The sequence below is a fragment of the Ziziphus jujuba genome, chromosome 7 (genome assembly GCF_031755915.1).
Source record: "Ziziphus jujuba cultivar Dongzao chromosome 7, ASM3175591v1".
NCBI classification, from domain to species: domain Eukaryota; kingdom Viridiplantae; phylum Streptophyta; class Magnoliopsida; order Rosales; family Rhamnaceae; genus Ziziphus; species Ziziphus jujuba.
The window spans coordinates 21,289,007-21,361,095 of NC_083385.1; the positions used below are offsets into that span (position 1 = coordinate 21,289,007).

A 72,089-nucleotide genomic window follows, 5' to 3' on the forward strand; every position below is an offset into this window, starting at 1 on the left:
CTAACTTTGTCATTATCCAAATACCCTATTAGGCTAATGTAAACTGATTTTCCAAATCTTCACACTTGCAACCAAATTCGCACTCACCCCAGAAACCTAGCATCCACACCAATATCTCTTGATTTGTTCTCTGTCTTGGCTTGCTTCTTTATAGGAGGATCTTCTTTCTATGCTTTTCCATGTTTGTTCTTTCTTTTTTCTAACTCATTCTCTCTCTAGGGGAGCAGGTGGTTTCTTCATTTTCCTTTTTGATTTCGTTCATATCGTCTTCAATTTTTGCTTTAGTTTTTTTTAAGGTACTTTCCTTGAAACTTCTTAGATTCATAATTGTTTCTTTGTTTTTTTAGTTTTCTAGTTTTGTTTTTGTTTGTTTTTAATAATGGATCTTATTCATTTTTGACCTAATTGATCCTATTGGTTTATTTTGAGTAGAATTTATGGATGCTTACTAGGAAAATTAGATGGAACCTTGAAAATACTTTGTTGAAATTGTTTCTTTTTGTCTATTGGAAAATTCTGAGAGCCTTGAAAATTACTTATCATACTCGTGAGTTAATACTAAGATATATAATTGAATAATAGCTTCTTTCTTTTTGTCTTCTTGTTCATCATCATCTTCACTATATTATGTATTTTACACATTCCATATATGCAAACTATATAGTTCATTAAAACGTTATTAGTTTATTAAGAGGAAAAAAATAAGATAAAAAGATTTTAAAAAAAAAAAAAAGCTCTCTCTCTCCTGGGTTTTTTGTTCACTGTGTGTGTAAGTAGAATATATATGTGTGTTAATTCCTTGTACATTTTTATCTTCTGCTTGCTATGATAGAAATCTATTAAAAGCAAGATAGACACCCACATGTTCTTTTCACATCTAACATCTCTGTTCTAATTCATTATGGAATTCTTATACAACTCTTCATCATCTTGACCAATAAGTACACACATAAATTTACAAATATGTTGCACAGTAGCTCAGCCAGTGCAGGTGTGGATATTGTTCCCCTATTCCTTAATCATGCTTTTGATTAATAAATCAATGGTGAGGATTTAATTATCATATCTCCCTCAATGCTTAAGGAAAAACATGTTGGAAACATACAGCGGAAGCTAGGAATCGCACAATTGAATATAATATGTGATAGATATCGTTTCATCATCCATTACTAACATGTAATAGTGCAGAAAATTTCTTCTTGAATCTATAGGACCTTCAAAACTATTCTCTACGTGATAGATCTGCGTGTAGGCACACTTGATCACAAAAGAAACAAGAAGGTTAATCTAAAAAATATTCTGAAACCTTATAGTTTCTGTTTTTATCTCAAGATGTTTTATTTTCTCCTGAGATTCTCAATCTCTAGAAAATAATACATAAAACCATATGTGATTGGAGGCTAGTAAGTACTGTATTTATAGACTGCTAACCCTAATCCTCCTAAGATTTTGTAACACCTTAAGCCCAATTAATGGGCTCCTTTTTATATCTTAACAACCAGTTAAATAAGCTCTATCATTTAATGAGCTAGTTTGGAGATCTTACGGTCAATTATTAATCAAGGCTCCTGATTAGTAAATTGACTTACTCCAAGGACATGAATAAAACAATCTTCCACTTGCTCTGAGGAAGCCTGGGACATTGATTTAATCCGGTGCAACTCTATTAAAAGCCCAAATTTGAACTCTATGATTAATAATGTTTATATTAAATGTATTTTTCCTATGTAGAATATCAACAATTAATTGATAATAATTTTTGTTAATCAAGTAATTATTTATTCTCTTGACTTATTAGTTTTTCTAATGGATCCAATGCCCTAACTAGTGACTTTCAATATCCGAGTACCGAAACATATCAAAAGGATATCTCATACAAATTCCATTTTGTATATTTCATGAATACTAAGTGATAATCAAAAAACCATAATTCTCAAATCAATAAGATATTGGTCATTCATAATAGACCCCACTTATTAATAATTCAAAAAACCATATTCACTTAATTACCTATTTATAATATACTTAAGATTAAAAAAAATAACATGTCCAATATTGCCTGAGATTTAATTTCTTTTACATAAATTTATCCTAAATTAAATCTCTTCCGATCCTCTTAGAATGACCATAATTCATTCCAATATTTTATAATAACCAAGGCAAATTATTTCATAAAATATTACAGTCTAAATAAAGTGACCATGTGAGACAATTCATTAATTATGAAAACATATGATCATGTTTTCTATGGATTCATCCATATGATCATATACTACATAATTAATCTTGACCTTATATGTAAAATACAATGTGCAAAACCTTTTTTTTAAAAAAAACTTCATATTATTAAATCAGAAAATGAAATTACAACTTGTCTTACTCCTAGAGTACAAATGTAATCAACTCCCACTCATTGTAAAGTAAGTCTAAGACCCTTTCCACACCCATACTACTTACCTGTTTCTCAAATACTTACTGAGGTAGAGTCTTAGTATAAAGGTTTGCCAAATTTTCAAAGTTAATATGTCAGGACCCATCCAAGATCCCTCATCAGAATCCTAAACAAGCCCTGATCCTAGGAAAAATCATACCGGACCCTCCAATGGAAAATCGTACAGCATCTCCCCTAAGGGTTGAACTTACCACAAAATTCCTTGCATGAAAACACACTTCTAATAATATCTCCTTATTTCTCCCACCTTATTACTATTTTTTTCCACAAGTTGTGGCACTTCAGTAAATAATAGGGAATCGGTTCATAATTAAATAAATACATCCAACATAGTATACAGAGAATTTATAAAGTTCTAAGTGTGATAGTTAATATAACATGAAGTAGAAAAAAATATTACTAGATAGGAAAGAAGAAATGAAGATGTCTCGGACTATAAAAAACAAACAAGTCGTCGAACTCACCCCTGGCCGAGCAACGTCTACAACCTGAGCCTAGGCGAACGAAATTTAAAAATATGATATGCTAATTATCTCAGTGAGCGACCGGATCTATTAAACAACAACAATAATAATAATAATAAATAATATTAGAAAATAACATTTGTACTCAAAATTCTCACGATTCATTTCGTTGGAAATGTTTCCCCTTTAAAAGGTTTCACAAAACCCCATAACTGTATATCCTAAAATTTAAGAAAAATATTAAATAGTAAAATCCCAAATTCGAAATGAATAATAAAAGCATGATAAATAATAGAATTTATATTAGAAAGATTTAGCACAAATCAATTTAACTAAAACAAGAATTAAATCAATGAAATAATCAAGAAATGCTAATTAATAAATAAAATGCAATTAATATGCAACAAATAAAATAATGAGAGACACCAATTAATTAAATAATAAAATCACAATTAAATACTTTTAATTTCAAATAAAATTAGAAAACATTAATTATTATAAATAGGATAAAACACAAATAAATCCATTAAATTTTAAATATGATTTTAAAACAGATTTTGTTTTAAAAAAAATTAATATCGAAATATCCTGATGCACCATATTATATATTAGTGATGCCCAATGGTACCTGATGTCCTAAAGCATCGCCTGGCAGAGAGGTTAAGAAGAGAACCTGCATCCAATCACCTTGGCATCCCACCGGGTCGATGCTATCAACAGTCATTTTGGCCATGGAGGGGAGCGGCTGATGCTCACCATGATTTATACCCTACTAGCCCTCAGGTCCAATGGCATCCACAGGACAACCCTATAACATGCACGCTAATCATATCCATACATATATAGTACAGAATACTAGTATTGTATGAGTGCGTCTAAAAACTATAAAATTAATATATTTTCAAATCCTAAAATCTCATAAGTACCACTTTTCAAATTCATTGATCCACATCACCTTTAAATCCATAATATTTTCGTATTTCTTTTTAAATCATCATCATAAATCCATCACTTAAAATGCGTAATTGAAACTTCATCAATTTCACCATAACCAGATCAAATCCACCAATAATCAAATGTATAAAATATTTTTGAAACATAGGAATTTGAAACAATATTTTCACAAATTCTCAAAAGTCAATTTAAATAAAATTGCATTAAAATCGCAATAAAAATCCACAATGCATAAATCCATATAAATACATTTCTTATGAATCGTAAATTCAATAATAAACATAACAATAATTAATAAGAATTTAAAACCACAATTCCTTTAAATTCTCAAATATATTTTTTTGGCACCAAAATATATATTAAAATTTATCATAAATCGGAAATATAAATTTAGATAACAATTTTATTAAATCTCCAACACATAAAACATATTTTTTCAAATAATCAATTAACACGTAAAATATATAATTAATCACCCAAAATGATTTTGAAGGTAGGTCACTCATCAATCATGATCCTCCATAGGGTCAGTTCCACGTCTCACATGTGCTCCTAAGATATTAATATTGCACAAGATCAAATAAATTAATATTTTATTCGAATATATTATACACGGGACCTGTGGAGCTAACACAAACGGTATCCAAAATTCACAAATAATATATCAAAATGAAGCTTACAACACGAGGATTAAAAATTGAGTCTCACCTTCCGGAGATCGGACCTGTGGTGATCGGAATCTCACCAGAAAGCTTTCGAACTTAATGTCCTTGGATCTCACAAACCACCATGAATTAAAGAAAACTGACCTCAAATTTGGACTCAGGGAGGTTGAATTAGTGGGAAAGGGTAGGTGGCATGATCAAGAACTTGCCAGAATCAAGTTTTTCGACGAGTCGCCGTGGTCACCTGAAACCATCACTGCGGGCGGTATGTCCAGTGGCCATTGGCTGTAATTTTTGGTGAGGAGGTAGATCTGATAATGGGTAAGCCAATGGGATGGGTGATGAGGCAAACAGAGGTCTAGTTTGGGAGAAATTGGCCGGAGAAGGAAAATGGGTCGTCATCAGAAAAGGATGGCCGGTTGGCCGGTTGACCTTGGATTTTAGGTGGCTGGCCAAAAATGGAAGGGTGGTGAGGGTGGTTAGGCCCTTGTATGGGTTGGGTGGTTGGAAAAGGGTGAATCGGTGGTGGCCAGTTGTGGCTCTCTTCTCCCTCTCTCTCCTCTTTCTCTCCCTTCCCCCCCACCCACATGCGAGTTTTGGCCAATTAAAAAAACACCCCATGGGTGCCACTGTGCACTGACGGAATTGGTTGGGGATTCAACATGTGGCACACGTTTTACACACATTTAAAATAATATAAAATAATACGATATTCGAAAAACTTTGCAGGTCCATAACTTTTTAACGAAATGTCCAAATTAAGCGTGCTACTAGTCTATGGACTCGTATTGACGAGTACTTTACAATCATACAAGAGTCAAAAAATAATTCTACCAAAATAAAAAGTTAGACTTGGCACCCTCAAACAGTTTGGACTGTAACTTGTCTTACTCATAACTTTTAAAAGGTAGCTCCAATTTCAACGTGCTATTAGTCTACAAACTCAGATCAATACGTACTTCATAACACTGCCTCGGTCAACCTAGAATTTTATCCGAATCAAAAAGTCAATATTTGACCTCTCTCAATCAACAACCAATAAACCCGGTCAATTTCAATCAATTTGAGAAAATTCCGATATACTTCGGGATGGGGTGTTACACAATATCCCTTTGGACATCTAATTCTATATTACCAAGGGTTTTCAAACTCCCACTAGAATATACAACCATGTAATCCCTCATTTTTTTTTAGATACTTGAGTATATGCTTTACTGCAACCCAGTGTTCAACCCCAAAATTTAATTGAAAACAACTGACTTCTCTTATTGCATGAAATATTTGGCCTAGTACATAGCATGGCATACATGAAACTACCTACTATTAAAGCATAAGATTTCTTACTCATAAATTATTTCTTCTTTAGAGTTTTTGGTGATTATTTCTTAGAAAGATATATTCCATGTCTAAAGGGTAAAAATCCCCTTGTAGAAGTTTCCAAGCCGTACTTAGCCGCTATTTTGTAAAAATATAGGAAGCTTAAGATAAAGCCAACATCTCATTCTTCCGATCTTATAAAAGTTTGATTCCTAGAATATAGTTAACTTCACCCAAGTCTTTCATAACAAATTGTTCTTTCAAGTAACTCTTTACACCTGATAACACCTTCACATTGTTTCTGATTAAAATGATACCATCGACATAAAGAACCAGAAGAACTACTGCTGAACCTTGAATTTTTTTGTACACATATGGTTCATCAAAACTTTTCTTAAAACCAAACATTTGTATGGTCCGATAAAACCTGATATAGTTCAGAGAATCCGAACAGATTTAAGCATGGCTACTGGTGATAAGGTTTCATTATAATCTATACCCTCTTTCTAGGTATAACATTTTCCACCAATCTAGCTTTAAAAGTTTCTACCTTCTCATGTGGTCCTCTCTTTGTCTTGTAGATCCATTTGCACCAAATGGATTTTACCCTGTTAGGTGCTTCCACAATAGACCAAACTGAGTTAAAATCCATAGATTCCATCTTATGGTCCATGACCTTTTTCCACTCGTGCACATCAACATTCTCCAATGCTTTCTTGTAAGTGGTAGGGTCATCATCTGGATTATTCACAACAACCTGATATGTCTCACCTAACAAAGCATACCTTGTAAGTTTATATATCACTCTCCCATTACAAGTTTGTCACATTGGCTATTGTACATATACACAAGGATCCAAGTTCTGTTGTTGCACTGATGGATCACCAATCTCTTCATTATCCCCTTTTCATTCTTAAGTTTGGTCCTGAATTGGTTCCTGTGCTTGTTCACCTTTAGGTAGTTTTTGTATGTTTTCCTCTCTATGAACATGCATAGGAAATATGAGTGGAGGCTAGGAGTTTCAGGTGGATCTCAAACTGAGTCAAGCTCTTCAAGAATCACCTTACTCTTAGGTTTAAAATTCATCATATAATATTCTTCTAAGATGTAGCATGAGTACTCACAATCACTTTCTTTTCCTTTGGATTATAAAAATTTCCACTTTTCGTTCTCTTAGGATAGCCTATAAACATATACATTTCTATACGAGATTCCAATTTTTTGGGACTTTTGTGCTAAGACATGTACTGGAGCATCCCAAATTCAAATATGGTTTAAACTGGATTTGTACCCTTTTCATAATTATGTGGGTGTATTTGAAACAGATTTAAACAGAACCAAGTTTAGTAGATATACAGTTTTTTTCTAAGGCACATCCCCAAAACAACTCAAGCAAAGATGAATAACTAAGCATCCATCTCACCATATCCAAAAAAGTTCTATTTTTTCTTTCAGCAACTCCATTTTATCAGGGTGTTTCAGGGGACAACAATTGAGAAATTATCCCCTTTTGAGCCAAGAAAGACTTGAACTCACTAGACAAGTATTCACCAGCTCGGTCAGATTGAAGTTGTTTTATATCGAGCCCTAATTGCTCTTCTACCTTAGCATTATACTCTCGAAATTTTTCAAAAGCTTCAGACTTATGGTGCATTAGGTAAATAAAACTATATCTTGAGTAGTCATCAATAAACGTGATAAAATACTCAAACCCACTCATAGCTTAAACACTCATTGGTCCAAATACATCAGTAAGCACCAATTTTAGCTGTACAGTGACATAATTTCCTTTGGCCTTGAAGGGCCTCTTTGTCATTTTACCTTTCAAACAAGATTCATATACTAGTATAGGAAGAAATTTAAAATTCCACTTTTAGTCAAATCATGAATCCCGTTAGAGTTAATATAACCTAATCGCAAGTGCCAAAGATAGGTTTCATTCAAACATTCTTCTTTTCTTAGATAAGGGAAGTTACTCATCATCTATATTTTCAACGACATTAATACTATAGGACAAATGAGTTAAAAAATAAAAACCATTCATCAACTCTCCAGAACAAATAAAAGTACCATTACTCTAAATTGAAACTAAGGAATCAAGTTGTACTATCAAACCATATTTAAATAAACAACTAACAGAAACCAAAATTCTCTTAAAATCCAGAACAAATAAACAATCTGACAAACATAAAATTTTATTATTAAAAGATAACTTCACTAGTTCTATTGTCATTTCAAAGACATGTTCTCTACTCCTTAACTTCAAGCTTCTTTGTCCTTTACTAAACGGGCTTCTTTATACTTTACTGAGCGAGCTGCTTTGTTTGAACCACTACAAAGAGTAACAAACATGGTTAGTGGCTTCTGAATCAATGATCCATTTATGATTGTAATTATCCACTAAACAAGCCTTAACTACATGTAAATTATCCATAACTGATTTAAGGTAATCCTTTTTCCAATGACCTTTTTAATCACACTTGTAGCACTTGCATTTTGGCTTTTTCATGCAGCTAGTTTGGCAAATGGAATTGCTCATTTATGCTTTTTGTTCTTTTTTTCACCTTTAGATTGCCCATTAGGTTTAGAAGAACCTTCAGCATGATATACACTTGTCGACTTCACAAGAGTCTTTTCAACGCTCTCAAGCTGGTGTATAAGATCAATAGAAGAAAGCTTTATATTATGCATATTATAGTTCAGCTTGAATTGATTGAAGCTATTAGGTAGAGACTCTAAGATCATATTAATTTGCACATCTTCATCCAACTTAGCCCCTATCACCTTTGCACGACTAAAATACCCCATCATCATGAGATAATGATCCCGCACACTCCCTCCAGTTATACGAGAGTACATCAATGCCTTTATGGCTGCTTGTCTAGCAATACTACTACTCTTAGCAAACATCCTATTTAGAATCTTAATCATTTCTGATGCATCTTCTAGATTGGTAATTTGTCACTGTAGATAACTGGCAATTCTGGGAAGAATATAACAACGAACTGTAGTATTTGTCCGTTGCCAATTTTCATATCTCATTTTAATTTCCTGAGACACATCAGTAGTAGGTTCTTGAGACTTTAGAGTTGTTACGACATACTTGATTCTCTTAAACTCAAATATAATACAATGATCGGATTTCCATTTCTCATAGTCATTTCCATCCATAGGTTTTTGACTCAAAATCATACCTAAAGAGTTTAGAGTTGACATTTTCTAAAAATAAAATAATGCACATTTATTTACACGTAATTTTCACAATAGACATAAATTTGCAGATCCCTTAACTACTTATTTCTTATGTTTATTGTAATAATAATTTAGTTTTTATTATAAATGCTTACATTGGGAAAGAAATTTATAATAAACTAAATTTTAAATATGGTATGTCTAGTGTCCTACTAAGTTAGCTCCTAAAAAAGGTAAGGTGAGTCTCAGACTCCTTAAAAACCTACCTTCTTAGACAGAGCCTTCTTAGAAAATACTAATACCTATAATTCAAAATTGATTTTAATAAAATCTACCATTTTAAACATGACATATATAGTGGTCTACCAAGTTAGCTTCCTGGAAAAGTAAGATGGGTCTCAAACTCATTAAAAACCTACCTCATTAGACAAAACTCTCATTAAAAACCTACCTCATTAGACAAAACTTTCTTAGATAACACTAAATATACCACACAAAAATGATTTTAAAAAAATCATCCATTGTTCAATATTCTTTAGGCTTTTAATTATATTGACAGAGCCTCATTGGGAGGATTACTAATATTATTAAAATTGAATGTATTAACTATTAATTTAATTTCAAAATTCTCTTAATATCTAAGTATTGTCGATGTTGGGTTGTACAACCTAATTAAGATTTTGAAATTAACTTATATCCAATCCAATAAAACCTAATTATGCTTATTCATTAGGACATCACATAATTATTTTATTATTAGATCCTTAATGGAGCCCGTAGGTATAAATTAATTTTAACTTTCATCCATTTAATATTTTATAATCAGATTAATTTAGGAATTTTCCATAATGATATAATCTAAAACATATATTATTATGCACATGTATATATTATATGATGCAATAATATGGCACCACCCATTCTATATAGTATACAAGCACATATAAACATGTTATATCCATATCATTTAAACAATTATAAAAAAATGAATAATAAATAGATCCTTAATCCATTTTTTCCTTTAAAAAAAAAAATTACAAGCCCAAACTTAATGGCTTGTTCCTTTTTCTTTCTCCAGATCTTACAAGTCCATATGGTGTGGTCCAAACTAGAACTGGTTTTCTAGAGTTTTCTTAGGTTTTAAGCCTAGAACCACAAAACCCTAGCTTGTCCCCGAGCACTGAAAATATCACTGGTGGCCATAGAGAACTCCGATTACGGTGAAATTTTATAAGTAGGTAAAGCACCAATAGCAAAATCTACCCACCAAAAATGAGCTAAATTCAACTTCACACAGGCTCTCACGCACTTAAGAAAGCTAAGCAAGTGAGATCCACTCACAGCCACTTTTGGCAGCACATGCGAGCACGTTTGATGGCTTCTGACCGCGTTTTTGTGCTCGTTTGCTTCGTCTCTTTAAGCACTATTCATCCATGGTGATTGTGTTCCAAACTCAGTATGACTTTGAAAATTGATGAACAGTGATGATTGTGAGTTTTCTTTTGGATATGTTACATATATTTTTCCAAAATATGATTTTATTACAAAATAAATAAAAAATTGCTAGAAAAATAAATAAATAAAAGAGGAAACATAATCTTATGATTAGCTTCCTTGTTACATCTCCAATAAAAGAATATAAGCAAAAATCTACCATGAATTAAGGTTAAAAACCAATCATTCATTCATAATACAAAAATTATAAATAACATAAATATTAGAACCCTAGGTGCCATATATATAATAAACATCATATATACATGAAATTAAAATTATGGATTCAATCAATCACACACCGATTCAACTGGTGCTCTGATACCAATTGTTAGAATCATAAAGCAGAAGCCACGAATCGCACAGTTAGATATAATATGTGATAGATATATTTTCACCATCCATTACTAACTTGTAATAGTGTAGAAAATTTCTTCTTGAATCCACGGGACCTTTGCAACTATTCTTTACGTGACAGATTTATATATGGGTGCACCTGATCACAAAAGAAATAAGAAAGTTAATATGAAAAACACTATGAAACCTCATAATTTTTGTTTTTCTCTCAAGGTGTTTTATTTTCTCATAAGATTTTTAATTTCTAGAAAATAATACTTAAAACCTTATATGACTAGAGTCTAATAAGCAGTATATTTATAGACAGCTAACCTTAATCCTCCTAGAGTTTTATAACACCTTGGACCTAATTAATGAATTCCTTTTTGTATCTTAATAAGCAGTTAAATGAGCTCTATCATTTAATGAGCTAGCTTGAGGATCCTACAGTCTATTATAAATCAAGACTCCTGATCAATGGATTAATTTGCTTCAAGAGTATAAATCCAACAGAGCATAGCCAAGCCAAACCCTTCAGTTTTCATCCGACATATTCCTATTGTCATAAGTGCTCATTCATCAATGCTTAGTAGTTACTATTACAATTTATTGTTTACTTTCTGCTTTTATCATGTGATAGTTTTAAAGTGATCATAATTTTGAGAAGTCTCCAATAAATTTTCTATTTCCTTTTTGGTCTATTGATAAACTTCTTTTTTTATGCAAATGAGAGGAACTAGGTTTGCAAATAAAATCAAAGCTCTTAATAGATTGAAGGTCAAGCTTCTAGTAATTACTTATGAATAAGAATATCCATTGTGAATAACATCAAGGAAGAAGTCATTGTTTATATTTGGCAAAAAGATACTCAGAAGTATATATCTCATCCTCACAAGCTTGTAGAAAATCTGAAAACTAGCATCCAATTGCTTGATCTGAACCTTGTTTGGTATCTAGATCTAGAAACTTTTACTGAGGCTCATATTTAATACAAGACAGTCATAAATATGCAGTTCCACATTTTGTTTCCTTTTTATCAAAAAAATGAAAAAAACCCAAAAACTAAATAAACCTCTTGGATATGCTATGATCAGCAAAATTGTTGATGGTAATGATTGAAAGGATTTAATTTAACAATTCATTCTGATTGTTCATTAGATTGGATGTCATTTTTTGATAAGTTGCATTGGATCTCATTTCAAAATGCTAAAACTGTTATTATTATTATTATTATTATTGTTATTTTATTACAAATAGTTTTTGCTTTTCTATTGCGGTATCATTTTAACATTTTTCTAGCAATATACTAACATAATTTATGAGTATTAATAAAAATTAAATTTTTTCTATCAATATAAATATATAATGTTCACAATTTTAATTAAATATCATACTAAGTTTTTTATTTTTATTTTTTTATTATTTATGGTTTAACTATTATAATTTAATATATTAACATAATCTATAAATGTAAATATAACTTTATATTTTTTTTATAAATATAAATATATGATATAATTTTTTATTCTAAAATTATTTATTTTAAATAATTACAGTATATAATCGAATTTAATCCAAAACAACATCAAACAAACAAATAATTTAGCATTTAATTTAAAATTATGCCAAATATAAAATAAAATTATTTCTTTTCTATTCCATCCGATCCAATTCAAGCCTGTCCGATCTGATTGACTTATCCCACGTATAAAAAACATGGAAGGGACTGTATGTAATAAGGCAATAAATACCCCGGGGGCCTGAGGTGTAATTTTAGTGCAAAAATTGATAACAAATAGTTTTAGGGCACGGTTCCAATAAGCCCAGCAAATACCATGAAAATTACATCGAGCCTCAGATTCTCAAAAGATACCGCGTGCGAGCAAGAGAGCCTGAAATCCTCAAAAAAACCCTAGAAATAACAAATTAGAATTACATAATCCCCAATTCGGCAACCATTGCATCTCTTCCTCTATCGGCAAGAAAAAAAAAAAAATTCTAGGGTTTTCTATAAACCCTAGCTCAGAGTACCAGAGCGTGGAGGAAACAGTAATTTTCAAAGGCCCACGCTGATGGACTTCGACGAGTACGATTACTTGGAGAAGGCCGTGGAGGAGAACGACGACCGAGACTCGAAAAGGAAGGCGAAGAAGGAAGGGAGCGAGAAGAGCGAGAGGAGCTACAGGAAGAGAGAGGTTGACGAAGATGGCGGTGCTGTAGCTGGCGTTGAAGATGAGGATAGGAGAAGTAAGAGGTCGAAAGGCGACCATGAAAATGGCCGCGATAAGGAACGGCACCATCGGAGTGGAAGAGATAGGGATAGAGACGGAGAGCGAGAGCGAGAGAGGGATCGCGACCGTGACAGAGAGAGGGAGAGAGAGAGGAGTAGTAGGGATAAGGAGAAGGAGAGGGAGAGAGAGAAGGAGAAGAGGGATAAGGAGAGGGAGAGAGATAAGGAGAAAGAGAGGGATAGAGAGAGGAGAGAGAAGGATAAGGAGAAGGAAAGGGATAGAGAAAAGGAAAGGGAAAGGGAAAAAAGAGAGAGGGACAGAGAGAGGGACGAGAAAGAGCGGTCCGGGAGGAGCAGGAGTCGGTCCGATCGTGAAGAGAGGTCGAAGAGAAGCAGGAGTCGGAGTCGGTCTGATCGCGAAGAGAGGTCAAGGAGAAGTAGGAGTCGGTCCGATCGTGATAGGGAAATTCGAGAAAGGGAACGAGAAATTGAAATGCGAGAGAGCAAGTAATGTGCTTTTTATTTTTTTTCCTCTCCTTTGATATTAGGGTTTGTTTTTATGTTTGTTTATTTATGAATTTGCGATCTGGAATTGTTTATGTGGTAGATATTCATTATCTTTAGTACCGCTTGAATTGGGTTGGTTTTCTACACAATGTGGTAATAATAACATAAGAATTTCTCTTACGTATCCCTCTTGAGAAAGTAAGAGGTTTTCTTCAATAACTGTATTGTACAACTTATGTTGTGTTTTTCTTTTTCTCTGTAGTGTCAATCCATATCTGGGTAATTTCTTCTTACGTATAGAATGGATTGTTATGTTCTTTTACAACCATACATAAAAGCTTACCCAAAAAAATTGAATGGGAGTTTTCTTTCTGCTCTATGGTTCCATGATTTTTGGCTGAAGTAGTTAAATGTTTTAGCGACTTCTAAGAGACAGTTTGAAATTGGATATATGTTAAGCCAACCTTATACTATTTATTGTGGGATTGTGTTGTTATTTACTTTGTTTTTCTAAATCATGTGTTGAAACTGCTATTAGCCTACTACTAATCACTTGATATACATAGTTGGCCCCACGTTCTAAAAGCTTTTATTCTTTCGAGATATCTGGTAGAGATCCACAGATCCACGGCCGCATTTCGTATCTACTATGTTTAATTTCGTATGTACTATGTTATTAAGTTGATTTAACATTGAAAACATGTACTTATTTTTCTTTTATATAGACAGCCTGTAACCATTGTAGAGTAGAGAAGCTAGATCCTTGTATGTCAAAGCTTTCATTGTCATTCTGATGCTTACCTATTTATTAAAGCTGTAATATGATAATGTTTATTTGATAAATGTAATTTTCCACTATTATCCATGTAGAGAAAACAATTATCCATGTAGAGAAAACAACTGTTGGCAGATTATCATGGTTTTTTATTTATTTTGCATGTACTGGATGTCTTTTGTAGCATTTTAATCAATCATATATATGTCTTTTGTAGCATTTTAATCTATAGTATGTATAGTTCTCTCTCTCTCTCTCTCTTGGATGAATATAATCTATATAGTTGAAAGAATACTTTGTCATTTCTTACATGATGGATGACAATATTGGATTCTAAGGTCGCATAATATGCATGCTAAAGTTGATGTGAGCTCTTGGCTTGTGTAAAAAAGAGCAAGTTATTAACCTTTTTGTCAGTGAGAGTCTAGATGAAGCATGTTGAATTTTCCTACTATCTGACCTTGTGTAATTTTTTATAATGAAATTATATATGGGTGGCAGGAGGTTTAAAGAAAAGAAAGAAGTGGTAGAGCCTGAAGCTGATCCAGAAAGGGACCAGAGGACTGTTTTTGCTTACCAGGTTGGTAGATTTCTATTACGCGCATAACATAAGTCTCTATTTCTATTTAGTCTCTGATTATTTTTGCTTCTGTTGTGAATTTTATGAGGGCAGATGCCTCTGAAAGCAACAGAGCGGGATGTTTATGAGTTTTTCTCAAAAGCCGGCAAGGTTAGTATGGTATCATTTTTTTTTTTTGATATTCTAATGTTTAATAGCTGAAGCCCTTTTTGAACCTTGAAGATTCTTCTTATCTCATATGTGATACTGATACCTTGATATTGTCATTTCGGTCTAAATGCATCTATCACTTTGTCGATGTTTATTTCTTTGGACATCTTTCAGAATAAATGCAACCTTTTGCATTTTGATAATTGGGTATAATTGCAATCTTGTTGAATGGGATGATTATAAAATCATTATGGATGCATGTTATTGAGATACATTTGCTTCCTGTTGCAGTAAATGATCCTCTGCCTTCAGTTTCAAGTAGTGTAATGAGTTATATGTCACAACATTCTGTTTATATGGGGTGAGTGAAATGGACACAAGTTACATGGTCATCTTGTGAACGCCCCCAATTAGGTTTTCCAATACATAGTCTGAATGTCTAATATCTCTCTACATAACCATCTTTTACTTACATTTATTATTTTCCTATCTAATGTTAGAAATGTTTTCCTTTCTTCATGTTTTCAGGTGAGGGATGTTCGGCTAATAATGGACAGGAATTCTAGACGGTCAAAAGGAGTTGGGTATGTGCATCTATGTTAAATTAAATGATGTTTATGTGCATGTAATTAGAATAGTTATTAGCATGTCATCTTTCAAGAATCAAGTTTAACTGTATTCTTAAATGGACTAGCAATGCGATAATGATGAGGGATGATGGGAATACCTTGCACTCATGTTTAATCAATTCATGCTGCGTATTCAAGGTAGACAACATGAACCTAAATTTTCCTCTTTCCAGTTTTCTTCCTCTTCGTGTTTCATGCCATAAGGGCACCATTCTGTATCCATGTGCGCCTTAGTCCCATCTTCACTTTGTAGTCCTCCTATTCTGGATTTCAATTGGCTGATCAACCTGGTAGAGTGTTATTTGATGGCAGCTTTTCTGAATGAATAAATTAGTCATGGAAGCTTTATTTCTTTTAATTTTTTTATTATTTTTTAATAATAAAAAATTTTCTAGGTTGGAGGAGCCAGCAGTTGGGGCCTTTGCGGCTGGATTTTGACTGCTTTATTGAGTTAAAGTAAAGGATATGTATTATCATGTCTAAATGAATAAGACGGGTGCTCACCCCGATCGCAAGAATAATAAGAAAATTTTCCAATGGTCTCTCTTGTTTTCTTGATCGTTTTTTCGAGTAATATCTATTGTACTTTGTATTTTGACTATGACGAGCTAACACTTTCTTGTACATGAGTCATCAGATTCATCAAAAGAAACTCAGCTTGAGCTCTCTGCACTAGAGTTTTTGTTTCCCTACATCTCTTTGCTATATGCATTGTAAGTTTTGGTTGCAATAATCTTGTATTCATATGTTCTGAAAAGCTTATTTGAGGATCTGGTGACTCTGCAGGTATATTGAATTTTACGATGCAATGTCTGTTCCAATGGCAATAGCTCTCTCTGGCCAACTGCTTTTTGGACAACCAGTGATGGTAAAACCTTCTGAGGCTGAAAAGAATCTTGTTCAATCCACTGCTTCTACAGGGAGCACAGGTGTCGTAGGACCATATGGAGCAGTTGATAGAAAGCTTTATGTGGGAAACTTGCATTTTAACATGACTGAGAGTCATCTTAGAGAGGTATGCAGCTAGTACTTTATTTATTTATTTATTATTATTATTATTATTATTATTTACCTTTTTTTAATATAAGTTTTTTGAGGGAGAAAAAATAATTTATTAAGAGTGAAATACTGAGTCACATGGCAAAGTTCATAGAGTGAAATGCCGAGTCAGATGGCAAAGTTCATAAGTAGATAAAAGACTAAGACCCTGGACACAGAAAGGTAACGGCTTTTAAACGAGATACACTGTCACTGGAGGATCTGTGTTTATGTATGGAAGCAAAAATGATGATGTTGAATTATTCACATTTTACTGGAAGCATATTGTGGGAACGAACTTAGAAGGCTCTAACTTGCTAGGACAAAATCTATAGAGTCGTAGTGGTTAACATAATTTATTTTGCTCATATCTTTGTTAAGGTTATATAAAACTAATTATTTCTGTGACATCTTTTACTGTTGCTGAATTCTCAGATTTTTGAGCCATTTGGTCCAGTGGAACTTGTACAGCTGCCACTTGATCTCGAGACAGGACAGTGCAAGGGTTTTGGTTTTGTTCAGGTCAGGGATAACCTTTGATTATATAATATTCTATCTTGTTCATTTGTTGAGATTTACTTAATTGTTAATATATTCTTGTGCACATTTGGTTTTCAGTTTGCTCAACTAGAACATGCTAAAGCGGCTCAGAGCTTGAATGGAAAATTGGAGATTGCTGGTCGAACTATTAAGGTCTCTCTCTCTCTCTCTCTCTCTCTCTCTCTCTCTCTCTCTGTTTCTTTTTCTAATTGTAGAGTTTTGAGATTAGTGATGTGATAGTAATATATTTGGTTTTTTGTTAGTTCTTGGCAGTCTTACCTTCTCGAGTTTTCCTGACATCTTTGTGGTTTTGTGCTTGTAGGTTTCATCTGTTACAGATCATGTTGGAGCACAAGACACTGCTGCAAAATCAGCAGATTTTGACGATGATGATGGGGGTGGTTTGGTGAGTTGATCATATTACTATTGGATGAACATTGTTTATGTGTGTGTGTGTGTGTGTGTGTGTGTATTTGTGTTTGTTGTGTTTGTGTGTTTGCATGCACTTTTTGTTCCTTTTGTGGTGGACCATAATGCTTATGCATATGAAGATATCAGTTTAAACATGGAAATAGCTTAAAAGATGTTGTTAAGTTAAAAATGCTGATAGTACACTGTTTTTGAGACTTGAGAATGCTAGTTATATGCCAAACTACGATATCAGCCAGATTTATATTGTATCAAGAAGTCTATCAATAACAAGCAATGAATTACATTATTGAATGTGTAAATTATTTAGGGAAAAAAATACTGTCGATTTGAGCTGTTTGCTTATTTAATGGAACTAAGATATTTGTTTACTTTATTTGAAATGCTGTTGCATTTTGAAAATCTGATATAAAGCAGGTATTTGTTTGTTGCATCGTTCTCTAATTGATGTTAGCTTCTTTTCTCATACATGCTTTCGAACTCAAATCCTGTAGATTAGTTTAACATATAGTATTATTTGTGCAGTCTTTAAATGCTCAATCAAGGGCATTACTTATGCAAAAGCTGGATCGGACTGGTATTGCCTCAAGGTTTGTCTTATTTTTATAGTGTAATGCTAGAATCATCAAATTGTGCACCAAATTTATTTACCAAATGATTTGGCAATGTATAAATGGTTGAAAAATTCATATAAACTACATATGGATAATATGTATAAGTGAATTCCAAAATACAAGCCGATAAAATATTGCCACATACTTTGGTAATCGATTTGGTGTCTGGTGTTATTGATTTTTATAGGTTTGTATAATCATGTCATCATCTTAATTTGATCATTTTGCAGTATTGCTGGGTCTCTTGGAGTACCTGTGCTCAATGGCTCAGCTCCAAATCAACGACCTGTTAGCTTGCCAATTAATGGCCAAGCTGCAGTTTCTGCGCCGGTTCTTCCAGCTCAAGTTCTACCAGTAGATGCAGTTGGAACCCCTAGTGAATGTCTACTGTTGAAGAATTTGTTTGATCCAGCCACTGAGGTTTGTGATTTCTTTCCTCTTGTGTTAATTCTTTTAGAAACTTAGAAAAATATAGTTAATAATGTTAAATTTCCTATTCCAGACGGAACCAGATTTTGATATAGAGATCAAAGAGGATGTGGAAGAAGAATGCTCCAAATGTGGCACGGTGAAACATATTTATGTTGACAAGTAAGTATATGAATTAATGCAGAATGTCAATCATTAATGTGTCTTGTTTTTCCCATCATGTCTTTGTTGCTTATGTTTTAGTAGTCTTTTTCATAAATATATCCTTGCATTTCTCATGTTATAAATTTTGTTTGCAACTAGAGTCAGTTCACCTATATACGTCCAGTTTGATTAACTTGATTGATTTACAGTTTGATTAACTTGATTGATTTACACTTTCTATATATGACTCTTTTCTTCGAACTTACAGCCATGTTCACAAGTTCTTTTGTGTTTAATTGCTACTCATATGTCATGTGCATATAAAGAATACTTGGCCTACCTAGAAAAAAGGTGGATTTAGGAATTAGTTTTAAATAATTACTTCATCTTATGTAATGCTAAATTATTTTAGAGCACTATTTTTATTCAATATATGGGTGATATCTAGGTGATATGTATCTTGCAAATAATAGAAAGTGGCTAATGGGTTTTACCTTCATTGACTCGGTATGCAACCATTGCTGTTCTAAAGATTTGCCAGAATTATTGTCAATTTGAATTTTGCGCAAAAAATTTACATAGCAATACATAACGTTGAGATATGTAATATGAGAAGGTTATAATGTAACCATGGGGTTTCTCAAGTAGCTATTTCTGACTGACTGGTTAAATAACTATAGAAAGTCTTATGTGATGTATCAAAATGACGTTAGGTGATGTAGGACAGGTGGGGAAGGAAAGAAAACTGAAAATTAAAAGATAGGTTCTAGCATCACACCAGAACAAGTTTAGGATCACTCCTAAAAACCCTAGGCATCACACAAGACCAGAGAAAATAATCTCATAAAATACTTGTATTATTAATCATCTCAAAGAGTTACAAAACGCCTATTTATAATAAAATCACCTAACAGCATTAGGAAACTAAAATAATAGGAAACCTAGTTAAATAAGGAAACCAACTAATAAGCTTCCCTAAAAACTTAAAGGAAACTAAAATAATAAGAAGAAACCTAATAAACATAATAATATTAAAACCCTAAATATCAAATGAACATAATAATGTTAAAATCCTAAAAACCATAAAACCCTAATGATTAAAATCTTATGTAATCTCCATCATTCTCCATCATTAGGATTTCAAAATTTAGGGTTTTTAGTTGAATTCTTTTTAATAAAACGTGTAAAATGGATTTGGTGCTACTTTTGTAGAATTCTTATGTATCAACATCCATATCCATGCTGATGCTTATTCATAACCAATTTTCCTTTTGTATAAATCAGGGTTTCTTTATTATGTACGCCAGCCAGTTAAACTACTGTGATCTGATATCAAAAGTGATAGGGCTATGGTGTTAGTTTAATTGCAAAAACAAAAATCTAAATAGAGTGCAAAGGAAGATTTGCTATATTCTTATGACTTTTAACCAAGGGGTTCAAAATTTCTATTCTAAAATATGGTGTTTTATGGTGGTTTCTCAAAAATTATGCTTTTCATTTGCTAAATTTTCTTGGAAGGGAAGTCTGTTTGCTAAGAGTCAAAGTTCATTGTTTCTGCATCTTTTTTGCTCTTGATGTTGTGAAAAGATGCGTTCTAGTAGTACATTATGCAATTAAAATTTCTAACTTCAATTTTTGTCTTGCAGAAATAGTGCTGGCTGTGTTTACTTGCGGTTTGAAACTGTGGAAGGGGCAATGGCTGCTCAACGTGCAATGCATCTTAGATGGTTTGCTGGCAGGCAGATTTCAGCCTTATTTATGGTAATTTATTTTTCTTTATAGTGGCTCTTTTTTCTCTTAGGGTTAAGACTTTACACTATTTGGTAAGAAGGAAGCTACGAGCTTAAAAGAGTGTCAGAAGAGTGAAGAAAAAGACATAAAATGGTTTTAAATGAGATGAAGAAAAGAGATGGAGGATCAATGAAGAAAATATTGTTCTAAAATTACATCTTAATGTTAATGGGATTGAAATAAGTATAAAGTATTTAATCCTACGGATTAGCTATTTTATTCCTATATCTATTCTGCATACCAAACCAAACGTGCTTTTGTTGAAAAAAAAATACTTTGGTATTCTTTCCTGCTGTTATGTAAAATATAGTAAAATAACTAGTGTCTGTTTAATTCTCCTAGCCAATAAACATACAGAGACTAGATTGGTTGACTTGTTTTTTTTCATATATATATATATATATATATATACTTTTGGTGTGTGTGTGTGTGTGTGTGTGGATAATAGTATTGGATATGATTAATGAGAAGTTCTAATCATTAAAAAAAATGGCTTTTGATCCCGCAAATGGTTAGCATTAAAATCATTAATATTGTGGATATTTTGCAGCAACCCCAAGTTTACGAGGCCAAATTTAGAGTTTGAAGACATGCAGGGGTACCTAAATTGTGTCTCCTGCGCTTGTGCTTACGGACGTTTCATGTGGAAGAATAGCTTTTTGTTTGGCTATTTTCAACTCGCTCTTTTTGTTTTTTAGTTCATCTTTAGGGTATGAACTTCATAGAATTGATTCATATACGTACATACAGTATGTTAACGTGTATGTTTTGTCTGTGGTGGATACCTGTAATCTTTTTTTTTTTTTTTTTTCCGTCCTTTGAAATCTGCATTTTGTATTATTTTTAATAGTCAAAAATCACATTTATTTTCAGCAGGATGATATTGCTTAAGAGAAGTGCCTTGGTTTTTGGAAGAAATTATTCAGTACACTATGTGCACTGACATGGATTTTAATGTGGTACGCACATTCATATAGAGATTGCCGGCGCAGCATCTCAAATTTTTAGAAGTCTATATATTAGCCAAAAAAAGCAAAATAATATCGTTAACCAACGTCAAATACTAGCTTCGTTGATTTACTCCTGTTGATTTTTTCTTAATCTGCAGCTCCTACAAAATTTCGTTGTTCAATTTCTTCCTCGTCTAGGAAAATTGATAAGTGATAAAAGGAAAGTTTAATGGCTTATACCATAAAAAAAATTAAAAATTTAAAAAAAATTTAAAAATTTAAAAAAAAAAAAAAAAAAGGAAAGTTTAATGGCTTATACCATAAAAAAAATAAAAAATTAAAAAAAAAAGAAAAAAAAAAAGAAGGAAAGTTTAATGGCTTATACCATAAAAAAAATAAAAAATTTAAAATAAATTTAAAATAAAAAAATAAAAAATAAAAAAAATAAAAAAAATAAAAAATAAAAAAACACACTAATATCAAAAGTGATTGGGAAGGAGTAAACAAATAAACAAGCTTTTTCTACTAAGAGCTAAAAATGATAGGGAAGAACCAAATAAATAAACGAAAATTTTCTACTATACTTGAGTTAGGTCTTCCCTTTTTCATTTTTATTTTTATATTTATATTTATTTATTTATTTATTTGTAAATCCACTGAAGCTTTCAATCTATCTCACGATTTGCTCAGTTCGTTGGTTTCAGCGTTAGTGGTTCACTGTGGAGGATTTATATCAACCATACAATTAATAGGAACAATATCTAACCCATCTAGAGTTAGCCCAAGTCCTTGAAATTTTAAGGGTCTTGGCATCAAAATATAGTGTCTCTGTATGCATTCTTGTATTCTTGAGAGAAGAATGCTAAAACCGCAATACTAGTTAGATTTTCTCGATAGAAAGCCTTTCCAATGTCAATCTCCATGTGGTTTAGAAAAGATGATTTTTGTGAGTACCTTGAGAGGGATTATATAGTCTCCCATTAACCACCAATCCTGTCTAGATTTTTTAAAAGAGGGAAACCCAATAAAATCATTGAAGCACATTAAAACCATAAATACAAAAACTCAAGGACTGAATCAGTCTTCTCCAAATACAAAAAGGAGGAAAAAGAAATACGAAAAATTCAAGGAACATGGAATTTGGAAGGGGCCGCATAGAGGAAGGGTCATACAGGGAAACAAGAAATAAGGAAGAGGAATTTGGCATTAGTTAGCGATTTTATTTTGTTTTGTTGGACAATACAATGACTTGTAAGTATTTAACGTGTGACAATCTCTATATTGATGGGTACACTACATGAAAATCCATGTCACTACTGTACTGAAGAATTCTCAGTTTTTGGACACCAAATGCAATTACTATTTTGCAACATTAACTACGTGTACAAAGTGTTAAAATAGCTTTATTTCTTTATCCACCAAGTGAAGCAATTATCAAATTTTAAACGCATAATGTGTATGGGTATGTCATCAGGGGAATTCTATTTCAACCAAACTTTTTCACATTCAAAAAGTATGCTTTTTAAGACTTAGACTCCTTTGTATGTGAAGCGATATGTCAAACCGATGACTATAAAAAATGATGAGGGAGCCTTGGAAAGAACGAAACAAGACAACCGAAATGTGTGCATGAAAACAATTCTCTTGCATTTTACATGCATTCAATTTTCAAAGTGGTAAGACCTTTTCCAAAAAGAGGAAATTTTTTTTTTTTTTTTTTTGGGTCGGCTTGTTGAAACCTTGTTACTTTTACAAATGGATTTTTTGAAATTAGAAAATGTTTATCAGGTTAGATTAATTCAATTGGTAAGCTACTTAATATATGTTCGTGAACTCAAAATACTAAAATAAAAAAGATATTATTGTAAATAGTTAAAAAAAAAAAGGCAAATTAGAAAATGTTTTTTTTGGTGAAACAAATAGTTAAAAAGTATGCTTTTTAAGACTTAAGACTCCTTTGTATGTGAAGCGATATGTGAAACCGATGACTAGAAAAAATGATGAGGGAGCCTTGGAAAGAAAGAAACAAGGCAACCGAAATGTGTGCACGAAAACAATTCTCTTAAATTTTACATCAATTTTCAAAGTGGTAAGACCTTTTCCAAAAAGAAGAAATTTTTTTTTTTTTTTTTTGGATCGGCTTGTTGAAACCTTGTTACTTTTACAAATGAATTTTTTGAAATTAGAAAATATTTATCAAGTCAGATATTGCTACTCAATATGTGGTCGTGAACTCAAAATACTAAAATAAAAAAGATATTATTGTAAATAGTTAAAAAAAAAAAAAAGGCAAATTAGAAAATGTTTTTTTTGGTGAAACAAATATTTTCTTCCTATAAAAATAATGTTCTCTAAAGGGAGTTTCGAACTATCAAAATCTTTTTTAACACTTGTAATATATAACATTTTTATTCTCTATTTTATAACCCATCAATTTTGAACATATTTAGGCCATATTTGGTATGACTTCTTAAATGCTGCTTTTGGCTTTTAAGGTTTAAAATTAACTTTTAGAAGTATTTGATTAGTTTTTAAAAGTTTCTAATGAAAACAAGTAAAATGTAGTTTATCATAAAACTCTCATAAAAAAACTATAATTTTGAAAATATATATACATATATATAGAAATAAAAGTTATTCCAAACAAGAAAAAAATTGAGGTACAATAGATGACATTGAGTCATTTTACACAACATCCATTAATCATGTGGCACGACTCAAATAAGTCATAATCATATACAATATCACCCAAAATCTATAAAATATGTGGAATTTATAAAATATTTATTATTTATCCAATATTATACTATATTACTCATATAATAATTGTATATAAGTTTTCTTTTCCCCAAACAGGGTTTAGTACTTTTGTAAGTAAATATCATTTTTAATGTTTTATTAATAAAACATATCTAAAACAATTTAAATTAAAATTTTGACCAATAACTCTTTAAAATGCAATTTGACCATACCAAAACAACCGAATCATTTTCTTCTAGGAAAACATGGAGGGAGTAGGAAGGAAGTGGCAAGCAAGAGGCCCAGAGATGTTGGGCTGATAGAGGTGGGCCCAAAAAGATAAAACGGTGGCGATTTGGGCGGCGATACGACCGGGAATGTCTCTCTGAAACGGTCTTCGTGTGCATATATAATTTAAAAACTCATTCTAAAACTGTAAAACCACGAGGCTTTCGGAGCGTAATTTGAAAATAAAAAAAATCAAATCCCTCAAAAAAAAAAAAAAAAAACAAAACAAAACAAAAAAACAAAAAAACCAAAAACAAAAAACAAAAAAAAAAAAAAAAGAAAAAGGAAAAAATCACCACCTCTTTCTCTTCTCCTCCACAATACTGCCAGAGCCAGAGCCAGAGCCAGAGCCAGCGCCAGAACCAAACACTGTGCTACTGCTCCCCTGAGCTTCACGATACCATACGGTACAATTCTCAAAACCTACTCTTTTTTTTTTTCCTTTTTTTTTTTTTTTTAAACTCTCTCTCCCTCTGTTTCTCTCTCTCGCTCTCCATATTTGGATTTTTCTTTATCTCGGTTTTTTTTTTTTTTTTTTTTTTTTTTTTTTTTTTTGGGGGGTGGAAATTAGGGTTTGAGTGACTCAGAGAAGCTTTTGTTTGGTTTAGATGGATAGGTATCAGAGAGTGGAGAAGCCAAAGGAAGATTCAACGCCTATAAATGAGAACGAGATTCGTATTACCACCCAAGGCAGGATGAGGAACTATATTACTTATGCCACCACTCTCCTCCAGGTCTATTTCTCTTTGTCATTATGTTTCACTCAAGATTTTTTTTTGAATTTTTATTATTTTTCATTTCAAGCATATATCTTCATTTGGGATTGATTATTCTGCTAGTATTTACCTTTTAGAGTGAACAACTGCTGCTATCTTCCTTTGTTACTTAATACACTTTGTTTTGTTATTATATATATATATATATATATATTTTTTTTTTTTTTCCCAAACTTCTACCATTTCTAGATTGTGCAAATCAAGCTTGAGTTTTTTGTTTGTTGAAACCATTTCCATACTAGCTTGAGGTTTGATTTCTAATGCAGTTTAGGCCGGTTACTTTCCCACCCTCTTTCTGATTAGTGCTTCTGTATTGTTTATCTGAAAGAAATATAGATTTACATTATGTAAATTTTTTAATTTGGTGATCTCAGAGTGCTTTTATTGATTATTGGCATCACGTTAAGTAAATAGATTTTATTTTGTTGAAACACTTTTTGTAACATATTTATTTCAGAATTAATCATGGATGTGCTTAATGTGTACTCTATGTTGTCATGTCTGTGCCTTCTGCAGGAGAAGGGATCCAGTGAAATTGTTCTCAAGGCAATGGGTAGAGCTATCAATAAGACAGTGATGATAGCTGAGCTAATTAAGGTGGCATGACTAATGCTTTGAATGTGCTTATACGCTATACATCTTGCAAGGTGTGTTTGTGCACTAATTTATTAATGGGTTGTTTATTCTTATAGAGAAGAATTGTTGGTCTCCATCAGAATACAGCTATTGGATCAACTGATATAACTGACATGTGGGAGCCACTAGAAGAAGGCCTGCTTCCGTAAGAATCCAATGGACTCTCTTATTTTACTAGCAGTATCTATGTTATTTTATTTCTTCCTGATTTGTATATATTGGGTTGGCAATTTTGTTTCAGAATAGAGACCACCCGCCATGTTTCAATGATCACGATTACTTTGTCGAAGAAGGAGCTTGATATATCTTCCACAGGGTAGTTCATTCAGAATCTGGTTTCAATTTGAACATTATGACTGATCAATAATTTATGTGAGCCTTTGTTAATGGTTTTTCATGTTAGTATTGTTAGAATGATTTGTTAGACTGGTATTCATCTGATTCTGATGTTGATGAACCGCTCTAAGCCACATTCCATGATGCATTCTGCCTTTTGTATCGATTGGATAAATGTTTAGAAAGTAGAGAAGTGCTTTCTTGAGTTAAAACTATTGAATGATTTATGTCTTGATTTAAATAACCTAGTGCTAGAATTAGAACTTGAGATGGACTCAAGTTCTATTTAATCAAACCAATCTTATTATGGTTTTATTAAGTTCAATGTCAATTTGTCACAAGAAGATCGGAAGAAGATTGAGTGTGAATATGATGCTTAAGAGGTTGTGAAGGCCATTACTTCCAGCATTATAAAAGAGTGGTTAGGAAGCCTTGGATTTCACCAAATAAACTCGAAGTCTCATAAGTTGTTGTTGCTTTAAATGGATTAGTGTGTTGTTGTTGTTGTTGTTTTTTTTTTTTTTTTTTTTTTTTTTTTTTTTGGCCTTTGAGCTTTAAATGGATTATTTGTGTAGCTAAGATGGCCAAATGGGAAGTGGGAGAGTGGATGCTTTTGTTGCTGAGTACCAGCTTCAGAGCTTTCTGCTTTATCTTCAGACTTTGCTTTTTTCTTTTTTTCTTTTTTTTTAATCTTTTAATCAGTAAGGAAAATGTTTTTGGAAAAAAAGAAAAAGAAAAGATCACTTATTTTGAAACCTACGAGGAGTGTTGTGTAGTTGTCAACTTGGGGTATTAGATAGTCAGATTGTTTGATGTTAATTTTGTATAACTGCTACCAACCAATGTTACATGCACAATATTCGGTTAGCATATATATATTTTCGTGTATTTGAGATACGATCTTAGATTATCTGCGCCTTTCTTGAAATATCCACATTAATTTATCCTTTCATTTGCAGATATCAACCTCCTCTTCCAGATGATCAAGTCAAACCGTTAAACGATTTTGAGGATGAAGGAGGTGAAGTGATATATCTATGTATTTATGTTTTTAGGGGCCTTTCCCGCTTTAACAAATTTAATATATGTTGATCTAATTTCCTGTAATTAAATCAGAGGGCTCACCTAGGATGCGAGGCAGAGGACGAAGTGGTCGAGGAAGAGGAAGAGGAAGAGGAAGAGGAAGAGGCAGAGGCAGAGGTATTGCTTTCTTACTGCTTTTGTAGATGGTTCATTTATTTATGTATTCTCTTATTTGTTTAGATGGTCTATTTGTTTTTTCTTTTTAATTTTTTTTTATCCTCTTACGGTATATGATTTAAGTCAATATTTGTATACTTTCTCAGAAACTGCAGGGTGGGCAGCATCTTTTTTCAATTAATAGTTTGATTGTTATTATAAAATAGGCCTTTAGTAATATTTGCTAGAAGTTATTTTATATTTACTCCTTAGCAATTGAAGTCTGTCAACAGTAGCATTCCACACCTTGCTCATGGTTTTTCATTTCAATATGCATATGTTCATCACAACAACTTCCATGGTTAATGTTCATTGAATGAAAACTAAATGTGGAAGTTGGTTTCAAAGTAAATATGAAAGTAGGTTAAACATGCCCACTTTTGGATGTTTAAATTCTATCATGGTCTCGTGAACTGCAACAAATTGCTAAAGGCTAAAGTCGCTCATTGGATTGTGATTGTTATCATGTTATTGGCTCTGCAGGAAATTATATTGGAGCAGTGGAGTATCATGGAGATGGTTGGGATGGGGGGCGTGGTTTTGGTGGCAGAGGTAGAGGCCGTGCAAGAGGTCGTGGGTTTCGGGGTAGAGGCCGAGGCTATGGCGGTCAGCCTGGTGGATTCTATGATGATGGTGAATTAGGGGCACCCCAAGGCCGGGGTAGGCTATCTAAGCCAATGCTTTTTGTGATTAGTTATTGCTAATTGGTTTTATTCCTTGCTTGTTTCGTCATGAGCTGTATCATATTCAGGAGATAGTACTATGCTGATTACTATGAGATAGATAAAGCCGTTCAGGACTTCAGTAGAGTCATTTTGTTTTAAATGTTGTCTGGATGTCATGCAGGGCGAGGACGTGGCAGGGGTGGTGGGCGAGGACGATCTCGTAATTTCGGAATGGATGGACCTGTGCAAGCAGCAGCTGCTTGAGCCAGACCAATGGTGAAAGTGATATGGATGCCTGCTCTGCTCGTGATATTGATGAAGTTTGCTGATATCTCTTTGGGCCTTATATTTCCTTCCGTATCATATAAGTGTTGCAGCACTGGTGCTTGCAGTTTTGTTTTTGTAGCTCATGAGGTAGGAGCATTTATTAGTTATATAGCTAATCAAGTTTTCATCACAACCCACAAGTGTTTGTATCATGTTTTCCCTTTGGTAGCAATAATAGAGCAGTACATTCTTTTATTCTTTCTTAAATAGAAAGTTGCAGGCCAAACATTCCACCGAGTCTTTGATTTTTCATTCCTGGTCTAAAATTTTGACTCTGGTTTATTATTTGAAATCAGATGGATTAAATTTTAGGTTGCTGAAACCACGTCATACGTTAAGTTATGGTAATACTTTTTCATTTTTATTTATAATATTCTTCAACTCTTTTCTGTTTGGATTCGATGTCAACATGCTTGGCTTCGAAGAAAATGCATGATGGCCTTATTATGAAACTGTACCCAAAATGAGAAACCCTTCTGCTGCAAGGCATGGAAATTGGATGTAGTGGCCAGTGGGGCCCAATGTCCAACTCTTTTTCTTGCCAAAACATAGTCAAGCCATTGACATTGACTTTGACTTTGTTCCTACTTCCCTTTTTCCTCTTGCCAAATTAACATTTTTATTTAGAAGGAAAAGGAAAAAATAAAAATAAAAATTGAAGGTATAAATATAAATAATATCCAAGTTTGCTTCTTTATTAAACAATATGGTTAATTACATCTAGATCCACTGAAACTAATTAGACATTTTGCACTTCGTTCCTCAAATTATAGTCTTACATTGCTGCTGAACATTTTTTTTTCCCCCGTCACTTAGTCTAATTATGTATTTTTAATGAATATATTTGATGAAATAAATCATTTACAATTATGTACTTGTATTTTTTTGGGGTCAAGACTTATTGCAACTACATTGGGAAACTGTTTTTATTTTTGATTAAATATTTGTTTAATTTTGCTTCATTTATTAGAAAATAACATAATTGGACTAATGTAATAAGAAAGAATAGTTGGCAATGTAACTAGTTTTTAACATTTAGAGAGCAAAGTGTATAAAAGTAAAAATTCATAACGGTAAAATGTAATTAATTACATTTATTTATATTATCTTTTTTTTTTTTTTTTTTTTTTTTCAAGTGTCCGAGTGGATGTTTGTTCCGGGTACAAAAAATTATGTAAACCCATCCTTGCAAATTTTAACGTAACACAAGGACCACAGATTGGAAGGCCAAGGGCACTGAAAGTGACTTGACCTTTTTATTTTTTTTTTTATCAAGGTCCCATTCGATCTTAACCGATTACTTATAGGGCTTTTTTGCATTTTGCTGTTTTACCCTGCTACTTTCATTATTTGCATTTATAATGCTAATAGTTTAATAACATGTTGCCTCTTTGCATGAAACTGTTTTAAATGTGTCCAAAACCTTGTACTTTGCCACTCATTTTTGTTTTATATCAGCCTGTTTTAACCGATTCAACTCATCGACTCCATCAATTTTTGGGCTACTACTTTTTTTTTTTTTTTAAAATTTTTTTTATATTCCTTTTGGGTTTTGCATGGATTGAAAATCAGTTCACATTATTAAGAGATTTTACTAAAATTGTTTTGCTGGTATATGGGTCCATCTACTTTCTTGACTTTGCTTCTTGGGATTGTTTATAATTGGAAAGCACGACCTCTGAGGGTATATATGACCAAGCTCACTTGTCTAATGTACCTAATAAGATTGTCTGTTATGCCTCTAATTTTTTTCCCTTCATGTGTATAAATCTTGAAAAATACTTTAAAAGTTATTAATATGGGTGTCACTGAACGATGAAAGTGTTTATATTCTATAATAATTCTTTTATATTAAAATTAACATTTTTTTCTAGAACATTATATATCATAAATGAAAGTTCAACTCATATTATATGAACTTATATATATACTTTAATATTTTTTAAAAAAAAAAAAACTCGTATACTTTATTATTATCATATCATCGGAAATATGTTAATTTATGGATAATATGTTTATTTATTTATTTATTTATTTTGTTCAGAGGAAAATATATTTAGCTACAAGCTTTTTTCAATCGGTCAAACTCCGAAGTCGGTATCAAACACATGATAGTCATATGCTTATTTGGGCTATCTCCTAAAGGATCGTATATGGTCACGTAAAATTGAATGCTTGATTTTCCTAAAGAAACATAGAAATTGAAAAAACTGAAAAGAAACATAGAAATTGAAAAAACTTACTTATTATACACAATAATTAAATATCTAGAATATACCGCTATATATTATCTAGTCCTAGAAACTTTTACATCGAAATATAGTTTTGGATGATCTTTTAAACAATTATAAGATCACTTTTTCACGTGTACTTATATCTAAAGCCCTTGGTTTGTAAGTTTTTGGAAAAATATTGTTTAGAGAATCAGTTCCCATTTCTTTGAAAGTAATTTTTATTAATTAGAGAAAAAAATATAGGATTTAAAAGTAATTAAACAGCTATGTTTATAAATTAGAAAAAAAAAATTATATATATATATATATATATATTAAACTAGTTTCCTAGAAAATATGAGAATGACACTTTTTCTTTTTCCTTCTTCTTTTTTTCTTTTCTAATGACTGGAACCAAGCATAGAAGAATTTGTTTTAATGAAGAAAAAGCTTTATACATTTTTTTTTTTAGAAAAAAAATTATTCATACTTATATGTATTTGTCCAAAAATTGAAACTTACTATGTAAGTAATATGATACCTTTTGTGAGTAACTTTTTTTTTTTTTTTTAAATGTGATTTTGAGCTTTTGTTTTGATGGACTTATCTTACTACTTTTTATTATCAAAACTAGCCTTCTAGAGCTTCCATAATATTGCCTTTCAAAAAAAAAAAAAAAAGATTTCCACTTAAAACTTTATGCAATCGCTTATGCTAGGAGTACAACAATGATTACAAATTGTTATAATAACATAAAATAGTAAACAAAATTTGCAATTTTATAGAGAATATATAAAAAATTAATTAAAAAAAAACTTTTTTTAACATTTTTAATTATTATTTGGATTTTTAATGAAAGTAATATATCTTTTAGATTTTTTTAAAGAAATAAAAACCTAAATAGATATGCTAATCAAGTTAATTTTTCATTAAAATTGAAAAGTTAGTTTGACAAAATCTAGTTGATTAGATTGTGACAAAAAAGAAATTGAAAGTGAGTACCATTGAAGCTGAGGTTTCTTTTGCTTAGCTAAGGCTCTCAAATAAGTCGGGCATCATTGCTTTAGAATGAGCTGGGTATTTCGTGCCTATTACATGTAATTCGGGTGAAACAGTTTACTAATTTGATGAATTAGGAATTTGAAATTATAATATTGGTGCTATATATTCAAATAGACTGCTGATAGTTAACTTGAAACAAGCTGCAGATCACTGTTTTAATTGGTATCGTAACTGCTATACAGACACTCACACACATATATCATATACATAAAACTCTCGATTTGTTACTGAAATTAAATATCCTTTGTTATTAGAAAAAAAAAAAATGGTCTGCTTGGCAGTTTACTAATTTATTTTAAAACCAAGAACAATCTGCAAATTAAGCAAAAAGAAACATCAACTTAATTTTCATTTTTTGGTAATATATATATAAATATATGACAATTAAACAAACAAACATCAATTTATTAATTAGTCCTTGTAAATTACACTTGATTTGGTAAGCCAACTTGGTTTGGTTTGTATAATTTTGTCTTAATGACCATTGGATATATGATTAAGTTCATATAAATATCTGTAAACCTGTCATAAAAATAGGAAACTAAAGACACCCTTGAATTCAAAATTTTCTTCCCTAATCTTTGAAAACAAGTTTCTGATTCACACAAGCAAAAAATAAAAAATAGAAAGAAAAAAACCCTGATTGGAAAAGAGAGAGAGAGAGAGAGAGAGAGAGAGAGAGAGAGAGAGAGAGAGAGAGAGAGAGAAATCTGATGATTCATTAATTAATTTCCCTTTCATGCAACAAACAAGCTCTCGTTCAAAAAATAAAAAAAAAAAAGGGTAAAAATTGAAAAAAGAGAAAGCAAAAGAAAACACGGTCTCTGGGGGAAGTAAAAGTCACAGGAAACCCCTCTTGAACATAATATTTAACAATTTTCGCTAAATTATTAAAGATTAGAAACTCCTACCTTAGAAAAAGCCCCCATATTAGAGTTAATCAAATAAACTGAACCTTTTTTTCATCTCTAAATCTGAGCTTCTTGGCAGTAGTCCCACATAGAAGATGATAAACAACAGGTTTGGTCTCCATATAGATATCAGCAAGAGAACGATACCTCCTTTTCCTATTAGCAGCTGGAAATACCAAAACCTCTTCTTTCCCAAATATCTCTTCCATTATATTATTATTACTACTACTATTCTCTTCACCACTATTAATTACATAATTGCCATTCTCCTTCGCTACTCTCTGATCAACCTCTTCATCACCATAACCATTATCATCCACCTTGTTATAATTCCTTCCGCTGTTGCTGTTGTTGTTGTTGTTGTTGTTATCTTCGTCGCTAAGTTGTATCAGCTGCTGAGCCGCGGCCTCCATGTCGGAGTCCGTGAAGTCCTTCTGCTTCTTTTTCTTCTTCTGGAGATGAAGATGGGTTTTACATCGAGATATAGCTACTGATGATTCATCCATTGAAATACTTATACCCTTTACCACCATTCAATTGAATATGAGATTCAGAGAACAAGAAAGAAGAAGAAGACGAAGAAGAAATTGGAAATTGAATTCCCTTCCTCTCTTTCTGTTTGCTTAATTTGTGAGTTTTCCTGAGTCTCTCTATTTCTCTCCCTTATATGGGGTTATATTTGGTTTGGCGTAGAGCGCGTTTTGTGGGTACGTGTTGTATGAGTTTTGTGAAAGGAAAAGAAAGAAAGAGGGCGAGAGAGAGAGAGAGAGAGAGAGAGAGAGAGAGAGGGAGAGAGAAACTGCAGCGTTGGTGCTTTGAAGATGTGTGGAAGATGTGTATATATATATATATATATATAAATAATATTATCTGATATATCCCAAGCTTTCAATCCTATAATAGAGTGCAGTGGTTTTATGGTGTTTGATTTAATCACAACTAATCTGGTAATCAATCTGACGGCTTAAAAGTAGCCGTCTATCTGATGGGACCCAGGGAATTGGACTCCAAATTTCTTGACTTAAGAGTCGTGGAATTTTTTTCGTAACGGGTGTTTTATATTTATATTTATATTTTTTACTTTTTATGAAGTCCTAAATGCATGGAAATTTATGTATAGTATACCTATAAATGAATTAAGAAAAATGTTATTTTTCATAATTGATGGATGATCATGGGATCCCTATTTAAATTATTATTATTAAAATAATTTTTAATATTTTAAAATAAAAAATAATAAAATTAAATAATTCCATTAAAATGTATTATTTAGGATGGTAATTGTCATTTGCAATGATAAATAGTAAAATTCATGAATTAAAGCTTGGTAATGAAGAATGATTTTTTTCTCTTTTGAGTTCTTCTCGAGTATATTTCATATTTATCCTTTCAGATTTTACACTAATTACAATGTAATTTTTTATTTTTTTATAAATTACAATTAACACTTTTATATGGGATGAAAGATAAAGTTGATCATATATTTAAATCAAATATCAATAAAATTATATAAAATTAACCCATAATTCTTTTTGTCGCTGTGATAGGTGCAATTGCTGTGCTGCACCATAAAAAATCCTTAAATCCGTAGAAGTAGCCACAACAATCCAAATGAAACTTCATCCTATATTACCACAACTATTTCTCTTCTATTTTAATTAAAGATTGTTTATGTTAAAAATAAAATTCTTTTATTTATTCTATTTATTCTATTTATTACTTGTTTAGATTTTAGTCAATGGAATATGTTGAATTATTGGTAATGATTCAAAATTTTACTGCGGTTGCATATAGGAGTTTAGTTTTTTAAAATCATGAAACGGATCTGATTGGGTCCCATGTTGGAAATTGTCAATGTGGACATGGAACACACATCATCATCCTGTTTTGAGTAACCATATGCTAAGAAAATAATGGGTCGTGACTCACACAAAAAAGAAAGAGACAGACATAGAGGTCAAGTTTCGAAATTGACCAAAGCTTTTCAGTTGACAGAGAGATCAAGTTTCGGAATTGACCAAAGCTTTTCAATTTTTCTATTTCGCCATCAAGTATGGCCTTCTTCTATACATGGGTTTTTATTTTTGGTGCATTCATTGACACATTCTTCTAGCTTTGGAAAAAAAAAAAAAATTTGATAAATTATTATTTTATTTTTTTCAAAACTATTTTGAATCGAAGTTTGAAAGTTCGGATTTAGAATTATTATCCCTATTAGTAGAAATGTCCTTGAAAGGAAAACTAGGATTGAATTTTCTTGGATGGACTATTTTGTTTGGCTTACTAGAATATTACTTTTAAATCTTACTAGAACGATTGGTTAAGTAGTTATTTTATTTTGAATCTGCTGGCAAAGTTTATTTAAAATTTTCCTTTATAAACTTTCTCCAAGTATAAATTTTAATTTTGATGTTATGATGTTTGATTTTGTCAATTAATTTTAATTTATACAATTATATATATATATATACACGAAAATATTATTGTTGAGAAATTATCTACTACTTGATAAAGAATATGTATGTACAACTTGGATCATAGTAGCAACCATTACTACATTTATATGTATGTATTTGTAACTCATATAATTCAATGAAAGGGTTAATTGTAATTTACAATACGTTCTGGTCTGTCTTTTTTTGTTTTTTTTTTTTTGTTTTTTTTTTGTTTTTTTTTTTTTTTTTGCCAAAAAGAGAAAAAAAAATTTTTACTATTGGTCCAGTTTAGTGGAAGATTTCCACCTAGATCTTTGTGTACAATCCAATCTACCGCTTTATTAAGAGTTCTAGGCACTAGATCGAAAGTACAACTATTAAAAGCTTCTTTTAAGTGACAAACTTTAGCCACCAAAGCTCAAATCTTCCAAAAAATGCTTGAAGACCGTTATAATTGATGCAGGATAGCAACTAAAGCCTGAAAATTGTTGGAAGGCAACGATATCATATGTGCAAGTGTCACTCTTAGTGATTGTTGCGCCAACATTTTGTTTGAATAAATTGTATTTTATTTTAAGTGTTTTTTATTTCCTTTAATTAAAACGATGTTGCTTTTTTGTTGTTGGAATTAATGTAAAGAGTCGTGCTCCAAAATGCACCGTTTTGTTTGGGATTAAATTGGTTTTCTTTTTGTTGTTCAAGGTAGATTGTTTTGGCGTTGTTGTTAAACATTTTTTGAAGCTTCGACCTTCTGACAATGGATTTAGTTTTGATGGAGGTTCAAATTCATCATTGACTTTCAACAGGACCTATTTTAGTTTTATTTCTTACTTCTTCAATTTTGGTATTAAAGCCCATAAATTAGCTGAAGGAAGTTCCAGTGTCACCAAAGATGATCCTAGAACAAAAGCTATCTAGGCAACAATTCCCATTGTAGAGTAGAAATTAGACAACCTACTTCTAAAGATTCGTTGGATTATTGCCACTCAATCAAATCTGGTACAGCCTTTGGAAATAAAGATCAAGAATTAATTCAGGAACTTCCAACATCGACCTCCATTATTCTAAATCTTCGCCATTAGCAACTCAACAAATCTACTTACTCTATTATTGAATTCGATAACATCCATCACCATCGAAATTGATTTCATCACTCCAAGGCTATAAAGTGATTCTGATACAGAAAATGTGCTCGATGCTTTTGTTTTGGACAATTAACAAACACCTTATGGTGAGATACATTTTACTCATAACTTTGGAACTCAAACCAAGTACAATCACAATCTTGAATCATATGACTGTAAGATTAAAATTGGCATACCGGCTTTTGATGGGCATTTACACATTGAAGATTTTCTCGGTTTACAGGCTTTTGATGGGCATTTACATATTGAAGATTTTTCAGATTTGTTAGAATGTGTTGAAAATTTTTGTAAGTGTATGAATATAGATGAACATAAGCAGGTGAAGTTAGTGGCTTATAATTGAATTGAGGGGACTCTTCTTGGCACGAACAATTACAAAACAATAAAAAAAGATCTGGACAAGATGTTCACTGGTTCATGGCACCAAATTGACGAAAGATTGTTTTTTAGCATAAGATTATGTGGGAACATTGTACTTGTAATACCAACAGCGTGAAGAAAATGGTTGGTCCATTGGGGGATTGACAAAACCACCCTTGTAATCCCTCTCAAACGCTTGAAGTGATCCCGTCTAGGGAAAATCTACTGAATTGGTACCGAAAGTCCAATAAAACCTCCCCATGAAATGGATATAACCCACAGTATAAATAAAATATCATAAATACTACTAATAAAATTCCCATAAAACCATCCTTATAAGTATCAAGGATTCTAACTCAACATCCAAGAGAAGGAAAATAAAATAAAAGCCATACATATCAAGTTAATCTACCAGAACAATCTAAAAGAAGTATGCTGAGTTTAAAGCTAAATAAAGCAACATAAATGATAAATCCACAAAGCATATAGAGAAGGAAAAAGTACATCAGCAGCAGCGAAACTATGATGAAAAAGATGATGCAAAAATGATGAAACACAAAGATGGTGAAGAAGAATGCCCAAATGTCGTATACACCAACTATCAGCTAAGGCTTAGCGGCACAATTTTTTTTTTTTAAAGAAAAAAAAAACTAAAACTATGAAACGAGTCCAATGAGGGAAATAAATTAATAAATACAAATAGTTATTTAGAATTCAAACATTTTCCCTCAAGAACTAGCTTTCACTCTTTTGAAAAGTTTCAGTTTTTAAAATTATTTTACAAAACTTAACTATATTCGAAAACAACATCATAGAAAAAGCATTTCATAATTAAAAAAGTTAAAATATTGGTTATGTTAACCAACTGAAATATAAATTTAATGCTAAACAATAAACAATATAATCACAATTTAGATATAACAATGAAACATAATAAAACTACCAAAACATGTAAATCAAATAAAACACATACAATGTACCATATGATATACTTACCACTATTAAATTGTGCATGGCATCCCGAAACACCATTAGGCAGTACATAAACTAACATCATGAGGGAGTGACACATAGCTCATCATCACTCCAAAACCTATAATCGTTCTCTCATATCATGACAACATGTCATCTTATATTCATAAGGGGTGGCACACACAACCGATCATCCTTCACACAACTCATCATTCTCTTATATCGGGACTATACATAGAATGACTAAACTTGCGCATGGCTAAAAACATAAATAGAACCACTGGTACTATATAATACACCATTTAAAAATAACAATACAGTATTTATAAATCATCTTTTCAAAATTATACTTTCTATTTTTTCCAAATAAATACAATACTATAAACCGGAATTTAATATTCAAACCTAACCATTTATTTAAATACTTCAAAGATTTAAAATCATCATTTCATGCCAAAACAGAAATACCCACAGGGAAATATATATTACCATAAATTATTTTTAAGCATTTTGAAATATAAACGCTTAAACATGCTTAAAAATATACAATTTTAAATCCATTTTTTCAAAATCAATTATTTCAAAAGAACTAAAATATCAATTCAAATACACATATACTTAAAATACAATTTTCATATTCACCATAAACTCATTTGAATTTAAAACTCTTTAAAATCTTATAAAAAATCACATGCAATGATAACACCTATATGCAAAAGCATATATTTATATATGCATATAATAAGTATTTAAATCAAACCATATATATAATTGTACTAATGTGGCCAAAAATTATTTAAAAATATAAACCACTCACTGACAGTACGAATGTCCACTCCTACTCATTTGCGACGGTAGCCTCCAAACTCAATATAGTGCCTATAATATAATAAAATATTCTTCAAACTCAAAAAAATCAAATCCAAGACATTGGTACATATCAATGTTCGAAAATAACTTTTATAACTCCAAAATTTCTAAAATTAGATACCAAGTAGTCCAATTATACTATGAGCCCTAAATACCTGATATCCAAAGTTGAAGGTTTTTACTTGGAAGCCATTTAATGATATTAAACCTTCCATTAAGTCTCATTAACACCTAACTACACAAATTTAACTTAAGTTTTGTTCAGTTTGTCTAATTGTATCCAAATATAGCTCAGTTTTTAATTGGTATTAACTAATTGACCCAAAAAGGGAAAAAATATCAAAACACGATCAAAACCTCTTCATAGTATTAGCCAAACTTGGTAGTGATGCATCTCCCAACTAGTGAAGAATCTTGGCAAACAAAGCATGGGAATTGATTCAAAAGGTCCAAAAATGGGGAGAGAGAGATATGGTTTGGACTGGTACAGCCAAAAAATGAAGAAAACACCAGAACCCATCAAACCATTGCGGTTGGCTTCAAATGGCTGATCCCAGCACATCAGCCAGCAATTTGACTGGAAAACTTGACAGCTTACTCACCCAAATGTGGGCTAGCAAAGTGCATGTCGAAGGCATTGGCTAGAAAAGAGATAAAAACTGGCTTGACCCGATTTAGTGTTTAAGCAGGTCGTGGGTCGGGTCAAACAGGTCCACGGGTTTGGGGAGGATTTTGGAGCTTTCCTATTATTTTTTAAATTGGTTAATGAAGGCATGGTTTCCTATGCATATATAGTCCCTTGAGTCATTAACAAACAAAAATTAAGGCAAGTTTAGACACTAATAAAATATTTATGCTTATAACTTTCCACATCATAAATGTTTAACCATAATTTGAAATTAGACGTGCCACCAATCTAGAAACTCGTATCGATGAGCTCTATGCTATGACATACTAGTCAAATCAAAATTCTTAACCATATAAAAACTTAAATTTGAAAGCCATAAATAGTCCACTTGGTCAAAACTTTAAAAAAATGTTCAGGTGCTAGAACTAATTTACAAGAAGATGAAAAATAATTGGCTGCACAATATATTGAAGGATTAAGCATTTCTTGTTCATGAGTGGCTTGAATTGAGACATGTGTTGGCACTAAATGATGCTATTAACCTCACTTCTAAGGTAGAAAGACAACTTGCAAGGACTACACCAAAATCACCCTTAAATGGAAACCACTCTCCAAATTTATCCGAACAAACCTAGAATTAGCTCATCAACCTATTATCCAAACACTCTTCACAATTTTCCATTAACCAATAGTCAAAACAATAATCCAAATACTATAAAATCTTACCCTAATACCCACATGCAACCATCAGCTCTAAAAAATAAAGTCCTGAAAACCATACTTGACCTCATGGCCAACCTCCTTTACAGTCACAACCTTCTCAACTTCTAAACCTTTATGCCCAAAATTATCCCTTAAAGTGTTTCCCTCATAATCAATTTGGGCATAAATCCAATAACTCTCCATAATGTAGGTTATTCGACCTCAATGACATAGTAAATCTAATGATGAAGAGAATGATTACTTGACCTTAATCCTGAAAAAATAAAATTGGTCAGTGATGATGTAGGTGAGCCCTTCATTTGCATCATTTATTTTTTTCTTTTTTTTTTTCACCATGGCTGTAATGCAATCAAAATGCAATGATATAGAGAATGTCGCATCACAATCTCTTGCCAAAGCTTTGCAACTACTCACAACACAACATCCATAGCCTTTCAAAGTGTGTTAGATCTAGCAAGACATTAACACTAAATTCATTTTGTAATGTAAAGTCCTTTTTTTTCCCATTAAAATATTTTACTCTGATGAAATGGTCTATGATGTTTTAGGTATGGATGCATGCCACCTTCTCTTAAGATTCCCTTGGCAATTTGATAGGGATGTTAAACATAATAGAAAGTCCAACGTCTATTCTTTGAAATAGTAGAATCAAAAAAATTGTACTCTTACCTGCCAGTCAACAACATACTTCCCCTAAAAGCAAGCACCAACATAAAAAGGTCTTGCTCACCTCTTTGTCAGTAAAATATTGTACCATCCCTAGGCATTCACTATATTTTTGCTTTAACTCTAGTAAATCCAACCCCTTACAGTTACTAACTTACCATCTGTTGTGCAACCACTACTTGGAGAGTTTAAAGACTTAGCACCCAAAGTATTCCTTACCCAATTATCATTGTTATGTGAGATTTAACACAATTGATTTTATGCCCATTGCTATATATGCCTCATTACTATGTGATCCCCAAGGAACATCAAGTTTTATGAATATTGTTGATGACCTACTTGCTAAACAACTTGTCCAAGAAAGTTATAGTCCTTATGTCATCCTCGCTTTATTGGTCCCAAAGAAAGATGATACATCGTATATAAGTTGTGATACCCAAGCCATAAACAAAATAACTATTAAGTAGCATTTTCCATCCCAAGACTTAAAGATATGCTTGATAATTTTGAAGGATCAAATTTTTTTTTTGCAAGCTAGACTTTTATAGCTACTTTTATCATATTAGAATACGCCTCAGAGATGAGTAGAAGACAACTTTTAAACCTTTTGGTTTGCAACGCTTCCAACACATTCATGCATCTTATGAGCCAAGTTTTCGTCTACTTGAACAATATAGTCATTTATATTAGAGACAATGACGAGCACTTTACTAGCCTATGAGCGGTCCTAAAAGCCCTACAAGATGAAAAAATTTCTCGCAACCTCAAAAAGTGTGAGTTCATTATTCCTTAACTTCTTTTCCTTGGCTTCAACATTAGCCAGCATGTTAAACATACAAACCCTTTATCAAATTAGAATACATCTCAGAGATGAGTGGAAGACAACTTTTAAAACAAAGGGTATCTATGCAAGTAATGCCTTTCGGTTTGCAATGCTTCCAACAAATTCATGCGTCTTATGAGCCAAATGCTAAAACCATCAATTGACCACTTTGTTGTTATCTACTTTGACGATATATTCATTTATAGTAGAGACAATGACGAGCACTTTACTAGCCTATGAGCGGTCTTAAAAGCCCTTCAACATGAAAATATTTATCTTAACCTCAAAAAATGTGAGTTCATTATTCCTTAATTTCTTTTCCTTGGCTTCATCATTAGCCAACACGATACACATACAAACCCTTAGAAAAATCTAGGCCATCTTAGATTGGCCAACACCTACCTTTGTTATAACTCTGTGAAGCTTTAAGAGTCTAGCTACCTTTTTATAGCCATTTCATTTAACGCTTCAATTCAATTGTTATGCCTCTGACTATTTATCTCATACAAGGAAAATTTCAATTGAGACAAAAACAAACTAAAAGTTTCAACGTGCTTAAAACTAAACTTTCCGCAACCCTAATGCTTGTTTTTCCAAATTTTAATTGAGTTCTTAAGGTTGAACTTGATGTATCAACACTACAAATAGGTGCCGCTTGAGCTACGAAGGACATCCCATCAAGTATTTTAGTGAAATATTATATAATATTCAACATAATTGGACTACCTTCAAACAAGAGTTGTATGTTGTTTTCCATGCTTTTGACCACTAAGAGTACTATTTTGTTCAAAAAGAGTTCATTTACACAGCAATCATTAAGCCTTGAAGTACTTAAACTCCTAAAGAAAATTGAACCACAAGTTTTCTCATTGGTACATGTGCTTACATGATTCACTTATGTCTTCCATCATTAATTGGGTGTTCAAAATAAAGCAGTTGATACTTTGAGCCATCATTATACACTCTAAACCACTTGGCAATTGAAATCACATAATTTGAATCACTCAAGCCATTGTATGCAACTAATGCTGACTTTGATAATATATAAGCTAGGTGTTGTTCTAATCATGCAATAAAGGACTTTCATATTAGCGATGAGTTTCTTCTTAATGGACATCGACTTTTGATTTCTAAAATTTCCCTAAGATACCATTTTATCCATGAAATGCACATAAGCGATCTTTTCACATGCAGGGTGTGATAAAACCATTACTCTTTTAGAGGATCAGTTTTGTTCACTATAGTTGAAGCGCATGGTTATAAAATATGTACAAAGCTATTTTATTTTTCAAACAACTAAAAGACAATCTCAAAATACCAATTTATATACTCCTATGCCAATATAGTTCAAATTTGGAAGAATCATTTTATGGACATTATTATTAACTTTTCAATGGCTTCATAGCAAGTGAACTCTATATTTGTTGTGGTTGATAAGTTCTTGAAGATGGCTTATTTCTTTTCATGTAAAAAGGCATCGAATACAAGTCATATTGCTAGAATTTTCGTTCATTAAGTTGTTTGTTTATAGGGCATTACAAAAACGATCTCTTTCAATAGAGATGTTAAACATATAAATCACTTTTATAAATTTCTTTAGCTAAAATTTGGTACTCAAATTAAGTTTAACAGTGCATATCACCCTTAAATCGATGGTCAAATCAAAATGGTGAACATCAACATGTTGGCAGTCTTGCCAATAATCAACCTTAAACTAGTCAATAAATATATCAGTACAGAACATCAATGTTGTATGGTGCATATGTAGACTAACTAATCACATAAAACATATAATTTTGAAAATATCAACTCCTCATAATTACATTTTTAAAATTGTAAATAAATGTTTTAAATGAAAATTTGAGTAAATAAATAAATAAATAAACAAATAATAGATGAATAAATAAATAATAAACAAATAAAAATAAGAAAAATAATAAGATTTAAACATAATTATTGAATAATCTTACAATCTCCATAAAATCAAACACAATTGTAACTATTCAATTATTATCCAAAAATCAATAACCAATGATAAAAATTTTGAAAACCCAAATATAATTTCTAGAAAAAATAGACCACGTTAAAATTATCTTAATATGAAATACTTTTATAACTTTTAATTATTTATAATCAACATTTAAGTTAATAGATAAATATATAGTTGTATAAATAAATAAATAAATAATCTTACAAGCTCATATACATTTACTTAGTTACATGCATGCACGCGCACATACACACACACATATACACAAAAATAAAGATGTTCTATTAATGTGATTGTTTTACCAAAACTAAAATTAATGATAAACAATTTTGTAATAATTTAATCATATATTATAATCAAAATTAAAACATGGAAGTAATTTAAAAAGAAACTATAAACTAATATATTTTTATCCTACAACCAACCCAATAATTTGTAGTATGCAAAAACTGTAGATCGACAAATAAAACAATAAATCAAGTAATGAAAATATTTTAATTAAACATAAACATCCAAAACCATTTTAGAATTTTATAAAATACCCAATAAATGATGATTTGTTAAATAATATCTTTAAATCCAAATTTAATAACAAATAAATAATCAAATAATTATATAAATACACACAAATATTTATTTACTCCAAAATAAAACTTAAAAAAATATATTTTACTCACAGTAATGACATTGTTCATCCTTGGTCTGTTGCAAGGTCCACCGCCAGTCCCGTTGGGTGCCTAAAATACACCAAGTATATTGTTTAGATAACACATATATTCTATTTCACTACTTCAGCTTTCCAAAGTTGGACTCCGATGGATTTCAGCTATATAGTAATCTTGATCGACCTATTGCCCAAATAATTGAGATTTTTCTATTTATGCTTAATTTTATGAACCGAGTATTTCATTTACCTCTATTAGTCAATGGGAACATATATGCAACAATCTTCCTAGGAAAAGCTTCCAACATAGACCAATTTTCACAATAATTTTAAAATTAACTCAAACATGGTAAAATTTTAAATACTCAATCATAATTAGCAAATTATATACCAATAGAAAGCTTGTAAGACAAGGATCAAAGATACTTAGTTCAAACAACCTAAACTTGTTGTCGATGGGTAACAAATGGCCTAAAAGTTTTGTCCAAACTCCAAATCATTGTATCTCTCAAATGACTTGGAATTTAAAAAAAATAGAGGTCATATTTAGAATCAAGAGGTTGAAATTAAGGGGGAGAGACTAGCCTTGTGGCTGAAGACCACCGAAAAATTTGACAAACTGGGTGACACCGGCTTCCGGTGTTCAAACTCCTATCCTAGTGAGTCTAATGGCTAGATATTTGGCTACCAGAGTCACCTCCCCATGAGTCGCCATGGCTGCTGGCGTGTGTCAGCACCCGGTGGCCAAAGCATGACCAATTTTGGCTGATGAGAGAGAGAGAGAGAGAGAGAGAGAGAGTGAGAAAGAGAGAGAGAAAGGTCTTCATGCATGGGGGAGAGAGGAGAAAGAGAGAAAGATAGAAAAGGAAAAAAGAAATTAAGGTGACACCTGGCCTTCTCAGGTTGTGACATATGGAATCTATTAATTGGTGACAGATAGCACTTATCAGAGATCTTTTTAAATATTCCTTTACACATGTTTTTTTTAAATAAAAACTACCTGGTAAAGTTAGTCTTAGAAAAATAAATGCAACTTTATAGATCCATAACTTTTCAACTATAGGTCCAAATTAATTGTGCCACTAATCTATATACTCGTGTCTATGAGCACTATCACATGGTACATATATCAAAATCAAAATCTATACAAATAAAAAGTCAACCTCGAGCTCACTCGATCAATTTGGACCGTTCCTTGTTATGACCATAACTTTCAAATATCAACTATGATTTTAACATACTACTAGTCTACAAACTTGGATTGACGTGTACTTTGCCATAGTGGCTTGGTGAAAGTAATTTTTTTCTCGTAAAAAAAAGTCAATTATGGAGCCCACTTGGTCAACCCGATCAATCCTAGTCAAACATTATCAAAAGTTTAAAGTTAAAGCATTTTCTTATGTTAAAGTGTTACATATTACCACAAAAATCAACCTTAAACAAACGAAGAAAAGCTATCTAAACTCGTACAAAGTGGTGTGTTCTAGGTAACGACTCTTTAGAATAATTCCAACAATAAGAAATGACATCATTATAATTATAGAAAATAAAGTGCACTTAAAATGAAATACATTATCCAAACAAAATGCTAAAACAACAGTCACTAATAGTGATATGTGCACAGACGACATTGTTGCCTCTTAGCAGCTTTTATGCTACAGTTTCTATCCTATATCAACTTCTCTCTATTGGAAGAAAGATTGACTTCAGGTGACGAGTAATTAGTGTTACATTAGGAGGAAAATGGGTATAAAGATCATAAACATTGAAAGTAGGAGAGAAATTTATATTAGCATGTAAGTCGAGCACATAAACATTGTCTCCAATTTTCTTGAGCATTCGGATTGGTCCAATCTTCTTAGATTTTAATTTGTTAGAGGTACCATTGAGAAAACATTCTTTATGCAAGTGTACCATAACTAAACCTTCTTCACTAAAAGTCTGAAAATACTTATGTTCGTCCGCAGCAGACTTGGAAGCTTGATTAGCCAAATCAAGTTTTTTTCCTTTCTTTCTTTTTTAATATCTTATTACAGTTGACAGTTTAATTAACTACTATTAAAGGGTTTTACTTTCCTATGTTAAATTTTTAAGAATGTTCTATATGGTCCACCTTAGGATAAAGTTTATAAAAGAACAATCAGCACTGTGTTAACCACCTAATGCATGCTTTGATGCCATAAGATATGAGTTCTTTTCATCAATTTTTTTTTCAAGATTAATTTTTTAAAAAATAATAATAAGTTAAAAAATAATTTATAATAAATAACGAAAAAAAATAAAAACATTAAAAAAATGAAAAAAAAAATTACTGTTAAAAAAGCAAATATATATATCTGGTGAAATCCTTCGGCACCTTAACCGAATGGCTCACATTTTCAAAAGGAAAAAAAAATCAATAACTTATAAACATTAAGCTGCATATTTTTAAAAATGAATAAATTGGAATACAACAAAGAGTTTAGAGAAGAATCAGTTAGACTATGGTTATAGCTAAATTTAATATGATAGGAATTAGAATAATATTATAGGCATTATATAGTCCGCCAACATATCTACTAAGAATACATATGTCATTATTTTATTTGTTTATACTAGTATATAGCGCTTATCCTTTCAAAGGTGTACTTATTCATTTCTAGTTTATATTAATATGTTAATCAATTAAATATTGACACGTATATTTTTGGTAAATATGTTAGTAGACTAAATGATACCTGTAGCATTACTTTTGGAATTATTAAGTAATTCTGGACCTATAGTATATATGATCTGAGACTATTTTTTTTTTTTTTAATTGGAAACTTAAAAAGCATAGAGTTTCATTAATCTATTATGAATAGATATTTGTTAATTTTTTGTTGAAAACTTGGAGTGTAAAAAATTTTTCATAAAATTTATCTTCAATAGATGTTTTCTAATTTATTTAAATTGCATATATTTTGGTGATATAGATTTATTTGTAAAACAATAACAAAAATATAAAAACATCTTATTACATCTAAACTTCGCTTAAGCACGCCTAGACTTCTAAAGCTTGAGGTTGCCTTTTAGAACTTTACTTTTTAGGAAAACATCGAAAAGAATTAAATTCCCTCAATTAATAATTGCTACATATGCAATGATCTCATTAATAATTATCATTAATAGCAACAAATAGCAAAACATTAATTTTTTTCTTCCTATTAGTCAACATTTAGGTGGAAAATTGAGACACAAGTGCAAATCCAATTCTATAATTAACGATCCCAACATCCAATTGTCCAAAACACACTACCCAATAATAGTGATCTAGGGACACTAAACATGAGATGCTAAGGAAATAAAAAGCATATGCAAAAAGAAAATTGTGATGCTGAAGATAAAGTGTTAGTTAAAATACCATAAATATATGACGCTACACCACAATAGATGATGGATATCCTATTGATAAGTCAAACCAAACACTCATTCACTAATAGTGTTTTAAGTGTTCAAAAAGAACAAAGAGAATTCAATTTCACAAATAATTTTTTGTATGAATAATGTACTAAATCTTATTGATAAAACAAGCCCTTAAATAGGCTAAAAGAGTTACAAAATAAAACCCTAATTAACTAAGTAAAACCAGCCATATAGAATAGGAAACCTAGTGATGGTCGAAAATCACCTCCTTTCCTAATCTAATTTGGATTAATTAATTCCTTAATTTTGAAATAAGAATTAATTAATTTACAATGAAAATAATAAAATAATAACTTTCCTAAGTTGATTTTTCCATCAAATAAACAAATATAAATCAAATAAAAGACTAATTTCTTAAAACAAAAAGTCAAAATTGAATTAGGAAACTAGTTGACTAGTTTGACTACGAAGATATCTTTTACCAATCCCCAGCTTATTTGGGCTCCAAATCAGCTTTCATATGCCATGTAGGATGCCAAATATAGTTGATAATAATTCCCACATATTGCCCCTTGACTAGAATAAGCCAAATAAGAAGAAAAGTCAAAGTTAGCGACTAAACAGTACATTTTCAGCCAAATTGAGATGTTGTCCGTACAAGTCCTTTTTAGATACTTTTGATTCTGACTTAGCTGGATTCCATGTTCTCTTAATGATATTCATTGAGTTTATGAAGTGTTGGAATCATTCCTTGCTTCTTGGAGTCAATTTTGTATGAAAACAGCCACCTGGGTTTGTATCGGCCTCCACCACTTGGATGCTTAAAACAGATCTTGTATCTTTGGATATGGACAAGTCCTTTTGAGAATGGATTACTCCCTGTATAAAGGCAGCCAGATTGTCCTTAAACCTCTTAGCTTAAGTCCTAGTGATTGGTCTGGTCTTCATGCATATCGGATTAGCACCCAGCGGGTTGTCAGTTGTACTGGCGCGGGCGATTCTCATCAATTCTGTACTCTATAATAGTGCACAAGTATGTAAGACCATCTTGTAGATGGTTGTTTATTATGGCTATCCTGTAGGTGCCATAGACCTGAGGCCTGGCAAGTACATTTGCAAGGTGAGCAGTGGCCGCCCCTCTTTGGCCACAGGTAGTTGTTATGGATTAATGCGTAAGTTACATTCATGGTCATCCCTGTGAGGGTAGGTAGGTATAATATAGAGCAAACACAAGTTGTCTTCCCCTTAGCTCTAGGATGGCTGTCATTATGGATTATCGTGCTTATATGTATGGCAATACTGTGGGAGCTATGGGTCCGAGGTGTGAGAGCTATGGGTCCGAGATATGGCAAGTATAGTGCACAGTGAGCATTAGCCACCCTCACAGTCGAAGTACGATTGTTTAGCCATGGCAAATTATAAGCAATCGGCGTTACGGGATGCCAAGGTGACCGATTGTAGGTTTCTTTATTTAACCTCCTTGTCAAGTGGTACTCGAGACGTCAGGTGCTATCTGCTACCACGGATATATTGTATGGTGCATTAGGTATCTTTTCATATATACATATATATATATATATATATATATTATATTATTTTACGTTTTGTATGTAACACAATGTACGGGATCAACGATCTGATGTGGTCTATAAATAGTTTAGCTTAGTGACTATGTTGCCTACAAATCCAAGGGGTCGGACGACCAAAATGGCAACCACCTTCGAATTGTATTGGTAGCAGAGTACTAACGACAGCTGATATCTTGGATCAAGTAATATCTTATATGGTATCGTATGCACCTCCAATACTAGTGTGGTTTCGTAGTATATTAATGAATTTTAAAATATTATTTTATCTTATATTATCTTATCTACCCATGATTTCATTTTCTAATACTATACTTATTCGCCTTTATTGTTATTACTATTATTAATATAATTGTTGTCATTAATATTGTTATTATTATTATTATTGTTATTATAAGTTATTTATTTATTTATTTATTTATTATTATCATCATTAGCAGTTATTATTATTATTATTATTTATTATGATTATTTTTATTGTTATTTTTATTATTTATTTATTATTATTATTATTATTATTATTGTTTTCATTATCAGTATTATAATTATTGTTGCTACTATTTTTATTATCAATGGTATTTATCATTAAAATTGTAGTCAATTATTATCGTAGTTGTTATTATTAATTATTGAGAATATTATAATTATTACTGCTTGTTATTATTATTATTATTATTATTATTTTCATTATTATTACTTGCTATTATTATTATTATTATTATCATTATCGTTATTATTATTTTTATTGTTATTATTATTATTATTATACGGTAGCCTTCAGATAAGTATGTAAGCCTTCGGACAAATATGGTAGCCTTCGGGCAAGTTATGCTATTATTGTTATTGATATTACTATTATTTCTGTTATTTTATTACCCTACTATCTATATTATGCATGAGTACGTTTATAAAACGATATTGAAATATATTATAGCATTAAATAGATGGTGTGGGCGAATGTGCATATTTAAAAGGTAATCCTCGTTCATTAAATTATCTCTAATGTATATATATATATATATATTAATATTTTATTATCGAAATACTATCGTTTATGGAATTATTTGTAATAAGATAGAGGGATAACGTAGTATTTTATAGAAGTATTTTTTCGTGCAGAAAATTTTTGGAACATGTTCAACCCTTAGAAGAGATGCTATCAGATTTTACTTAAGACAGTCCAATAGAATTTCTTCTAAGATCAGAGCTTATCTAGTGTTCTAAAAAAGAATTCTAGATGGTCCTAACACTTTTTGTTTTTTATTTTCTTAATAAATACCACTATAACCCCCTTATTTTACTATTTTTTCAATACTACATTTCTATTATAAAAAATATCGGTACAATCTCTTCAATTTCGTTTTCATTTCAATATAGTACTGTTTTTTAAAAATCTTATCAATATAGTTAGAATTTGACCGATTTACATCAGGCTTTTTGGACGTTTATAGTTTTGTCTTCTATTTATTTATTTTTATTTCAAAGTACTTTAAAAAAGTTTTTAAAAAAAAAAAGAAAAAGACTAGATGCACACACATAAACACATACACATTTCTTCGAAAATTGCAAAATATTCAAAATACCGGTGCTAAAATCTCTATTTCCAATATATATATATATATATGAGTAAAAAGTTATAATATAATAATCATGATTATTTCAAATATAACTTTAAGAGTTAAACTTATCTTTATTAAATTCATTTGAATTTTTTTTATTTGTTAAAAGAAAAAGAAAAACAAGTTAATTATGAATTTATCACATTGTTTCCATTCATTGATTTTGGTTATTCTTTATATTTAAAAATGGATAAAAGAATTTCACTAAATGAAGGATTAAAAAGTCAAATTTTAACTTTGTTGGCAAGAGTTGCAAAAAATAATGTTATATTAAAACGAAAGTGAAATATAAAAAAGTTTTATTGATATTTTTTATAATAAAAATGTGGCAATGAAAAATTAGCAAAATAGAGGAGGCTATAATGATATTTATCCCCTTTTTATTTTGTTCTTTTTGTTTTCCCTTTATAGAGATGAAAACCAAGAATGCAACTTTACTCAACGAAAAATAAGACAAATTTGTACATATATAGATTATCCCATTGATTCATATGGATCCACCATTTTAAATTTCAAAGATAAACTAATTTCTACAGTTTCAACCTTTTCTATTTTGTACCAAAACTAATAATAATAGTAAGACAATTTGAAAATCATTCTTTCTTTGTAAAGTATACATTTATATTTCTATAATGGCATTAATTATTTTTGTTTGGCTGTCAAAATAAGGACTCAACTCTAAAAGGCAACATGAAAGAGAGGTAGATTAAAGAGAGATTAAAGTTTTTAATAATATTATAAGTTAACAAAATATTTATGAAATTTATGTATTAAACAATATATAAACAATATAGCAATACTTAATTATTTTTTAATTTATTTATTCATTTATTTATATTTAAATTATATAAATATATCAACAGTATCTTAATATTTATTATTTATTGAAAATATTGGTGTCTTTTATGTTGCTCTAAAGTGTTTTTGGTTTTTATTTTGTTTTTCTTACAATTTTTTTTTTTTTGGGTTTTTTTTAATGCATTTTTTAAAATTTGAGCACAAATCAACCAATCAATTTGATGAACAGTAATTTACCCAAAAGATATATGATGAACAGTAATCTAGTCAATTTGTTTGACCAGTCAACACATTATTGATTTGACGTTAAAAACTTAGTCTAATTAACTTTCTTTTTCTCTTTTAATGAACTGTCGAATTGACTTCAAAAGTATGGTCAACTTGTCAAGCTATGGTGCTTCTTAGAAATGATTATGATTAAACAATTAAACATTTTGTCACAAAAAGGATGCAATTAAAATTTGTTGCACAAACCCAACAAAATTTCATAAACAGTATAAGATATTTGTCCCTACTGATCAATGGTGGACTTATCAACATTTTTTTCAGAAAAGTTATCATTAGGTTAGGTAACAATTTATAAAAATAAAAAATAAAATTAATAAATAAATAATAAAACATATAAATAACTATTCTTTTTTTTTTTTTGGTCGAACAAAAATAATTATTAATAAAATATATAAATAGTTGTAAATAAAAAATCCATATTTTGGTCCTGTTTTCAAGTTAATTCATGTTTTAAAATACTTTCAAAGAAAAAATATTAATAATTTTATTTCAACCTAAATTTTAAAGTGATATAACAAAAACTATAAATTAAAATTAACTTCAACCTAAATTTATTAAAACAAACATATTTGAAATACACAACAAATTTATACGTAAATAAATATACTATTGAATTTTTATTTTTATTTTTTTACTTTTGATCATTATAGAAGTTAATTTCGTTAGTAATTAATCAGCGTAAGAAATTTATATAATAAATTAACTATTACATATGTTTGGTACAATCAGAGACTACCCTATCAAACTAAATAGTTGTGTTTCATCCAAAAAAAAAAAAAAAAAAACTAAATAATTGTGTTATTTGAAAAAAAAAAAAAAGAATTATGTAACACTTTATATTAGGGAAATTTAATATTTAAAAAGTTAATTCAATAATATGTGTTAGTTATAATTCTAAATCAAAATAAAACTAGAAAAATTAGTTAAGATAATGAAATTTTGACAGAAAAATATAAAATAAGAGACAGATTTATTAAAATCCATAAAATTAGACACATTGGAAGCCGAAAATAGGGAGGCACAGTTACCATTTTAGGGGTGTAAAAGTAAGACTATATAACAAAAATATTTTTTAAAAAAATAGTCAGAAAAGAAAAGGTGCGCCGATGCTAACCATTATCATTTCCTGTTGGATTAAAGCGGCATGATAATAATTATTTGATTTTATTTAAAGTTAAAAACTAATATACAAAAATGAATGTATATTTAGCAATAGCTCAATGAAATTATTGTTTTTTGGATAATAATTTGAGTTCAAATCTCTTAACATGTAACATTTACCTAGTTTATAAGTGATGAGTCATGAAGAAATATCATTTCGTTAAGCTATGTAACCAAAAATTTAGAAGAACCATTATCAAACAAGGAAAATTTTTTTTTTTGGAAAAAAATTATCTAAATATAAATTATCCATTTTTTCTGCCTTCTGTATTAGACGAACTCGTTATCAAATAAAGAATTTTTTTTTTTTTTTGAAGAAATTATCTAAATAAAAACTATCCATTTCTTCTGTCTTCTGTATGAGATGAACTTGTGCTCTCATAGCACAAATAGAAATGCTCTATCACTCTGAAACTAACCCACTTAGTCTTCTTTTTCTTCTTCTTCTTTTCTTTTTCTTTTTTTTTTTTTAAATCCGATCAAATATCAAGATAAATGATATTTACTCAATTGTTTTTGCTACAACTGATATTGGGCTGGGCTGAGCTGGGTTGGAGTCAGATGATAGTGGATTGGATGAGCTTCAAACTCATAAGCCCCCATTGTTATGTCAGACTGACATGAAGACCTAAGCCCTATGGAAGTCATAAATCGAAAAGATGACAACTTGAACATTTTTTAATCGAACTTGCTAAACTTTGTTACCATTTGTGTTTTATTCTTTTTTTTTTTTTTTTTATATTTGGTAATGCTAACTGTTTTTGTTTGATTGTATGACATAAAACTTAATTTTTTGATTTTTTGTCATAAACGTTATTGCAGTTTGGGGTTTTTTTTTTTTTTTTTTTTTTTTTTTGGTAGCCTTGGAACAACACAGATGCCAATAAGCACATGTCCTCCGTTCAACAGGTTTGGAACCTAGATGATCCTCTCCCTGAACTTATACATGTCCAAAATACATATATATACATATATGGTCCTTTAGGACTTGGATATAGTGTTGTGGAAACTACTGTCGGCAGCGTTTAATGTCCTTGAACTGATGTCCCAAAGTAAAATCCAAATCCATAAATGCCCAAATTTTTCGAAGGTCAAGATTAATGTCCCAACATAAATTGTATCATGTTATAAATTAACTAAAATATACAATGAACATTAGATAAAATACACAACATGAGAGAATAGAGAAATAACGGAAAGAATTTCATATTATTGTGTACAGCACTTTTTATGTCCCATGGTCTTTATTAATAGGACTATCAATGTATAAGTTACACATAATATTGATGAACATTGATGATAAACCAGTTACACATTACATCATAAATAACAAGAAACTATGTAAGTTCGAAGAAATAATTCAACGGTGATATCCATAACATAATTCATAACATATCACTTTTAAAAAAAATAATAATAATGTGTAATTCAATGCGAAGTGAACGTTATTGAGGTGAGCTTTTTCTAACATTGAACGTGTAGGGATTCAAACTCGAAAGCATTGTTATGACATTACACCAATAGAGCACTAGATGCGGTCTTTTTGTTTTGCTTTACCAGCAATTATCGATGAGCTTTGCAAATATTTCCACATCTGAATAATGCTGTAAATTTCATTTTGTTGTTTTTGGACTTCGATTTTCTTGGCCTGAATGTTGGCATCATATTATACCATAATCTGCTACTTTAAAAACTCTCGTTCACAGAAATTACATATATATATATATATATATATATAAGATTTCATTATTTTTACTGTAAAAAAACAAATAAAAAAAAATAGGATTTTCACTAGAATCCCACAAAATAAAAAGTTACATCTTGATGAGTGTTTTAGCAACAAGATTACAAAAGAAACACAGTGAAATTCCACAGTATTTTCGATCTACAAAGTACACACACCCATGAAAAAATACAAGATCAACAACGACTAATTTTGATTTTCCTTGAGACACACACCCGTATGAAGGCCCCCCCTCCACGAAGACGACGAGGGAATAAATAATAATTCAATGACTCTCTTAGAATACAAATGCTAAGAACAAAAAACTCTAATACCCATGGGAATGAAATCAAAGAATTAATAAAACAAATAACAATGTGTCAGCCACCCCCCCACCCTCCCCCAGCTCTCCCTATATCTACACAAAACCCAAACTTCTATAGCTTTCATCCCCCTCAAAACTTCCTCTCTTCCCATCTGGAACACTGTTGGAGGAACCTATCTTTTGTGCAACTTCCATGTTTTGGTAAACTGAAACCGGAAAAAAAAACCATCCTTAAAGCTTTTTATTGATACATCCTAATCACAATTCAAGCCACAGACTTCTAACACCGGGCCGTCTCTTGACACAAATGGGTTGATTCGAACCCACATAAGGGTTAAGATTGAAGCCAGCAGAATTGACCAGACCAAAATAATGGTTGGCATACGGTCGGTTCTCCCCAAGAACCCTTTGAGGAAGGGGTAGAGATGGATAATGACCCAGAATGCAAAAAACAGCCTCCCAAATAGTGGTCCCCATGAATCATACCCGTTATTGATGGCATCTGAAATCCCAACCACAACACCAACTATATTTATAATCAATAAAGTTGTAGGGGGAATCAACAATGATGTCCACTTAAAGATGTAGAGCTCTGAAAATTCTCCATCATCTGCTGCCTTGGAGGTAACCGTGAAGTTTGTGTTCACACCACCCAGAACTTTAAGTAAACCCTGGACTAGAGCAAATAGATGCGATGAAACGCCTCCAATGACCCAGAACTGTTCATTTCTCCACCAGTCATCTATCCCAACCCCACCCCACTGCATCTCGAGAATACCAGTGGCAGCAATAGATATGAAGAGACCCATGAAAACCAGACTTGCATAGTTGCTAATCTGCATATTCAAAAAAAAAAAAAAAACTTAGCCAACTGTGTGATTGATTGATAATAGTATTTATTAGATCAACAATGTGATGATCATCTGAAGATGGACCCAAAAGCAGATGAACAAGAAGCAAAAATTATCCATTCAGTTCACATGCATTTGAAGGACCAATTGACACTTTACCAAACAAGCAGAAAGCAATCTTGACCAAAAGATATAGACGATTAGATGGATGTTTAAATTCACTACTCATCCTAATTATGGAAAAAAAAAATTACAAATACAAATGTTGTGCTGACTGTCACCAAGTCACAAATACAGAATGACAAGTTCATTATTATTGTATCACTAAGCTTCAGGTGTGAGAGCTTTAAGTATAGCTCAAGCCCCATACAATGCATTCTTTCTGTTCACATTTTTCCAACATATAAGAAAAATAAAAAGATAATGCAAGAGGGTTACCTCAGGGACAATGAATTGTCCAGTAAGAAGGCAGATGGCAGGCAATGTACAGTATACGAGCAACGGAATGGAGGTAAAAGGATACACTACTGAATTAATATAGGAAAAGCGCTCCAACCATTTCAAACCACCGCCATAACCATACCAGATTGGACAATGTCTGCTCAAGAAGATCTCAACAGATCCAAGGGCCCAACGAAGAACTTGGTGCAGACGATCTGACAGATTAATTGGAGCTGACCCCTTGAAAGCAGGTCTTTTGGGTATGCAGTACACAGACCGCCAGCCATGGCAGTGCATCTTAAATCCTGTCAAAATATCCTCAGTAACCGAACCATATATCCAGCCAACCTGTTTGTATTCAGAAATTTAGAGGGCAATAATGTAAACAAAAGTAGAAACTTGGAGAAAACAAACTCTCAAATGACAAACCATCTTTACTTACTTCTTTTCCCCAGTCTGTTTTGTCCTCATATCCACAACTTATGACTTGGATGGCTTCTTGTAAGAGATAGGCAGGACTAGCAACTTCAGGAACTCCACCATCCTCCTTGAGTGCGGAGGTGATAAACACTTGTGACTGCCCAAACTTCTTCTGCAGTTTAATTAGGGACACACTGGATGGTTTCTCATTGTTTAATTCTGCAATAGCAACACAGCTTCGTATATTAGCCTTAAATGTCCTTTTTAACAAATATAGAAAATAAAATAGATATCAGACAAGGCACATGAAAGCAAAACTTGAAATCCTTACCTTCAATACCCTCTTCAATATTTTCAAGTGCATGTATTTGTTTCGATGCTTCCCTATGTTTTGATTTCTTCTTGGTCTCTTTCTTTGACTTTCCACTCTTTTTTTTCTTAGACCCACAGCACAGACAACAGCACCATTTTGGCAAACAGTTGCAGGTCCTGCTGGGAGGCTTCTTCTTAACAGGGGCGTCATATCCATAAAGTGCATACCTTCTGAAGACACACCCAGTTCCAACATATATCGGTCCTTGTATACCATCTAATCCTTTCATATTGATCTGTTTTCAGTAATATAATTAGCCTCTCAAATAAAAGCAGACAGACAAAAATGAAATGAAAAAAGACAGCATACATACATCAAAGAACACAACATTCCGATTTGAATATCTATCATGACGATCAATCCCATCAAATCTTTGAGGAAACTGCACATAGCAAACTTTCTTCCCCATTGTAGGATCCATCATGAAACACATGGCTTCTCTAAGTGCCTTGCTATTGTTGATATAGTGATCACAATCGACATTCAGAAGATAAGGAGCATTTGAGATAATTGCTGATACACGAACCTTCAAAATTTAAGAAAACAATATTCAGTAACACTGTGCCATGGATTAACAATGCAATATTTTAAGTGTAAACAAGTAACCAATATTCAATATTTGCATTACCAGAGCATTCATGGCACCAGCCTTTTTATGGTGTTCAAACCCTGGTCTCTTTTCACGAGAAACATAAACTAGACGAGGCAACTCATTTCCTTCAACATCACGAACTCCATTGTTTCCAAGGAATACCTATAAGTGTAAGAATAATTTAGTTATATCACCTTGAAGACCATCAATACATTTGTATCATGCCTTCTGGATCTTTCATGGCAGCATCAAAGTATGGTTGTTCCAAATATTAATTATCATCTTATTCACAAAGAACCCAGTTAGAAGTAGACTAGTTAATCATTGGGCTTCATTGGGCTTTGGAAAAAGCTCAAGAAAGTTGAAAAATTACTAAAAATATTATTAGAGAACCATTTTGGATACAATTATTAAAATTTTTCCTTCTTTTTTTTTTTTTTTTTTTTTGTGTGTGTGAATATGACAAGTATAAAACCAAGCATATAAATAACACCCAAAAAGAAAAAGGCATCATAGCCCTCAAGAGTCTCCTTATTCTCCGAGAATAGCATTAAAAAAGAAGGCAGTGATAGGACAAGAAAAATTGAACAGGCACTATTCAATTTAAAAATAAAAACAAGAAGTGTGCGCATTTAAATCTAACGGATGCACTTCATAATGCAAGAAAAAGAAAACATAAGTATCTCAAAGAAGGAAATATCAGCCCACCTGAATCATGCCAGGATGGTCACGGACATTATTTCCAGGCCATGGAGTCCCATCTTGCATTGTCCAACCCTCCTCAGGAACTTTTTGCGCTGTGGCTACCAAACTATTTATCCTAACTTTAAATTCTTCATATTCTCTCTGCACCAGAAGAAGAAATCAAATAAGATCACAACTTTAAAACGTTTCACCCTTAAACCAGAAAGCAACTATAAGTGAATTATCAAGAAAGACAACTTTCTAATAAATTGTGAAATTGAGAACTGAAACTAAAACTAAAATCTAGGTCCAGAAATCTGTAGGCTGAAATGTCACAAACCTTCATTGCACGTCTTTCCCTGACAAATGCTGGATGAACTTTATTTTTCAGATAGTCAATTTTCTGAGAGAAATACCATTCTGGGGCTCGGGGCTCTATGTTAAATCTTTTGCAGAAAGGAACCCACTTCCTAGCAAACTCAGATGTCTCAGAAAGGGCTTCAAAAGTAAGCATGGCAGCACCATCATCAGAGACATAGCATACAACTTTATCAACTGGATAATCAACGGCAAGGATTGAAAGAACTGTGTTTGCAGTAATTAGTGGAGGTTCTTTCATAGGGTCAACGGTACTAACAAAAATGTCTACACTGGCTAATTCAGATGGCGACCCTTCTTTTTCATATCTGGGAGTATTAAAAGAAAATGATCAAGCAACATAATAACATAATTGGAGAAATTAGTAGAAGAAGCTAAATACAGAAGGAAGCAATATAATAACATAATTGGAAAAATTAGTAGAAGAAGCTAAATATAGAAAGAAATCAAGTAGTTCGAACGAGAAAACAATTACAGCAACACAAAAACTGGCTTCTTTACCTTAGTGATAGCCGATCCAGGTAGGTTTCTCTCATTATTGGATACCATTTGGGAAATTGATCCAGAATCCATGATACAGCAAACCAAATTTCACATATGACCGATGTCAACCACAGAGGATATGCATCATTAACAGGATGAAGAAGTCTATAATGAAAAAATAAGCCAAGGATTACAAGGCGGAGTAATATAATCAATCTGTATGGATTTATCTTGCTTGAGGGAATGGGCAATTTCCTTGACAGCGGCTGTCTGCCTTCATCCATCCTGTTGACATCAACAAAAAGATTGTTGTAAATAGGGCGAGCAATAAACGAAAGCATGAATAAAGCCATAACATGGTTAAGAAAATAAAACTACTCTTATTTCTAAATCATTTCAAAATTGTTTCAAATAAAGCGACTACAATATCTCATGCACATGAGAGCAAGTGAGCTCATATTCTGTGTGTTTCCCAAGTAAATGATTTCAACATTCCACAGGTAGTATCGACCAAACATCATGAGAGTAAAAATAATTCCAACATACAAATATTAGCATTTTAAGATCAAAAGCAGAGCTTGAATGCAGAAACACAAATTTAATGGGCTAAAAAACAAAGCTCCTAGCAAAAATTAATGGAGTTTAGAGAGTGCTTACTCCATTTTATTGACAGACAAGATATTTTAAAGAACTTAGTGTTTTATAAACATGATCTGGTCATACCAAAAGGTTTTGACATTTGCACTATATTGCCCCACCAGAATTGTCTCATATAATCAATTTTCTCATAAAGAAGTCCCAGGAAATATGCTTTATATGGTTAAACAACCTACTTAAAGGGCATTGCAACTAATCTTGATGTTTTAGCAGTAACCATTTTAAGAATTGCAGGATGGATATGCTGCTTCCTCATCATTTTACTAATGCATTTCTGTTTGGATTAAGGAAGAAGAACTTATGAAAGAAGGGTGCAGGAGAGTATAGGCGGATTACAATACTCACATGGGCAAATCAGGATCACCCAGGTCATTTCCACCAAAGTTTCCACCATCATTTTCTCCTTGGTGTTTTACAACCTGAAGTTTGTCACCTTGTTTTTTCTTCCACTCTTCCATCCGATCCTTCCACGCCACACTTCCATATCCATATACTGCAATATCTTTCTTAGGAACCATTGGCCTTGAATGCACTACAAAATCGGAAGCACTAAATTGAGTGCTAAAGGGATAAATAATTTGCACATCCATAGAAATAAAAGGATATAGATGTCACCACAAAATTTAACTTACGAGGCATAGATGGATCAGAAGGCATTGGATGGATCCTATTTCCATGACCAGCAAATGGAGGTATAATTAGAGCATGTTGATCAGAAGAAATTTCAGAATCCTAAAACAAGACGAGGGAAAACAAAGAATGAAGAAACATCAGAAAAAATTGTTAAACAGAACACATATATGAAGCCAAATTAGGCCCATCCACAAACACAACTACAGGCACAAACACCTAGAAGTAGAAAGAAGGATCACCGTGCAAATTTAATTAGTTTACCTCCTCGCCGTATGTTAAGAGAGGAATTTCAGAACCAAGGGGAGCAGATTGACGTTCTGATTGAGTAGGGATTCCAGAAGAATTGAAGTGGGAACCACGGCCAGTGTTAAGGCGCGAAGATAGTACTGCCTCTGCAACTTGATGTGGTCCCAAAGCATCAAAGTCACCATAATCAAATTCGTTGTCCAAATCATCAATGTCATCTTCTTCTTCATCACCTTCAACCCTAGGAGAACCTGCAAAGCATGTAACAAGTTAGAAGATTTCAAAGTTATGCAGAAAATAAATGACAACGCAACTAGAACAATGCAGAAACTGTCTCACCTTTGATGCGCTTGTATCTGGTTTTACACTGAGGGCAAGCCTGATTTCCCTCTCTTCTCTCATACTCATAGCAGGGCCTACATACAGGGAAAGCACATTCATTGCAGGCAACAAAAAGCTCCCCGTCCACTGTAAATTCCACCTGGTCTCCACATATTTGACATTCTTGCCCACTTGATTCTTTTGCAGACTTGATCTGCAAAGAACAAAAAGCCATTAACATAGTTCCAGAAGGCCCTCATCTTCCACGATAGAAATTTCAATCCTATTAAGTCACAGAATAATCTAATTTTTGTATTCAATATTATGCCTGCCGTTCACCATGAAAAAAAGATAAAGAAAAATTAAGAGCTACCACCAAATTACATGTTCCTGAAATTTCCCAAAAAAACTTTTTTCTTTTTTGGGTTGCCTGAAAATTTTCCAAAATGATTCAACAAAATCCAAATATGCTGACAATTGCATCATGCTCTCACAACATGCTGACAAAATTCCTCGCCGTCTGCCGACACTAGTAACATCTCTATCCTATACTCCGTCGAGAGTGACAGATAAAAGAGAACTCAGCATTTTCATCTTTGTTCATCTGCCTAGATAGAGATCCAATCAATGCATAAAGATCTTGAAAGATAATTTCAGTAATGTTTTGAGCTCAATTTTATTCCAGCATACGCAGTAATTCCACACGGCTTTTCCAATTTTCTCACAATAAATTTATTCCCCAGAAATTTAAGAAGTTTGACCCCAAAACAGATACAAGAAAAATTGACACTTGGGAGGATAAAACTGCATGCCAGGATCAGAATCTATATCTTCCACCTCAAAAAACCATCATCAAGGCCACATTTGAAAGAGAATAAAGCATCTACATAAACAACCAAGCCACCACTACCACTTAAGACTCGGTTGAGAGGAAATTAGCCCCCATAAAACAAAAACACTGCTATAAAATTAACCAGAACTAGTCAAAAAAATCATCATTTAACAAGAAAACCAAAACCCACAAAATGCAGTCCCCAAGTTCCTGAAAATCGCTCAAATCAGAAAACCTTATCTTTAGTGGTTCCATTAGAACTAAAGTATTAAAGTAAAAAAATGAGCAAATGGGTGTCCAAAAATCTAAGAAATAAGTAAACAAAAAAAAGGGGGTATTTTTGAAGCCTCTTACCCGGGCCACCTCATCTGCATTGATCAGCACAAACTCATTTCTATTGTGAGAACCGGCAACAAGTCGACCCCTTGTGTCCATCACTCGCCAAAAACACCACAAATAAAAAACCCAACTCTGCAATTCAACAAAACCAAACTCTTCAAATCCGGAAACCCAACTCAAAAATCGATTTTTTTCTGAAACTGAAGGTCCAAACTAGCCCAAAAATCCACTTTTTGCGCTTAACACCACTATATTCAGCACCCAAGGAACCCAAACCCCACATAAAGGAAAGGAAAAACAGAAAATGGAAATGTGCTTTCCTCAATAATGAAAAAAACCAATTAAAGTTTTCTGCGTGTGCTTGTAAATTGATTTTCTTCACAAGCCAAGTCTTCTCTGTAACCAGGCTGGTCTTAATCTGCTCCACTTTTGGAGAGAGAGAGAGAGAAAGAGACTGAAAGTGTGTGTAGAAAATTAGGACGCGTAATGGAGAAGGAGACGAAGAAGAGAGAGAGTGTGTGAAAGACAGAGAGATCGGGAAGGAAATGACTAAAATGTATTATGTGATTGCGAAAAAGATAATGAGGTGGGTGGGTCCCAGATTGTGGTGGTGGCGCTGGGCTGTGCACCCACCCTTTGTTTGGTAAGAAAGAAAAAAAAAAAATTGTGTGAGAAAAAAAATGAAGATAAATAACCCTTTTTCTTTTTCCTCTTTTTCTTTTTTTTTTGTGATTTATAATTTTCTTTTTTATTTGTGTTTCTTTTTTGGGTGATTTGTAATTTTCTTTTTTATTTGTGTTGGCTTGGCTCTCTATGAATCTGGTGGGTTTTTCTTTTTCTTTTACTTTCACTTCATTTGGGTTTTTGTATTTTTGTTAGGAAGACTTTTCTGTCTTCCAAACTCACGGTTTTGGTGTGGGTTTTGAAGAAAAAAGAGAGAGAGAGAGAGTGATGTAGTAGAAAGAGAAAAAAAGATGAAAATTTTTAGAGAGAGAGAGAGAGACCTAACATGTAGGATCTGCCCACGCGGCGTAGATTATGTCTCTTTACTCTCCACACCCTTTCTTTTCCATGGTACTCTTCTCTGTACTTTTGCACTACGCGTTTTTTCTCTGTAAATCTTCGTTAATAATTAACTTTTTTTTTGGTTTTTTTTCTCTCTCTCTATCTCTGTAATTTTCTTTTTCAATGGTAAATTTTTTTTTTCTTTTTTTACCAAACGTGTGCTGACAGTGGGAAAATTTAAAATTAAAAAAATGTACGGACAGTGTTGACTGGTGAAAGAGTAATGTCTGGTGAGTAAATGAAAGCAAACCAATGCCATTTTTTTTGTTTTTTTTCGTTTTTGGTAACAAGTGCCCTTTCTTCTTTGTGGCATCTGGGTTTGGTTTGGAATTTAAGCTTCTGGGTTTTTTTTTTTTTCTTTTATTTTTTTGGTGATAATTGATAGCAATGTGAATTATAGTTGAGAGATTACGCAGATAATCTTTTCATTTATATTACTTTTGTTTCAAGTGTGGTTAATATGTGACTAAAATGATGATTTTATCCTCTTTCTATTTCTGAAAGATTTATGTATGCATAAACAACTTTAATTAAAAAAAACAAAAGCAAAAAATGGATCTTCATACTGTATTAAAATTAAATCTGGGATTAAAAATTCAAAAAAAAATTATCAGAAAGACAATAGGATCCTTCAAATGAAGGGTGAATGGTAAATTATTTCATATTCACAAAAGGATAAATGGATTGTGGCTTTAAACAAAAAGAAATTCCATTTAGTTTTACAATTGCTTGTCATTTCTAAAAATAATTTAGAAATTTTCAGGGAGAAAAAAAACTAAGAAGCAATTTACACTTTTAAAACATTCAAAATGGTTTTAAGGCTTCTCATAAAATGGATAAAAATCATAACTCGACAAGGCTTTAAGAATTATTTTAATCAAAGATAATTCGACTAAAAATATTGATCAACATGTCTATACCACCATTTTCTGGTTCAGTTAAGGATTGGTTACGATATAGTTGAGTAGATAAGGTATTATACCTTTGAATTCAAAACGAAAAATAGATATATATATATATATATATATGATATATAATAACCTTTTAAATATCCAAATTTTTCATTGAAACAAATTAATGTTACTATTTAATTTGTTTTTGATTTTCATTACTCTTTTTTTTTTTTTTTTTTAGTTGCTTTTCATAACTTTTTGAATTCAACAACTAATATTGACTTGGATATAGTTGGTCTGGAAATTACATAGAGCGAGGGATTCAATAATACCTCTTTTAGAAAAAATGCCAGATGTGTATACAAGAAAATGTCGATAGTTAATTAAAAAGACAACTTCATTTACATTGTTTGGTCATAGATATACACAAACACATATATACTTATATATATATATATATATATAGAATAATATTACAGTGCGGACGGTCCGCATGCAAACCAACACCAAAGCAGATAATTTTTTTTTTATAAAAAAACATCGATTTTGTTGTGTATGTGTAACAGCAAAACAGACATTTTTATTTATAACAGTAAAGTAGATGCTTTTTTAAAAAAAAATCTGTTTTGGTGCTGGTCCACATGCGAACCATCCACACCATAACCTTATCCTATATATATATATATATATATATATATATATATATATATATATATATATATATATATATATATATATATATATATATATATATATATATATATATATATATACTGGTAAAATCTTAGGATAAACTTATAATATTACCTTTTTATAACATCGAAATTTTGTTTTGATAATTTCATTAAATGTAAAAAATAAAAAATATACAAAGGATACCCTATAAGCCAAATCACTTCTCTTTTTTTTTTTTTTTTCCCTAACATATGCATTTGCACAGACAATAAAAATAAAATTTTTATTTGTCATTTAATATAATTGTACACCACATTTTAGTGTCTCAAATCACAACCTCCTAATTATAAATATAAATAGCTTATCAATTAAATTAATTTTATTTGACAGAAAAAAAAAATTTTGAATATATATATATATATAATATAATCATTATGTTTACTGTTTATATTTGAATAAAATACTATTTTGTATATTCTATAAGAATTGAAGTTGACTCATTTAACTAATTTTTTTGGTAATAAACTAGTTTAACGAATTGTTTAAACACGAATTAACTTTTTGGGAAAATTACAAATTTTTCCACCAATGTCAAAATGGCTGCAATAAATTTCTTTTGTTTAATTATATTTTTGGGCTCTCCAGTTTGCCTTTAATTTTAATTGAGTACACCAAATCTCAATGTTTTCCAATTCAACTACAGACAAACTCATTTTTGATAAATGTCAACTCTAACATAAACATGCATATATATATATATATATATATATAAGGGATGAGATTCAATAAAAAAAATAAAATAAAAAAACTAAAAATCATATTACATCTATCTTAAAGCTACAAATATGAAGGGGTATATGTGTAAAAACAAATTAAATAATTGTAGAGCAACTAAAAAAAATTACCTAAAATCATACCATATCCATTTATAAGCACAAATGTAGAGAGCAAATTTGTAAAATTAACATTAATTTATTGAAAAGCAAGCAAAAAATAATAACAACACATACGGAATAAAAAATCATAACAATTAAAAAAGTTACAAAAATATCGTCTAATATTTTATTGACACTTATAGTATTGTTATAGATATAGAATCTATAAATTTTTATAAACAATTGAAGCAAATTAAAATTTCAAAAAGTACGGTTAATCCATTCATCTCCCTTTGTTTTTTAAAGAAAAAATTTATCAGCCTTTTTTTTTAAATAAAAATGAATATGAGTAGAATTTTAACCTTAATCTAGCAATTAAGTCCATTTGCAATTTTACTCGAATTTGATGAAATAAAAAATAAAAAAACATATATATTTGAGAAAACGATCATAAATAAATGTATTTTGTCTAAACCAATGCAAATATTTTGTCCCAAAAAAAAAAAAAAAACGTAATTATGGATGAAAACGTGTTGCAAAATTATTGTAAGTCTAGAAATGGTTGTATATGTATTTAAATAATTTATCTCTATCATATAATTTTTTTTAACTTTAAACTAAAGTGGCCTTGATTAAAGCGTCTCAAGTTTTTTCCTATCCTCGAGTTGAAATTTAAATTCAGAGTAGGCTTGTTTATATCCATTGCCATTTACTACAATTTCATATATAACTCATATTTTTTGCATTATTGGAGTTATTATAAGGAGACAACCCAATTCACAAAAATAAAAAGAAGACAGAACACAATGACAAAATTGTTGCTTTCTCATCTAACCATTCAGGCTTAGAATTCTAAATGTAAAAGAGTGTATATTATTAGAAACAATACTTTTAGTAATTTATATGTTTACACAAAATATGTCTCTTTCATTAATATGGAACACAACACTTTGACAATACATGGCATGTTAATCATTTTCTTTTTATACTTCAACTAATTGAAGGATCTTCACGTGTTAATGTTTTTTTATTGATATTTAGATTTCACACTTGAATGGCAGTTTGACTTATATGATTTGCATGCTTGATTCTAAGATTTATATATGGAAATTTCTAATTAAAATTGTAATATTCAATACCTTCACCTAGATTTGAGGACTTTTCCTTTATCTCTCACTAACTAATCTAACCAAATCATAAAGCAATAATACTACTAAATTTGTTTTATCAATAATTTTTTTTCAAAAAAAAATTTAAATAATATATTGTGTTATATTTTGGGTAATAGTAATATATTGTGGTATAGTTTATTGTATTTAGGTTTTTTGAATGATTGCATTTTAATATAGAAGTTTTGAAATTGTATAATTTAGGATGTGAAATTGGAGAATTTGGATTATAAAGTTTCAAATTTTGTACAAATTAGTCCGTTACAAGCATATAGTAATCGGATCATCCATGTGTGTACATAACCTTTTTTAACGATGTTTTAATGCCCTTAACTTTTAAATCTATACAATTTAGACCCTCAACTTTATTAACATGCACTTTGATACCTCAACTTTCAAGTTTGTACAACTTAAATCTTCAATTTCATTGGCATGCAATTTATGCTTTTATTTTTTCAAATTATACGATTTAGACTTTTAATTTTCTAATTAAAAATTAAATATAATAAAATTAACTACAAAAATAAAAATATAAAATCAATAAAAGCATTAAAATATTTATTAATCTAAACTTATTCACCAAAAGAAATTTTGTTTATAATAAAGATTTGTAAACTTATTCAAAAAAAAGGAAAAAGAAAAAACTTATTTTTAAACTTATTCTATTATCTTGTTGGGAGAATAGATACCTATAAATTCTTTAATCTTAAATAGAGATTAGGCTTATACCAAATTGGGTATGAGGATACCTTATAATCAAAGAACAAAAAAAGTAAAAAAAAAAAAAATATATATATATATATATATATATATGTATATTTATTTATTTATTTAAATTATAAATTTTTTCTTGCTAAAATGTTTTTAAATAGAATTTAATTCTTGTTATACATCTTCTACTATTTATCATTAATTGTTTTAATAAGTATTATTTTAGTTATAAATTACATTGTTTGAAAAAATAAAGGAGATGATAATTTTTGGGGGCAAATTAAATTTACCATTTGGTTTTTTTTTTTCCTTTTTATGTACCTTACATTTATTATTATTATTATTATTAAAAAAAAAATTCTTGGAAAAATATGTTTTTATTGTGAAAATGTTTTTAAATAAAATTTAAATCAATTTATACATTTTGTACTATTGATAACTAATTATTTTTTAATAAGTACTATTTATTTATAAATTATATTATTTGAAAAATCAGAGGCTTAATTCATACAATTTGAACAGGTGAAAGTCTAAATTGCATATATTAAAATTGAATATCTAAATTGCACAAATTTAAAAGTTGAAGATACTAAAGTACATATTGATGAAATTGAGGGTTTAAATTGTTTAAACCTGAAAGTTAAAGGTTGACAATATAATTAAGATAAATTATGTGCAACGCACACATATGATAATTGAACTAATTTACACAAAATTTAAAACTTCTAAACCTAAATTGCATAATTTTAAAGTTCAAAACTTAAATGGCACTGTTCTAAAAGTTCAGATAATTAAGGTGCAATTAATCCTTATTAATGTGTTAACAATTAATTATATCTCATATCAATTGAAACATTTTTTTGAATAAATAAATTTGTTGACCCTAATAATACTTTTTAAAAGAAGGAACCTTAAAAAATATTAATAAAAAAAGGAAAAAAAAAATCCCTCATGAAAATAGAAATCGAATAAGAATTTCAAGATATGTCTTAGCCTTAGGTTAGTCAAAAAAATTAAAGGATTGGGAAGAATATAATCCAAATAAGTTTCAGAACATTATAAAAATTTAATGTTACAAAAGGCTTTTACATTCTCCTTAAAAAAAAAAAAAAAAGGCAAATGTATATATATACATAAAGTGGAATTGATTTAAACTTGATAATATATTAATGTTATTTAGTGCATACACGCAAACATAGTAAATGAGTGATTCATTATATGAAAAGGCAACCACTAAAAAGAACCATAATATATATATTTTTAATTCTTTTCGATTTCTCCGAAAAAATAAAAAGGTATTTTTTTTAAGATAGTGTAAGAAAATTATTGTTTTCCTATGCACTTTCATATAGAAATAAGAATAAAAATTTGAAGTGTGTAAATAATGTTCAAATGCGTTCCAATTTAGTGCATGCTTTTTTTTTTTTTTTTTTTTAAGTTTTCAATTTTTTCTTTAAAGTTTTTAGTTTAGTTGTGTATGATTAACTTATACTTTAAATAATAGTTTTGTCCAATTACAACCTTGAAAAGAACTATAAATTAAATTTAAAAAAAAAATCAGAAACATCAACTTGAAAACAATTTCAAAGTGTTTATAAATATTTTTCTTCATTATAAATTATTATTATTAGTATAGCTGTTATTTATCATTTTATATATATTTGATTTCTTTAATATAAAACACAAATTTAGAAAAATAATTTTTTTTGTGTAAAAAACCGAAAACAAAACCGTCATAGAGCAAGGAAAAATGTGGTTTTGCAATTTTTTTATGCAATATTTAAAAAAAAGAAAATAATTCCTGGACCAAAAGGGGAAAAGATAAATACTAAGCATTGTATTCAATAGAAACAATTTTATACTATCACATGTATTGTAGTTTTTACTGAATTTTGAGGACAAACTCTTTCGTCTTTCTTTTTTTCTTTTTTCGCCGAAAGAATTTTGAGGACAACCTCAATTTAACACAGAAGGAGAAACTCATTAACAAACACTGACCCATGCCATAATTCAATCTGTCACATCTTAGGGGCTGCTTAAGGCAAAATTGACCCTTTGCAATAATTTACACTGACTTGGCCTCTAAAGGGTAAAAATAAAAATAATAATAATAAAAATAAAAACAATTTTACGATAGAATGACCATAGAAGATTTGGGTAAGACCATTTTTCATTTCTTTATCCACTTTTTGACAGAAAAATAAAATGTAGTTCTTAAAATAACTGGTAGTGATTATTGGTCAATTGACCATGTGGTCCATTAGCCATTAATGAATATCATTTGCTGGTTGAGCCCCCACCAAGCTTTTATATATATATATATATATATTTTGGTTTTTTTTCCTTTTACACGTTTTTACTAAAAACCTAATCCTGTTTATTATTTATTATTTATAATTTCCTTTTACATATTAATTATTTAATTTCACAACCAACCCTTTTCATTGACTGCCACATCACATGGTTATTATTATTATTTTTCTTTCTACAATTCTACTCCAACCAAAAGTCTTGAAGGACTCCATTCCCCACATGCCCCACGCCCACCACCACCACCCTCCTCTACCTCCTTCTCTCTTGTCGGTGGATCTTCTCAATAGCTTGTATAATTTTTTTTCCTTCCTCCCAAACAAAGCCTTTCTTTACTTACATTTTTTATGCTTTTGATTACCTTCATCATTACAATTCCAATTATTCTTAATTTTACATGTTATAAAATTTTTTAATTAGTCAGAAAAATATAAGACCCTGCGTTTTACATTTGGCATACGAGGATTGGCTTTGGATATCATAAAAAAACCCGCTAAATGATTACTAATTATACACGTGTTGATTAGTCGGTGTCATACTTAGTAGGAATCTTTGATGTCTTTCACTTTTTCATTTTTTTTATTTTATTAATTTACAACGTGAATTCAAAGGAATAAACCCATTATGCATGTGAAATGCATACTGCCCACCTTGTGGTATATTCATTGTAACTTCATTTTCTGAGTATGACCCAAAAAAAAAAAAAAAAAATGGTATCCAACAAAAGCATACCATTTGATAGTAAATACGTGTTTTTTGATATAAAAAATATAAACTTAGAATCCAAATCATTGTCAAAATAAATAAATAAATAAATAACAGCCTTGCCTTTGGATTTAAGTCCAAATACATAGAAAAACGAAACTCAAAATTTCACCATAATACAGGACCCAAATAATTGCTTAAACTAATCCAAACATGCCACGTGGTGGACCAGCTATTGAGGGGTCCATAGACGCAATAGAGGAAGTTCCTATACGTGTGGGATCCACAAACCCAACTTTAGTATTTTTCCTTTTTTTTTGTCAGTGTGGGTCCCATTTTGGAAGCCAAAAACCATGAGTGATGACTGTGACTTAAATTGTTATTGTTTTCGTTTTTGTGTAAAAGAGGTGACAGCTGGCGAGTGTGTTTGCTTGGGTGGAAAGTGAAGGGTGAGGCATAGGGTTGTTTGGCCGAGAGAGAAAACCTAACAAAGTGTGAGAGAAACTGAGAGAAAATTCGGGCAGACTTGTCGGGCAGAAGGTAGAGCTGCCCGGGGATATTCGCTGATAGGGAGGACGAGGGAGTAGCGTACAGCCGAGAGACAGCTCAGCAGAAACCCCTCAACCACTGTCACGTCCAGTCGGTTGTACGGATAAACGCAGTGTTCTTTTCTTATTTATTAGTGTGTTCCAGTTCGGTTTCATATCTTTTCAGCAACAATTTTGGCGTTTGCGGTAACTTTCAAATCCACGTCTCAGTTTTTAGATTCTCATTCTACTCCCTTAGGCTCTATGCCAAATTTTGAACCAATCTGTATACCGCCAAACCAAAAAATAAAAATAAAAATGAACCAACCCAAATATATAAAAATATATTATTTTTATTTTTATTTATTTTGGTTTTACAGCACATTGATTCTGAACCCTGGTGTTTTAAATCCATTCATTTTGTTGGAATATTTAAAAATAAATAAAAATTCACAAACTTTTATTTTACTTTTTTAGAAACTTGCCTTTATAGTTTTTTTTTTTCTTTATGATTTCTTCATTGTTTTAGAAATGTATAAAATTGGACAATAAATTTGGTTTCATTAAATATAATTTAATTTTTTTAATTTCAAAAATATCTTTGGCCTTTTCATAAAATTTCAAAAAATCTATATAGTTTTCTTTTCTTATTGTTTCATTGGCATTATTTGGAATAGTATCATATGCATTTTTAATAAAGTGTTAGTTATAATTTTTAAAATTTGATGGATTAAATTATAATTAATGTATATCTTAGAAAATATATTCCTAAAAAAGCATGATTCATCATCCCATTAATAGACTAAAAGAAAATAATTAGATTTTATAATGATAACATTTAAATAATAAAATCTCTAGAAATTAAAAAATTTTGAGC

At 30.9% G+C, this 72,089-nt stretch overlaps 4 protein-coding genes across 5 annotated transcripts; 2 read left to right on the top strand and 2 right to left on the bottom strand.

The window, feature by feature from the left end:
* The first annotated feature begins 12,679 nt into the window (after positions 1-12,679).
* On the top strand, positions 12,680-21,608 carry LOC107425512 (uncharacterized). Its single transcript, XM_048478797.2, has 13 exons — positions 12,680-13,611; positions 14,888-14,966; positions 15,060-15,116; positions 15,645-15,700; positions 16,532-16,760; positions 17,219-17,305; positions 17,402-17,476; positions 17,646-17,729; positions 18,278-18,342; positions 18,597-18,786; positions 18,869-18,957; positions 20,586-20,700; positions 21,281-21,608. Exons 1-13 carry the CDS (start codon positions 12,947-12,949, stop codon positions 21,314-21,316), a joined length of 1,827 nt encoding a protein of 608 aa, XP_048334754.1. The 5' UTR covers positions 12,680-12,946; the 3' UTR covers positions 21,317-21,608.
* Positions 21,609-24,734: 3,126 nt separating this feature from the next.
* LOC107425504 (H/ACA ribonucleoprotein complex subunit GAR1) lies at positions 24,735-28,881 on the top strand. 2 transcript variants are annotated; one of them, XM_016035513.4, is made up of 9 exons: positions 24,735-25,114; positions 25,279-25,441; positions 26,000-26,080; positions 26,176-26,264; positions 26,361-26,435; positions 27,415-27,476; positions 27,572-27,655; positions 28,178-28,354; positions 28,541-28,881. In XM_016035513.4, exons 2-9 carry the CDS (start codon positions 25,316-25,318, stop codon positions 28,621-28,623), a joined length of 777 nt encoding a protein of 258 aa, XP_015890999.3. In that variant the 5' UTR covers positions 24,735-25,114; positions 25,279-25,315; the 3' UTR covers positions 28,624-28,881. The 2 variants fall into 2 exon arrangements, with proteins under 2 accessions (XP_015890999.3, XP_015890998.3); XM_016035512.4 differs by having other exon boundaries at positions 24,737-25,114; positions 25,316-25,441.
* Positions 28,882-32,662: 3,781 nt separating this feature from the next.
* On the bottom strand, positions 32,663-33,670 carry LOC125423859 (uncharacterized). Its single transcript, XM_048479537.2, has one exon. The coding sequence runs from the start codon at positions 33,403-33,405 to the stop codon at positions 32,902-32,904; it is 504 nt and encodes a 167-aa protein (XP_048335494.2). The 5' UTR covers positions 33,406-33,670; the 3' UTR covers positions 32,663-32,901.
* Positions 33,671-54,754: 21,084 nt separating this feature from the next.
* Positions 54,755-62,828, bottom strand: LOC107425511 (cellulose synthase A catalytic subunit 2 [UDP-forming]). The gene is made up of 14 exons (XM_060818840.1): positions 62,298-62,828; positions 61,130-61,325; positions 60,806-61,041; positions 60,544-60,643; positions 60,257-60,443; positions 59,273-59,539; positions 58,734-59,079; positions 58,418-58,555; positions 57,746-57,871; positions 57,431-57,643; positions 57,076-57,352; positions 56,767-56,963; positions 56,322-56,672; positions 54,755-55,868 (listed from the first exon to the last, which is right to left on the bottom strand). The coding sequence occupies exons 1-14, from the start codon at positions 62,376-62,378 to the stop codon at positions 55,287-55,289; spliced, it is 3,297 nt and encodes a 1,098-aa protein (XP_060674823.1). The 5' UTR covers positions 62,379-62,828; the 3' UTR covers positions 54,755-55,286.
* Positions 62,829-72,089: the final 9,261 nt, after the last annotated feature.

Bases quoted from the DNA above. Each gene is read 5' to 3' on its own strand.
- LOC107425512 (XM_048478797.2), top strand. From the start codon at position 12,947: ATGGACTTCGACGAGTACGATTACTTGGAGAAGGCCGTGGAGGAGAAC. The intron at 14,967-15,059 runs GTTGGTAGATTT...TTATGAGGGCAG, and splicing joins GGACTGTTTTTGCTTACCAG to ATGCCTCTGAAAGCAACAGA. The intron at 18,343-18,596 runs GTTTGTCTTATT...ATCATTTTGCAG, and splicing joins CGGACTGGTATTGCCTCAAG to TATTGCTGGGTCTCTTGGAG.
- LOC107425511 (XM_060818840.1), bottom strand. From the start codon at position 62,378: ATGGACACAAGGGGTCGACTTGTTGCCGGTTCTCACAATAGAAATGAG. The intron at 59,080-59,272 runs GTAAAGAAGCCA...TAATACTCCCAG, and splicing joins CTGGATCGGCTATCACTAAG to ATATGAAAAAGAAGGGTCGC. The intron at 56,673-56,766 runs GTAAGTAAAGAT...GAATACAAACAG, and splicing joins AAACAGACTGGGGAAAAGAA to GTTGGCTGGATATATGGTTC.
- LOC125423859 (XM_048479537.2), bottom strand. From the start codon at position 33,405: ATGGTGGTAAAGGGTATAAGTATTTCAATGGATGAATCATCAGTAGCT.
- LOC107425504 (XM_016035513.4), top strand. From the start codon at position 25,316: ATGGATAGGTATCAGAGAGTGGAGAAGCCAAAGGAAGATTCAACGCCT. The intron at 27,477-27,571 runs GTGAAGTGATAT...TAATTAAATCAG, and splicing joins CGATTTTGAGGATGAAGGAG to AGGGCTCACCTAGGATGCGA. The intron at 28,355-28,540 runs GTAGGCTATCTA...GATGTCATGCAG, and splicing joins AGGGGCACCCCAAGGCCGGG to GGCGAGGACGTGGCAGGGGT.